This window comes from Sturnira hondurensis, unplaced genomic scaffold (assembly GCF_014824575.4).
Source record: "Sturnira hondurensis isolate 20B ecotype Veracruz unplaced genomic scaffold, ASM1482457v3 Scaffold0014384, whole genome shotgun sequence".
Taxonomy (NCBI): Eukaryota; Metazoa; Chordata; class Mammalia; order Chiroptera; family Phyllostomidae; genus Sturnira; species Sturnira hondurensis.
In genome coordinates this window covers 15,003,463-15,073,907 of record NW_028087015.1, presented here as the reverse complement: position 1 = coordinate 15,073,907, position 70,445 = coordinate 15,003,463, and the positions used below count along the sequence as shown (strand labels likewise).

Sequence of the window (70,445 nt, the reverse complement as noted above, 5' to 3'; positions counted from 1 at the left end):
ACTTAACATTTCTCATAGTGGGATAGTAACATTATGTGCTTCCTGATGTACTAGAATATGAACTCCTTAACACAACCTACAAAGACTCTTGCTAAAAATGTTCAACCTGAACCTCATCAAGCCTTTAAATTTACCTCCCAGTTCACAGGAAACCGGGGAGTGGTAGAGCAATTACTTGTCTATTATTGAGTAACAAATTGCCCCCAAACAACTACTTAAGCAACAATGAACACAGTATCTCACCGGGTGGTCCAAAAGAGAGCAAGGAGAAAGCCACAGTGCTTTATATCAGGGTCATCAACCTTTTGGGCACCAGGAACCTGCTTCAGGAAGGGGGGATAAGGGGGGATGGGGTGGGGGTGAGGTGGGGGTGGAGCTCAGGCCATGGGGAGGAGGAAGAAGTTTCACTCCCTGGCTGCTCACCTCCTGCTGTGCGGCCAGGTTCCTAGCCACAGACCACAGACCAGACCCCTGCCTTATATAACCTTGTCTGGGAAGGAACAAGCTCTCACTTTGGCCACACTCTGTGTATTAGAAATGAGTAACTAAGTGGAGTCCGCACTCAAGAGGAAGGTCCATCTTTTAAATAGATAAAATCAAAGAACTTGGGGACTTAATTTCAAAATCACCGTGGGGTTATTTTAAGTTAAAAGAGATAAAGAACCAAAGCAATGTGTGAATACTGATGAGATCCTCGATTTTTTAAAAAAGCCCTAAAAGTCATTTTGGTGATAGTTGAGGAAACCTGAATATAAAATAAATATTAGGTGAATTATTGATAATTTTTGTAGGTGTGATAGCGGCATTGTGATGATGTTGGAAAAGGGCCTTATTCTTTCTTACAGGGTCCATACAGATGAAACCAGCAGTAAAATGTTGTGATGGCTGCAATTTATTTTCAAACAGGTCAGAAGAAAAAGGAGATAAAGCAAATGAGGCAAAATAACAACACATGAATTACAGTGGGAATTATAAATGTGTTCATTGCACTAACTGTTAACTTCTTCCTACTTTCAAAATAAAAAGTGGATAAATATATTATCCAGGGTGAAATCTCATATTCCAGGCTGAGGAATTAGGTTATCATCCTTGGCTTGTCCATAAGGAAAATGAGAACATCTATTTCTAAGTAAATGTCCTTGGATCTAATATTCCTGGCAAGTGGGTACCACATTAGTTTCATGGAACTCTCTCCCTGAAGGAGACACAGGAAGTGTGTAAACATCCCTGGTATGTGTGCAGGGAACCCTCTGCTAAATCAGGGGACAGAGCCATATTGAAGCCACCAAAGACACGGAGGAGAAGCAGAATGAAGCAGAAATTGGTGTGAAGAATGTTAGAAATGCATGAGAAATAGAGGCCTGAGGAACTGGATGATCTGATCCAAGTGCCTTTATCTGATGCTGTGCTTACAGTCGGGCTGCGTCTGGACTGATTGCAGACTGTGGGGGAGGCAAGAATGGGGTTTTTAAAAGAAAAATCGTGGGGCTTGTGAGGGGATGGGGAGAGATTATTCTCTTGTTCTTCCAGGTGGGTGCCTCAGGGTTTCAGGATGTGAGCCGGGACAACGGGTCAGGTAAAAGTCTGGCTGTTCCCAGGTACAGGAGGATCCAATGGCCACGGTGGCCGGTACCAGCTGTCCACTGTGCTCCGTGGGATAGAGTTCCGATGAAGCCATGGGCTACCCAGCAAGTCAGGACAACTGAGTCACGGGCAGTCCAGCGGGTCGGAAAACTGGCCTGAATGGGTCGTGAGCAGTCTGGAGGGCTGGGACACTGGCCTGACCCTTTCAGAGAAGAAAAGCCAATGCCCTTTACAAATCAGAACTTCCAAGACTGTCAGTGAAAGTCTGAAGGGAAAGAACAGTGAGCTACAGAGGTGGGCAAGGAGAGCCCCTGAAATGTGCAGCCCAGAGCTCCAAAGAAAAACACTAGGAAACTTCTGTTAGACTCTAAGATCTCCTGGAGGCACAGGAGGGGAGAGTCGTGTCCCAGGTGAACAATCAAAGGAACACTTCAGGATTACGCCTTCAAAAGCAAGCCCACACCCTCTACTGGAGATTACCCAAAGGAAATCCTATGCATTAAATGTTATGGTTAATGATGAAAATGCATAAGTTAATAAAACATTTCAACATCCCATCAGGGTTTAATCAATTTTATTCCTCAAACCATTTCATCCATTTAATAACATGGTGTTATTTTTAGCAACTAGATAATGCTTTACAAATCACATTTAATTAAAGTCCACCAGAGAGATGAGAGTAAATCAAATCAGAATGTGGGACTTTCTGGAAGATAATGATTCCATTTCCAAATTAAAAGAGTGTTAAGAGGAAATAAAATCCCAAAACTTGGAAATGGAAACGGATGACCTACCGTCCCGTCCTTTCAGCATCTCGCCGGGGCCCTAACGATGGAGGGCTGCCCTTCTACTCCAGACTGTTGACGGTTAGCGCGCATGCTTAACAATTCTGCGAGATGGTCACAGGCACGACCCCCGCGGTGGTGCAAACAATTCTTATAGCAGCCGAGACTCCTTTTGTCAGGCCGAGATACAAATGATGTCTGTCTAGTAGCAAAACCCAGAAACATTATGAGCATCAGTTTCATTGTTGGGGAGGTTATGGACCAGTGTTTAACTGGGCAGTTATTTCCCAATGCCTAGGTATACGCGATTTCTTAAAGAAAGCTTCTTTTAACCATCTCAGCCGTCCTGCTGCCTCCCTCCTTTGTGAGCTAGTGAGATATTTGATACCTAGTTCCTTTATGTTTATGGTAGACTCAGGTTTTGTCTTTTAAAAAATTCTAGCTTGAAAAGAGACTTGAAAAACTCAACATCAAATGTGGGTCTTATTTGGGAGATGGTGAATAATTACAAGGTCGTCTGGTTACTAGATGCTATCAAGAAATGATTGTTAATTTTTGTTAAGTGTGAAGATGGCATTGTGCTATGAAGGAGATATATGTATATTAGTTATCTAGAGCACAGGTGGCAAACACAGGGCCTATGGGCTGAATCCAGCCTCTACCTTGTTTCACCCGGCCCAGCACCTTGTTTCTGCCCGGCGGCAGCGCCAAGCTCTTTGCTGTTGGTTAAGGAGCAGTTACATTTATACAGTCCTAAAATTACATTCGGCCCTTTGAGGGCAACCATGAACCAGATGTGAAAATGAATTTGACATCCTGCTCTAGCGTTATGTAACAAATTTCTCCAAATCACTATAGGAGTTTAAACGCAGGCTTCATTATTATTTAGGTATGTGGCAAGATCAGGGATGTCTAACAGATCAGGAGACGCCTGCCATCAAAAAGACAGTTTATTATTATACTTACACATCGCAAGAGAAGGGGGCATACCGTGCTACAGGTAGGTTGCATGAGAGGCCAGGGTCAGTTCAGAGGCAGAAAGAGTGGGGGGGGGCGGAAATGTGGGCAAGAGCCTCTGATGTAGTTGCCATAGGGAAGAACCTGTGGGGCAGGGCAGGCAGGTTTAGGATTGGCTAATCTGAATAATTTCAGTGTCTCTGGGGCATAGGCACTGTCTCTGGTTGTCTGCTCCTGGGCTCTGGGGGTGATTACTGCAGGCGGACAGTGGCACGGAGTGTGACAGCTCTGTGAGAGTCACACGTAGAAGACGAGCAGGGAGTGGGGTCTGGATTGGCGGGTTTGCCTAGGAAAGCTCGTGGTAGCTCTCTGGAATTGGCTAACCCTGGGTGGGACAGTCCCTTCAGGGTCAGCAAGGCCCCAAATGTCAAAGCATCAGAATCACATGGCTGATACACAGAGTGGCTTGAAAACTTTTTAGTATTTTATACACTTTCTGATAGTCAGTAATCTGGGAGAGGCTTCGTTGGGTGGTTCTGGCTCAGGATCTCTGAGATTACTGTCCCGATGTGGCCAAAGTTGCCATCACCTGAACTTTGACTGGGGCCGGAAGCTCTGTGGCCCAGGTGGCCCAGGCACATGGCTGTTGGAAAGAAGCCTCCAGTCTTTGCTGACTTTAGCCACGTAAGTGACTTCATAGGGCTGCTGGCTTCTCCCAAAGCAAGTGATCTGACAAAAAGAGAGAGGTAAGCCACACTTATAAAAATAAATTAGTATCAGGAGCTAATACCATCACTTCCTCTGTATGCTCTTGGTCACGCAGACTAATTGTGGTGTAATCGTGGGAAAGGAATACACAGAATGTGAATACCAGGAGGTGGGGGTCAACGTGAGCCTACTTGCCAACTACCCAGACCACCAGAGACTCATGTCCTTCCCACATGTGAAATGCAGATTCTTCCTGAGTCCCCAGGTATCTCACCCTGTTGTAGCATCTGCTCAATGTCCAGAATTTCATCATCCACATCAGGTCCAGGTATAATTATATTTCTTTCAATACAGTTCCCCCAGTGCAGTTCTTCCTGACAAGTTACCTCCCACCCCACCACCTCCTTGGTAGTAGTCAGCTTGGGCTGCTGTAATAAAATACCATAGACTTTGAGGGATCAAACAACAGACACTTGTTTCTCACAGTGCTGGACACTGGAATGCCAAGATCAGGGTACCGGCATGGTCCAGTTCTGGTGACAACTCCCTTTTTGTTTGAGGCTGCCTATTTGGTATTTAGACATAGCAGAGATAGTTAGCTCTCTGGTATTTCCTTATAAGGGTACTGATCTCATTGCAAAGACCTAACCTTCACGGTCTCACCTAAAACCGAATTGCCTCTAAAGGCTCCATCTCCAAATACCATTACATCAGGAGGTAGGGCTTCAACTTAAGAATTTTCAGTACATTACACCCTCCCCTACTGAACACATAATGGGATGGATGTAGAATAACCACTGTAGACACTCCTGCTCGAAAAGGGAGGCCGTGAGATCCATAAGGATGTGGTTGGTCCATGGAGATTCTGGATTCTAGCCAGGTGAATGTGAATTCCTCAATTCCGTCTCAAGGCTTGGGAACTACACTCCCAGGCTCCAGACTATGCTCTTAGGGCTCTTGGTTCTTCCCTGTGAGTTATTGGTCCATTTGCATCGAAGGTATCATGTGACTGTCTCTGAGCAGTATCCTCAATCTGCTTCCTGTCAGTAGAATTTTGAGGGTCCAAAGGCCTCTTTTTATTTGGTACCATCACTGTCCATTTTATTCAAAGCTGGTGGTGATTCTGTACATATAATTCTTTTAAAATCTTTATGAATTTTCTGTGAATCTCATTTGGATGCACTCCATTAGCCAAAGGCAATCCCCACAGTTCTTTCTGACTGCAATGAGCTCTTCTCCACGTAGGGCTTCTGCAGACTGAGGGATAATAAAGCTGCTTTCTAGGAGGGTCCGTGGGGGTCTTAGTTCATTTGGGCTGCTGTAACAAAATGCCACAGACTGGGCGGTTTTTATACAACAGAAATTTATTTCTCACAGTTCTGGAGGCTAGAAGTCTGAGATCAGGGTGCCAGCACGTCTCGGTGAGGGCCCCCTTCGGGGTTGCGGACTTCTTGTATCTTCCCATGGTGGAAGGGGGAGGGAGCTCTCTGGAGTCTCTTTTATAAGAACTTGCAACCCATTCAGGGGGGCTCCATCCTCATGACTTACGCACAACCCAAAGTTCCCAGCTCCTGAAACCACCATGCTTGGGGATTAGGATTCCAACACATGGATTTGGGAGAAGACAATAATTCAGACCATGGCAGGGAGAGATGTCTCTGATCTCTTCAGAGGCCCTTTTTGTCTGACTGAATAGTACTCTGGAATACTGCCTATATCTTTCTGAATGTTTTAAAAATGATTTTACAGGCACACTAGGGTTTATCTCTGGTTCACAGTTTTTCTGGCAAAGCCTCGAATTTGATCTCTGCTTGGAAGCCATTCCTTAATTCTTGCATAATTTGCCATCTGGAAAGGCTGAGAATTTTTAAACCCATCCAGCTGTAGCTTCTTTCTGTCTAATATCCATCCCTTTCCTTTATCTCTCTCCTCTAGCAATGAGAAGAAGCTAGGCAGCATTTTCAACACTCAGGTACAAAGCCTCCTTAACCAGATCACAAGTTCATTAGATGTGTTTTTCTCCTGTCCACAGGACGGCAGGAAACAGCTTTACCAGGATCCCCTTCCTTTAGTTTTTTTTTTTTTTAAAGATTTTACTTATTTATTTTTAAAGAGAGGGGAAGGGAGGGAGAAAGAGAGGGAGAGAAAGAAACATCAAGGTGTGGTTTCTTCTCACATTCCCCCAACTGGGGACCTGGCCCACACCCAGGCATGTGCCCTGACTGGGAATCAAACCAGCAACCCTTTGGTTTACAGATTGGCACTCTACCACTGAGCCACACCAGCCAGGGCCCCTTCCTTTAGTTCTTCATAGCATTTGCCTCACTTTCCTGAAAAGCTCTGACCTGAGTCTTTAAAGATATTGAGTCTGTTGTTAGCATTTTCTTCAAGGCACTTCAGGCTTTTACTCACACTTTCCATGGAGCCCCTGCCCAGTTTCAAAGCCATTCCCACATTTTAGGGGTTTTGGCAGGTAGCATTCCACTCGCAGGTATCAAAATGCATATTAACTATCTCTTGTTGTGTAATAATGTACCCCCAAATTTAGCAGCTTAAAACAATAAAAATTATTATCTTGCACTGCTTCTGAGGGTCCGGATACAGGCAGTGACTCAGCCAGGTGGTTTGGGCCCAGAGACTCTCAGGAGGTCACTATCAAGTTTACGTTTCAGGTGGCTGGGGTTGCTGTCTTGTGAAACTTGACCCCAGCTGGAGGATCCCTGTCTGTGATGGCCCAGGCTCAGAGCTGCAGTCAGAGGCTTTCTTTGCCACATGGGCTTTCATGGTAGTACTTATGATACGGCAGCTGACTTCCCCCAGAGGAAGTGACGAGTGAGAGAGAGAGAGAGAGAGAGAGGGAGGGAGTGTAAGATGAAAGCCACAGTGTCTTTTATAACCTAATACTAGAAGAGACATACCCTCTCTATTTCTGGATTCTACTGGCCACACAGACTAGCCCTTGTAAAACGTGAGAGGCTGTGGATTCCCAGCGGCAGGAAGTGTTGTGAGTCATCTTGAATGCTGACTACCATAAAATTGTTTCGGGGTGAAATGTTGTGTTGTCTCTGATTTACATGTTTCAGCAAAATTTAAAACAAGAAACCGATGAAGCAAATGTAGCAAACTCCTTTACTACATACAGTCATGCCTTGGTTCTTGTCAGCTTCAGAGCTCGTCAAACCCTGTACTTGTCACATTTTGGAGAGGAAAAAAACGTTCCCCTTCAAAGCACTTGGCGCTTGCTCAGGACTTGTGGCACTTGCTAGAATCTGTATGAGTCACAACAGTGCCCTGAAAAGGACAATGCTTCATTGTTTGGTACTCCTTGGTTTCGGTTTTGGCACTCAGAAATCCTCAGGAGTTCACAAATCCACAGGAGTTCACAAATCCTCAGGAGTTCACAAATCCTTGATGAGTAGCAAGGTGCACCTGCATTTGTAAATTTTCATAATAAAAAGAAGAAAAAGAGCAAATTTAAGCTTTCCGTCTCTCTGGAGATGACGGCTTATGGGCTCAAGAATCTTCTAGAAACCAGCTACCTTCTTTCCTATCCAGTCTCTGACCTGCCTTCACCAGCACTGCCTGCCCGGCATACATCACTCAGTGCTTTCCTGCTGGCCACACACAGCTACGTTCACGGGGTGGGGGGCTGAGTCAGCACTGTCGCCCCATAAATGGTAACAGATGAACTGGAATATGTTCTCCCTCAGGTACTTTGAGATGTTCTGAAACACACCAGCACTTTTTCTGGTTTTGATCCAAAATTCTTTAGAGGAGCAGTTCCATGAAATACTCCTGACCTTCCCTTCAGGCCCAGTGTCAATCACAAGGTTTTCGCTGAGTCAGCAGTTTTGTTGAACTTTGCCTTTGCTCTGTTTGTTAACTCAGCTTGGGCTCGTTCAGTTTCTGGAATTTAGTCCCTTATTTCAAAATGAAAAATAAAACAACTGCGGAGGGAGAACCAGCTGTGACTGCTGAGTCATAGCTCTTTAATTTATTGTGGAACTCCATGAAACCCCAGGGTTCACTTACACTGAGTTCGATAAGAAGGTAACCTTTTTTAAGAATGTAACTTTTAATTATTTTTTCCCCCTGGTTTAAATATTAACTTGTGTGACAAATTTTCCAGAGGAGTTTGGAACTAAAATCGGTGAAGCTGAAAAACAGTCCTTTTGGGTGTTGCAAACAGTTTTGTGCATTTTAGGATGGAAATAAGGACTTGTTCTTGGGCCTCAATTTGCTCTGGGTGATAATGCTCTGGTGATTTCTTTTAATTATTCAGATGTAAAAATAAAACACCAATTATTTTGGAAAAATCTGAAGGCAGTAAAATAGTTTGTCATCGTATGTTTCCGAATGAGGTGTGAAAGGAGTCCATCCCTGTGTCTCCAGCAAGATAACACTTTTGCCGTGGGCAGGACAGGAGAGTTCCCACCATGGTGTGATGGTTTGGTAATGCGCCCACTTGGCTAGGTTGAGCTATTTTTCCCAGAATTCCCTTTTCTTGTACATCTCCAGATGGAGCAAGCTACCAGGAATGTTCCATCCCGAGAGTTGTATTTGCCCTCCTTCAGCTGAAGCTGCAACATAAAATCATGTAAGGTTGACAGTGACATGCCCTGTCCAAATTTTCTAGTTCAGTTGGTTAAACTTGGTCCGTCATAAGAGTCATCTGGGGAGATTTTTGGAATACAGATTCCCCAGTGCCACCCCTGAAGATTGTGGTCTGAGACCAGGACATCTGAATTTTACAAGCTCCCGGGGTGGTTTTGACGATCAAGCAAGTGAGTCTGCTGGTCACTGTGATTCTGGTCTAGTGGCTCTCAAAGTATGGTCCTTGGACCAGGGGCATCAGCATCATCACCCGGAATCTTGTTGGATGTGCAGATTCCTGGGCTCCACCCCAGGTGTCCTGCACCAGAGGCTCTGTGGTAGGGGCCCAGCGCCTCGTGGTTTAACAAGACCTCCAGGGGACTCACTCTGATGCAGGCTAGTGTCTGAGAACCAAATCTTGTTGAATCTCTCATTTTATGGTTGAGGAAACTGAATCCAAACAGAAGGGACATGTCTTGGGGTTAACAAAAACTGATGCAGCGCCCTGGCTGGTATAGCTTAGTGGATCAAGCGCAGGCCTTCGAACCACACGATGATTATGGTTCGATTCCCAGTCAGGGCACATGTCTGGGTTGCAGGCCAGTTCCCAGCAGGGGACTCACAAGAGGTAACCATACATTGATATTTCTCTCCTTTCCTTCCTCTCTACAGATAAATAAATGAAATCTTTTTAAAAAATTGATGTGGCTAGAAGCCATCCACTCTTTGGGCTCTGGTGTGAAAAGGGAGACTGCTTACAGCTTTTGTTTTGAGAAACCTCAGATTATATGTGAAAACAGGCTCATCAACTAGAAGATGATATGTGATCCTGTCAACATAAGCATGTCCAAACCTGCAGAAGATTTTTATGAGCTTATTTTAGGCAAACTGATGACATATTCCGGAGAGAAAAATCTCAAACGCTCCAGAGAGTAACAGTTTCGAAGCCTCTTTTAGACACCTGAAATTAAGGAGGGAATTGGTGGGGAAGATTACCTGGAGGTAGGAAAAAGCCAGGCGGGGACCGGATTACAGGAGAGTTACTGAGATCAGATCCTCTTTTGAGGGCTAATGCCCCTTTAGAGCGGTGTTACTTCCGGCATTTTCAAAGGAGCATTAACCCGGATGCACGAGAACAACCGAGAACAACCGGAACCTTCCTCGAGCCCTGACTGGTTCAGGCGGGTGTCATCCCACAAAGTGAAAGGTTCCCATTTCAATTTCCCGGGCAGTGTGTACATGCCTGGGTTGGGGGCACACACAAGAGGCAAGCAATGGATTGATGTTTCTCTCTTACAAAGATGTTTCCCTCCCTCCCTTTTCCCCCTCCCTCCTCCTCCCTCAAACAAACAAAGAACTTTCACTGAAGTGATAGACCTGGGGCAGGCCTCAAACACCAGAGACTGAAAGGAACCACCTAGGGTGGTCTGATCATAAATTCCTAACTAAAAGCAGCTTGTGGTAGGTACTCATATCCTAGGTCTATGGCTTCCCTGACAAACATCAATCGCTACCTTAAGCTAGCCTGTCTATTGTCTTTATGCACCTAAGATAAATACCCTGAAACGTCAGAGTAATCATTTTTTTCAGAGCCCTTGAAGGCACAACCGCCAGCACCAGAGCAGGAGGCCCGGAACCCCACACGGTTAGTGTGCTGCCCTTATACCATCTCTAAGTGTTATCAGTGCTATTGACCAATCCTGTACCCACCAAAGTAAAAGTAAGTGTCTCTTCATTTTGTCTTTTGTCCAGTCCCAGACATTCGCCCACTTCACGATTCTCCTACCCCCTCAATCTACCACGGATGGATTTCATGTAACCCTCCTTACGTCTCCTTTTTTTATCCTAATGTACAAAGTAGGTTGCAAAACTGCCCTTCTCCAGAGCATTTTCTCAATACCCTTGAAATTTCGTTTTTCAATAACTGTCCTCAGTTTGGATCAAACTCATAAAAATTCTGTACAGATTTAGAGGTTTCTTTTTTTATTATTGCTATTATTTTTTATTTTAATTGTTGTTCAATTATAGTTTTTTGTCTTTTAGGTTTCTTACAAAGACAGTTATCACAACTTTAGTCAGATGACCAGACACAATATGAAGTGGGGGTGCGGGAGGGAAAGTGAGAATATGTGATAATTTATTTTTAAGAATACCCTTATTTTGATTTACAAGGCAGAAGTTACAGGTCTTAGGAGCCAGGCACACTCTTCCTCCTCCAAGCCTGCCTCCCTCCCTCCCTCCCTCCCTCCCTCCCTCCTTCCCTCCTTCTGTCCACCTCCCGCGCCTCTCCTAACGGGGCGCCCCTCCCCTCCCCGCCCCGGCTGCCCCGCCTTTCCCGGGCACCCGGAGTCCCGGACTGCCACTGGCCCGCAGAGATCCCGCCGCCCTCGGTCACCAAGTCCACTTCCGCCCGGGAAGGAGGCGCCTCCTACTCGGCTCGCCCCTGACCGTGGCTCGGGGCTCGGTGGGTCTTCGGCGCTGCCCTTTCCCGGTGTTGCCCTTTCCCGTGTTGCCCTCTCTTCGAAGTAGGCAGTCTCCAGCCGGCGGAAGAGGTACGTGCGCTTCCCGAGAAGGAACCGTGCTGGGAGCTCCCCTCGGTTCTAAATCCATCGGGTGTTTGCAAGAGGCGAGGAAGGTCTTTGCCATGTGCGTGGGTGATAAGCCTGTTGAAGTCCATTCTCAAAGCCTGGCTTTTATCAAAGCAGTACCTTGTCAATGCAGAAAAGCAACCCCCGCCATTCCACCTGGGTAAATTTTCCTGTATTGTTTAGCCATACGTTTTAGAAATAGTTGAAATCATACTGTGTATAAACCTGTGTTCGTTTTCCCAGAGGCTTGTCAGAAGCTTTCCTTCCTGCCATCGAGTACTCCTTATAACTATTTTCGAACAGTTAAACATTTTGGTTGCACCCTTTTTGCTACTGATGTAAAGCTATGGGGAAACATGAGCATATTTGCGTCAAGATCATTTGGCAGCATTTTTTAAGGGTGTATATTAAGAGAGGAGGTACTGGGTGTAGGAGCAAGACGTCCTTGCTGCTGGGTACGTGCTGCCCAGAAAGAGTGCACAGTCCACACCCACGGCCACATGGGTCGTGAGGCAGGAGTGTCGCCTTGCCCAGGCCTTGCTAACATTGGGTACTGCCATTTAGGTTTCTTGCTGATGGAAAATGCCACCTGTTGCCTTCAAAGCCCATTTAAAATAAGGTGGTCAGAAGTGAGCCCTGCGTGCATCTGGGGAAATCCTCTGTAGGCCTGAAGCAGCCCAGGGGAAGGTCAAAGGCAGCCAAGTGATTGGCGATTCCCAGGTCAGCCTGCGCTCATCACCTCTAGCTTTCTACTTAATACTGCCTGGACCTTGTACCTCATGGAAAATGCAAACATGATTGCTGAAAAATAAATAATTGGGTGAGTTGACATTCACCTAATCGTCTAAGGAGAAGTAGGGCCCAGTCTTCTCCTGTAAGATTGAAAATCAGTTTCCAGGCACGTTCCTCTAGTGTTTACTCGGTCAAGGAAATAACCCGAGCCTTCCCAGTAGCCAACGCCCTTTGTGTATTATCTTTCAGTGTTGATTTTGTGGCGCTTGCAGGTGGTTTCTATTTCTAAATCTCCGAAGCTTCCAGAAATTTATCCCCAGACTTCTTTGCTTTTTACAGCCCTGTCTCTGCCCATCCTCTTCGCTGGTCAAATTTTGTTTTCTACATTTCTGGTAGAGATTGTTACTGCGTTGGTAAGTATGACTTCTGAGTTATTTAAATTCTTGGGGGTGTGAAAGTAGGAATTCCACACTTACTCGCCGTACTTTACCACACATTTCTAGCCTTTCTGACTTCTGGTGAGAAAAGGGGACTATTGTTCGATTGTATTATTAGAAGATATTTTTCAGTGTAAGGTAAAAAATCATGACTCTTATACAGATATAAAAATGAGCACTGTTAAAGGTTCTGTTTTATTCCTTAAAGAGGGAATCAGGAAGGTGTTATAACTGCTTCAAAAAAGAAGTCAAGAAGCAAAAATTGATATAGAGTAAGAACGGCCCCAGCAGAGTACACCTCAGGGGAGGAGCCAGGACTGGCCGCTCCTCGGATTTGCAGACGAAACGTGCACCAGTGATCCCCAAGGGGCTTGACTTGTGACTCTATGGAGGCGCCTGCTGTGTGAAGCCGGGGCTGGAGGATATGCAGGAAAAATTCTTCACTCAAGACACTTGTTAAAGAACGGCAGGGCAGGCCTTACCGAGGACCATCACGATAGGTGTAGGGACCTCTGCAGTGGGATTTTGCCATAGAAAAGAGAATGGGCTCAACTCTGAATATGAGAAAAAATGGGGCTTTATAGCCAAAGAGTGGAGTAGGGGCCAGTGGATGGAAAATTACTATGGAAACGTCAGGGTTAAGGGAATCCAGCTAAACTGACTTGACAGAATTGTGGCAGAAAACAAAACCAAGGTGATCAGACATCAACTGGGGGAGGGTGGAGGGTGAGAATACAGATCAGATATAGACAATGGGAGGATTCTGCTAAACCGACTTAGCAGGTTCTTACTAAAACTGCCAATGCAGAGATGAACTTCGAAGCCCAAAAGTCAGAGCCCCGTTGAGAAGGGGGTTCAGACGAGTTTGGACAAAGAGAGAAACTTTCGTCAAGGACCATCAGTCTGTAGGGGAGGGGGCTTTGCAGTTGTTCACACCTACGTGGCAGCTTGCATGAATGTTATGGGGTAATCCCAGGCATTAGTGGTGAATTTAGTGTGGCACTGACAAAGAAGGTACCCACTAGGGTGTCCTCTGCAGAAGCATATCTTGGCCAACCCTGGTGCCACCATGAGGCCTTCACCTGGGGGGACCAAAGGTTTGACCTCAGGGTGACCAGGATGTGCTGCCAAACCCGTCTGCCATGATACAGAAAAGCCGTTCTACACACACATTCTACGAGGGCCCCACCACACACATCAGGCCCACAGTCCCGTCCCCTTCTGGGAGGAAACAGAAACCTTCCCACTCACAATGAGTGACTCTATAAAGGACATACAGAGAAAACACTTTCTTCTTTTAAAAAAAATTTTTATAATATATTTTATTGATTATGCCATTACAGTTGTCCTATTCCCCCCCTTCATTCCCCTCCACCCTGCACACCCCCTCCCACCCACATTCCACCCCCCTTAGTTCATGTCCATGTGTCTTAAGTTCTTTAGCTTCTACATTTCTCACATTACTCTTGCCCTCCCCCGTCTATTTTCTACCTACCATCTATGCAACTTAGTCTCTGTACCTTCCCCCCGCCTCTCCTTTTCCCACTCCCCTGTTGCTAACCCACCATGTTATCTCCATTTCTGTGGCTCCACTCCTGTTCTACCTGTCTGCTTAATTTGCTTTTGTTTTTAGGGGTGGTAGTTAATAACTGTGAATTTGCTGTCCTTTCACTGTTCATATTTTTTACCTTCTTTTTCTTAGATAAGTCCCTTTAACATTTCATATAATAAGGGATTGGTGATGATCAACTCCTTGAATTTGACCTTATCTGAGAAGCACTTATCTGCCCTTCCATTCTAAATGAAAGCTTTGCTGGATAGAGCAATCTTGGATGTAGGTCTTTGGATTTCATGACTTGGAATAATTCTTTCCAGTCCCTTCTTGCCTGGAAAGTCTCTTTTGAGAAATCAGCTAACAGTCTGATGGGAGCTCCTTTGTAGGTCACTGTCCCCTTATCTCTTGCTGCTTCCAGGATTCTCTCCTTCATTTTAATCTTGGCTAATGTAATTATGATGTGCCTTGGTGTGTTCCTCCTTGGGTCCAACTTCTTTGGGACTCTCTGAGCTTCCTGGATTCTCAGACTGGGGAAGTTCTCCTTTATTATTTGTTCAAATAACTTTTCCATTTGCTCTTTCTCTTCCCCGTCTGGTACCCCTATAATTCGGATATTGGAATGTTTAAAGATGTCCTGAAGGTTCCTAAGCCTCTCCTCATTTTTTTTTGAATTCTTATTTCTTCATTCTTTTCTGTTTGGTCATTTCTTTCTTCCTTCTGGTCCCCTCCATTGCTTTGAGTCACAGTTTTCTTCCCATCACTATTGGATTGCTGTGCATTTTCCTTCATTTCACTTAGTGTAGCCTTCAGTTTTTCATCTAATTTGTGACCAAAATCAACCAGTTCTGTGAGCATCCTGATCACCAGTGCTATGAATTGTGCCTCTGATAGGTTGGCTATCTCTTGGTTGCTTAAAAGTATTGGCTCTGGGGCTTTGATTTATTCTTCTGTTTGAGCCATAATTTTTTGGTCAGGTCTCACCTGTTAGTATGAGTAGTGGAGCCTTAGGTGTTCACCAGGGCCGGGCAACCCAGATCTCTGGGTTGTGATGCTGTATGTGGGGGCCGGTCAGAGAGGGAACAATGGCGCTTGCTCCGCTTGTATTTCAGTTTCTTCTGCTGCTTCCCACAAGCAAACCGGGCCCTTCTGGTGCTGGTTCCCAGGTGGGTGAGTTTGTGTACATTCTAGGACCCCATGGGTCTCTCCAACAAGCTCTTCTGTGAGGCTAGAGTCTCTTCCGGCACATCTGCCCCCACAGGTGTTTTCAATGGGTGCTTTTAGGCTTTATTTTTCATCACTGGGGCCCTGGGTTGTGCAATCTGTCTCAATGCCCATTTTTGCCTTGTTTATCTGCGTGAGAATGTGTGTCCCCGGTCAGCCAACTGCCTTGCGTGCCTCACTGGGTTTGCTCATTTCCTCCCCGCACCTGGGTCTGCCAGCTACCGCTTTTTCCTGCCGCAACCCCTCTCTGCTGGCGGTTGACTCCATCCCTCTTACCGGCCTGGTGGAATGGTTGTCGGACTTCTGTACAGTTCAATTTTCTGTCTGTTCTGGTCGTGTTTTTGTTTCTAACTCTTTGTTGTCCTTAATTTTGGTTGTGCGAGGAGGCACAGTGTTTGCACCTACACCTCTATCTTGGCTGGAAATTGGAGAAAACACTTTCAATGGAAAGGTTTGACAGTTCCATCGTCCACAGCACACCTCTCTGGTTTCATTGTATTTGAACAATTTTGCAATTTTTTGAAAATCCTGGGTAACTGACAGATTTGTAAATTCTATCCTGTCTCAATTTGAAATTCATCTCAATGTTCCTTGACCTCACATAAACTTGTGCTCTTTTTTCCTTTGTACAGTTATAACATCTGTCTCACTTCTTCCTGTTGTATGTGTTAAATAAAATCCCTACTATATTCATATTTATATCTATATCAGGGTCATGGTTTTACTTTTTCCTATAAGTTATCTTTTAACAAATGGGTCATTTAGGGGAAAAGAACCAAAATGCTGAAAGGTGTATTCTGCATGTAGAAAATTTCTGCACAGTGTAGTCAATCAGTAAGGCGTCAAGGGTATGTTCCCTGAGGCTCTCACCCCACAACGGAGTACAGACTGAAGAAACTGCCCTGTCTACCATGACCTTGGCCCTGGTCACCCAGGCTGCTGTGCCATGTGAAGGGTCTGGCAGGAGCCCAGCCTTCTACACACAGCACACCCAGGCCCCTCCTGGCCACCACCCTTTCTGCAGGAAAATGCCTTTGTAGGATCCGTCCAGAGGGGGGTCTCCTGGTTGTAAACACTCTTTTGGGAACGTGGGTATCAATTAAAGATAAAGTTAAAAGATCCAGATTCAGATTCAGGGCTCATCCGGAGTGACCAGGGTTTTCTGTGTGGTCTCTGCATCCTCAGGACGGCCCAGGTAAGCAATCAGCCCCAGGAATCAGTTCTCAACAAGAAGGCAGTGGACATAAAAGTGGGTCCTACTGATTTTGGACTGTTCTGACTTCTTTTACTAAGGATAGTTCTATCCTGTAGTTGATGAACACAAATCAATGGAAAATGGAGTCAAGTGTCCTTTGGTCACGTGGCTAGCTCTTAATTTCTTTCTCCTTAAAATTTAGTTATGTTATTTCTAGTTATAAACATTTAGAACGTTCCTGAAAGTACATGATGAAATACAGCTGCCACCCATCTTCACATGACCTAGATTTTTAAAAAATGTTCAGCCCTGGCTGGCTGATGGGTGAAGTGCCAGCCTTGAAACCAAGAGGTCGCTGGTTCAGTTCCCTATCAGGGCACATGCGTGGGTTACGGGCCAGGTTCCCCACTGGGGCCATGTGAGAGGCAACCAACTGATGTTTTTCTCACACATTTCTCTCTCTTCTTTTCCTTTCCCTGTCTCTGAAAATAAGTACATAAAATCTTTTAAAAAATAAAAATTTTAAATTTTTTCCTTTGTGCTTTAGATAAAAACTTTTTAAGGAAATAAAATATAACAAATATAATTAAAACCAACCATCTCCTTCCTTCGCCAATAACCACTGTCTAATAATGATGGTGTGTTTTATTCTCTTGAGTTAGACTTTTAAAATCCTATATTTATGAATAAAATAAGTGTTGTTTTGGGGTTTTAGCATTTACTTAGCCTCAAAAAAGCTATGATCTTTTTTATAGCATTATGTTTTTGAGATTTATCATAATGATATATAGTTTGTTCATTGAACTGCTATAGCATATTCTTTTCATATTTTTTGTGTGTGTGTCCTAAGGTTGCCATAACCAATTATCACAAACTGAGTGACTTAAGACAACAGAAATCTGTTCTCTCAAGAATTTATTCCATTTTGATCTTGGTTGGGTGGCTCAGTTGGTTGGAGCATCGTCCTGTACTTGAAGAGGTTGTGGGTTGCATCCTGGTCCAGGGAACATGGGAGGGGGCAACCGATCATGTTTCTCTCTCACACTGATGTTTCTGTTTCTCTCTCTCTCTCTCTCCCCCCCACCTATCCTTCCTCCCTTCCTCCTCTCTTCTCTTTCTGCAATCAATACGCATGTTTTGGGGTGAGGATTTAAAAACATTTTATTCAGTTTTAAAAACAGACATCCTACATGAAGGTGCTGGTAGGACCGTGGTCTTCCTCAGACCTTTGAAGGAGAAGGTCTCTTTGCCTCTGTTTTCGTTCCTGGCAGTTGCCGGCCATCCTTAGTGTTCCTTGGTTTGGAGATGCATCACCCAGCCCCTGCCTCTGTCTTCTCTGCAGCGTGTCTGTCTCTGTATCCAAATTTCCCTCTTCTGATGAGAACACCAGACCCCTTGGTTTGTGGGACGGCACCCAGCCCACTGAGCCACACCAGTCAAGACTGTATCCTTTCCTGCTTTGTTTATGGAGGCTTTTATTGAATTATTTTTAAATTTTGAAGAAATTAAATATTTTTTTGTTGAGGAAAATCTTAAGCATATGTAACAGTACAGAGCCCTGGACAGTGTGGCTTATTTGGTTTGGTACCATCCGGCAAACCTAGAAGTCCAGGGTTCAATTCCTGGTCAAGGCACGTACCTGGGCCGTGGGTTCAGTCCCCAGTTGGGATACACACTAGAGGCAACTTCCATCGAAATTTCTCTCTCACACGGACGTTTCTCTCCCTTTCTTTCTCCTTCCCTTCCTTTTTCTCTGGAATCAATGAAAGAAAAAAGTTTTAATAATAAAAAGAACAAAAGTAGAGAAACTAGTACAAAAGATGCTCTTGAACTCGCCGCCCAGTTCCTACACTGTGACACAGGAACACCCTCCCACCTTCACCACCTCCTGGGCTCCTCTGAAGCAAACCCCAAACATCTGGTTAGTGTATGTTTATGGACATCTTCGGGTTTGGTTTCTCAGGTTCTCCTTTCCAATGGTGCCTCAACATTTAAAAATTCAATTTGAGAATCTGTCTCAAATAGTGGATTTAATCTGTGTTTATGTATTTGGATCTATGCCAGCCTTTCTCCCTTTGTGCTTGGCAGGTTTCTGACAGGTTCCTTTCTTCTCCTTTCCTGCTTTCTGTTCGTTTGGTCAAACTGGTTAGGTCCCCTCCTCATTTCTCCCCACACTGTTGCCACTGTGATTTCTCCTGACCACTGTTGGTGTGGAGTGCTCTGTAGTGAGTTCCTTCTCAGTAGGGAGTGTTTTTGGTCTGGACTGTGAAAGTCTCCTTGTAAAGGGGATTTGCCTTTGCTTCTGTGGGGTGCCCGGGGCCAATTGTCATGTTAATTTCTCAGCCCAGGTTTTTGCTTGCTAGTTGGAAAGGACCTTGTAAATTGGGGGGATGGTTTCGTTTTTTTTTTCCCTCTTCCTGGACTTTCTTACCAGATTCCTACCCTGGTTGGCAGTTTTCCCCTTTTGTTGTTGTTTGTTTATTTTTTATTTTCCCCACTAACTCTGTACCTTTGAGGGCTCTGACATTTTTTGGAGAGATTTCAGCTACAAATCCTGTCTCACGGGGCCCCAAGGCCTCACTGGACTCAGAATCCAGGCTGTGTTACACTGGCCCCAAGGCCTCACTGGACTCAGAATCCAGGCTGTGTTACACTGGTCCCGTGTCTGGCCCGTCTCCAGCCTTGCCCAGCTCCATTGGCATTTACTCCCGCCATCCTGACCCTGGTTTCAGTTTTCTCTCCAGTCCTATCTCCTTGTGCCGTTCCCTTTTCCTATGACCTCCACCATTTTTTGTTTTTATTTGATGGTTACATTCACTCTGGTATTTCCAGTGTTTGCATCTGGGACGGAGTCTTATTAGCTCCAATCTGTGGTGTGGTCACTGATTTCTTTTTTTTCCTTTTCAGAAAATACATACAGGTGCACCTCGTAGGTATTACATATATTAAAGATATGTGAGAACACGTTAAGCTAATATAAAATTGTTTCCTTTAACGTCTTCAGATGGGCCAAATATCATCATTGATTTCTTCCATGGTTCAGAGTATGCTAGGAGTAGAGTTAAAATTAGTTTTTTTCTGTAATTTTGATTTTGGTTTATTTACTGTTCATAATCTTCAGATTTGTACCATTCAGAATATAAGGCATGTTTCTCTCTCTAGAGCCCAACTTAACTATCTCCAATGGCTAACGAAGCTCATCCTTGTCCCTGTGACATTGGCCATAAGATAGAGTATGGAGGGATGGGGCATGAAGTTCAAGTTGAGCACATCAAGGCTTATGTCACCAGATGCCCTGTTGACGCTGGCAAAGCCGTGATTATCATTCAAGACATATTCGGCTGGCAGTTGCCCAATACCAGATATATGGCTGACATGATTGCTGGAAATGGATACACGTGCGTATAAAGTTCTGTTTCTTTGCTTAAATCCATGTACATTTCTGTGATTTACATTTTGTTCCCTTTGGGGAAAACAAAACCAAAAAATCCCGGCTGTATTTTAATTTACATGATCTACTTCCTTATGTTTCTGACATAAGGAAGCCGAGTGGGACATGTCGTATGAAAATTAAACACTCACCTGCTGTCCAACGGAAGCTCCCTGCTCCCAGCCTAATCCCTGGGCGTCAGACCTTCCTAAGAGTGACCTCAGTGTGGGGCCCTCCCAGACCAGGTACAGGATGTGTGCCCTTGGGCAGATGTCACCAGCTCTGAAATGAACCCATTAGCCCTTGAAGCACGTCGGCCTTGAGTCAGACTTCACAGGCAGGGCACCCGCAGCTACCTTGGTCTCCAACATGAACTGGCAGGGTCTTGTCTGAGCTCGACTGGATTCCAGACCGGCACAGGGAGCTCTCCCTCCTCTCCCAAAGGTTCCTCCTTTGTCCATTCCAGGGGCTAAAGCTGTTACCTGTTTGCTTTGCACCACCCCGGTCAGTAACAGCTTCAGTAAAGCCGGGGGTATAGGGACCGCTCCTTCCCCTCCAGCTTCGGAAAGCACAGACCCCAGCAAGCCCTGAGTTTGGAGCACGGCAGCTTCCTTTGTTTTCTCCAAAAGAGAAGCTGGAGATCAAAGGGCGTGCCTTCCTCCTTTTCCTAAGAAGGAGACCCGATTTAAAGGAAGCGGACCCCCTGCCGTGGGATGCAAATGTAGTGTTTACCAAAAAGAGGACTTTCACTTGATTTTTCATGTTTTCATGCCCCCCAATTTCTTTCTAAGGATGAGGTGAAAACTTAACTTCTCAGGGGCAAGCCCAGGAACAAACACAAACACAAACAATACAAACACAAAAGAAAACAACAGCAAAAAAAAGATAACCAGCCCCTACTGTCTCCCGCTGAGTCGGGCCCTGCACTAAGGCAGTTTACAAGGCTGTTGTCCTCAGTCCCCCCAGTGACCCCCTCCAGGGAGGCACTGTCTTGGTTTTGCTGATTGGGAAACCAAGGCAAGTTGAGAGAGGTCTGTTTGCCTCTCAGTTCATTCGGAAGCTACCAGCAGATGGAATGGGCTTGCGGCCTCTGTTCTTTCGGATGGTTCCTTTAGCTGACGTCAGAACAGGAAGGTCGCTGGGATTTACAGAGCCCTTTCGTACTCGTACAGTCGTTTTGCCCTCAAAATAACTCTGGGAGGGTGGGCGGTGCCTCGTGCAGTCTCTGTCAGGAGAAAATGAGGCTGGAAGCGGTCAAATGACCTAAGAATACGGGGCAGATGATGCAGGGCGGGGACTGGAATTTACATTCTTCTGACCCAAATTTCAGTGTTCTTTCCACCCCTGCAGAAGGACCTGTGCCCCCCTACCTGTGGCGATGCCCCTTTGTTTTAGGAAACAGGTCTCTGGCCCGACCAGCGTTGGCCTCACCCTCCTTCACTGACTGGCACGGAAGATCGTGGAAGGGAGCAGGATCGGCTGCCCCCAGTTACGCCACTTGGGCGTGGGGATTGTTTTAAGCTGAGGGCAATCACCATCCAGCAGACTCGAGAAACACTTTTACCCCTCCCTTAACTACCTAAAAAAGTTTAGTAGGGAGCCCGATCCAGCAAGAGACCTATGACCAAAGATACCTTTTACCTGAATGACCTACCTGTGTGGCAGGACAAACATGTAACTACCCTGCGTCTGCTCTTCTTATTGTCCGGTGACTTACTCTTTCCTTTGAAGCCCCAGACCCATAACCTGGTCCTTAGCTCAGGATGGCAATATAAGCCTCAATTTCCTCACTGCCTTGGGGTGTCCTGTTTTTATGGGGGGCTCTCCTGGGTGTGAAATTGTTGATGTAAGAAACGTTCAAACCTACAGATAATTTTTGTGAGTTTATTTGAGCCAAACCGAAGACGTACCGGGAACCGAGATCTAAATGCTTCCAAGAATAACATTCCTGCAGCTTCATTTAGGCATTTGGAATTAAGAAGGAAATGTAAGGAATTCCATGAAGGTGGGGACAGAATGACGAGAGCGATAAGAAGATTATGTGCTCTCTTGAGGGTGGTTGTGCGTATTTTGAAGATCTGTTAGCCTAGACCCACAGAAACAAAGGCCAGGACTTGCTTCAGGCAAAGGTAAACCTTTGACTAAAATGTTAGGTGCCTGGGCTGTGACTACCCACCAGGACCTACCTGTCCAGTTAGGAGCTTATGATCAGATCACCCTGTGGAGTTACTACTTCCCATAGAACTCCTTTTTTCATCCACAAAATTGAATTTGTTTTTGCCTGTTCATTGCCTTGTGTCATTGCTTTAATTACTAGGCCACCCACAGAACCTAGAAGGAAGGAAGGAAGGTTTTTCCACCCCTACACGGGCCACGGGCTCGAGCAAAGTGGCTGTCCCCCCACTGCAGCCTCCCTTAGAACCCTCACTCAACCCTCTGGGCAGGACGTTGGGCCTGGGTGGCATGCTGGGCGGAGCTGGGGAAAATCGCTTGGTCATAGTGACTAGACTTGCTAACCAGGTGTGTCGTTCTGACCTGAGGCTAATGTGAAAGGCCAGCTGAGAGGTTTGGGGACAGGAGGGACTCTGGGAGCCACCTTGCTCCAGGCCCTCACTAGCGGGTCCCCTTGTCTCGTGGGGTATGTGCCCTGCTGAGTAGCCTTGTCATTTTAGATGGACTGGGCCACAAGCAGCCTGCCAGAGTTCGTGCACCTTTGGTTGTGACATCTGAGATGGTCTGGCCTAGTGCCATTGGCTTCTTTGCTGTGATCAAAGTTGGCCCTTGGGGCCGTGACTTTTCCTGTGAGCGTGAATCGCCAACACAACAAGTTTTTAAATGAATATAAGTAAATACTGGGTCCTAACAGCAACAAAACTAACATCAGTTAATGTCCCTAATTTGCAGAACCATCGTTCCAGACTTCTTTGTGGGGCAAGAGCCTTGGAACCCCTCTGGGGACTGGTCCACCTTTCCGGAGTGGTTGAAAACAAGAAATGCCAGAAATATCGATAAGTAAGTTTTGGGGGGCTGTTTGTGGTGCCCCTAGGGCACCAGGGAGAGCCGAGTCTGGAGTTGGAGGGAAAGGTGAGCCAGCCTTCACTGTCCAGACGCATACCCTTCCTCTGAGTAGGACTTGGATAACCACAACCCTTGAATCAAGATCGTTGCTTCTAGCTGAAAATGCCTTCTGAGTTGCTCCAAATGGCCAATTTGCAAATGAACCATTTGCAAGACAAGGACCACTGTCTTTGGTCCCCTCATGGCTTAAACAGTCCTGGTGGCTTTCCAAATCTTGCTTTGCTCTTTGATACAGCAGACATGTGATGCAGAGTCGGGTGTTAGGAGGAACGAATGTGCCAAGTCAGACCGTGGGGGGAGCTGCCTAGTTGCGGCTGGTGCCTGTTGAGAGGAGACCGGGGTGCCGGGCAGGGGTAGATCTTGGGGTCAGGTCTTAGAGCCATGCTGTGGCCTTTGGCCTTTACGCTGAGGCTGGGGAGGCTGTCACTCAGCTTTCAGCTGGGAAGTGAGCTGGTCAGATTTGCTGGCCCTTTGGAAAGAGCCTGCCTGCAGCCCTGTCAGGTGGTTGAGGAGCTGGGTTTGGCAGGAAGACTTCCCAGGAGAGACGGACGTCACTTGTCACATAGGCAGGGGATGGTGAGGATGGCTCCAAAAGTCAGACTCTCAGAACTTCAAGGAACAGCTGCTGATAGAGCCCCGCTAGCTGCCCAGTGCCCTTCCCAAGGCCTCACACAAGACCTCTTGATTCTCGAATGACTCTTCTGTTCTAGAGAGGTTGCTGCTGTCCTGAGGTACCTGAAACAGCAGTGTCACGCCCAGAAGATCGGCGTCGTGGGATTCTGCTGGGGAGGAATTGCTGTCCATCATGTGATGACGAAATACACAGAGTTCAGGGCAGGGGTGTCCGTCTACGGTAAACATGCCTCGTGCGGATTTACAGAGCGAAAACAGCAGGATTTGTGGGTGACCAGAACCACGGGCCTCTTCCCAAGCTGAGGGTCCCAGGTGTAACATAAACCCGCTAGTCATGAAAGTGGCTGTAAAAATCTGAAAGTCGAGATGGGGAGTGGGGAGACCTGGGTCCCAACAGTGTTACTTTGGGAAAGCCGCCTAAGCTGACGTCGCAGTGTCTTCACTGAGGATGAAGGGGATAACATTTATTTCTGTGGCAGTGGCCAGTACCAAGCAGTATTTTCATGAGGAATATCTATACCAAGACTTTTCCAAGACACAGATTCTCAACTGCATGCATGTGTATACATGCACACGTGCGCACATACACACGAGCACACTCTGTAAAGGGGGGGAAGAAAAGAAAAACCAATTCTAAAATGTAAATAGCAACATAAACATGTCAGCCCAAGCAATCCACAGGTATCATGGCACTGATAGGAACATTATATCTGTGTGTACAATGGCATACTGAGTTCATGATATCCGAGCGGCGACCCGGATAAATCCAGCATTATCTTCTGGAGGGCAGGCCCCCTGTACCACAGGCTCCCTCCATACCTGAGTGTTTGGGGAACCCACCTGTATTAGTGTACCAGGTGACGCTGTGAGAGGCTGAGTTTGGCCTCAGTGATTTTTTTTGAAGAGTTGCAACACGTTTGCCCATTTCATGATGGGTGATTAAGGACGCACCTGCCTACACTGCACTGAGTGTTCAGCAGCTTTGAACCCCAAACAGCATGACCCCCATGCCCCACCCTTCTTATTCACCCAGTCTCGCTAGGAGCAACTTTTTTTTTGTTTCCCTGGATGAGTAAAGTCCTCAAAGGGAAACTTTTTGCCAGTGTGGAAGAGGTGAAACAAAAAACAGCAGAGGTATTAAAAAGCATCAAAGTTGACAAATTCAAAAACTGTTTTGAGCAGTGGAAAAAATGTCTCAATAGGTGTATTGCATCAAATGGGGAGTATTGAAGGTGACTGAAGTTTAAACATGTAAGAATAAATACACACTTGTTTATACATAAATTATGGGTTAGTTGATGCCCTCCTCAAAGAAGCATTCAGCCACACATACAAAAAAGAAAGTTAAGAAAAGATATTTGGCCTTCTTTCATAAAATATGGCTTCGACTTTCAGATTCTGCACTGTGGTATTTTTGCTTACTTTCAGCATTAAAATATCCCTTTAAGTATTTACTTACACGGAAGAAATAAATCTCCAGTTGTCATGGGGTTTGCTAGAACCTGTTAGTCTCTGCGAATTAGCAAAAGGTGCTCCTGCTTGGATAGCTCTCTGGCGCTCCCTTCTGGCAACTCTTGTGCAATGCACAAGGTGTGGAGCGTGACAAGACTCGAGGCCTAGGGGAATGGAATCACTCACTGTCCAGCTCTGTAGTGGGATAGGGAGTGTGGCCATCTTTCCTGTGGTTTCCTGCCTTCTGAAATAATTTATAGGTGAGGGGAGGCCCTCTAGGTTACTTAGTTTTGCTATGCTGCCAACAGGAAATGAGGGGGGAAAGCCACTCATTATTTTCTCACACCTACTGACTAGGTCTCCCCTTTACCACACTTGAATCAGACTCCTGGGAGTCCTCTCTCTGTTGTAGGCTCTGACTTTGGACCCAGCCCTTGGTTTCCTGGGTCAGTGTAGTGAGAATCCCTCGCCTTTGATATCTAATCAGATCCTCATCCCCTGTCGTCTGTACCTGGTCACCCGGCCTGCCTTCAGCAGGAGTCTTCCCTACCCCCATGTTTCCTCTTAATTTTCCATCCACCCTGCTCCTTGTCCACAGATCCCCACTCGATAGGCTTCTCTTTGAGACTAATTTTATAGGGCAGCCCACTTCTATGGAATTGCTTTTAAAAAGAAAATAAACCCCCCAAAACACATATTTTACTTTGAAAAATCAAAGAAAAGCCATGTACTGTATTTTGCCCTGTGTATAATGCGCATGTTTTTTGTCCAAATTTCTGAGGGAAATACAAGGACGTGCATTTTACATGGATAGTACTAAATCTATATCTATATAAATGTTTTCAATTTTTTATTTATGTTTATATGTTTGAAAATGTAACTCCAAAAAGCCATAAGGATACCTGTAGGCAAAATAGTACCCTAGGATATGGAAATCGGTTTTGTTTCTAAATATAAATAAATAAATAATTGAATTGAACAGCCGAAATGAAAGATTATTTTTCCTGAAAGTTTGGGCCAACATGTGGGTGTGAAGTACACACAGGAGCGCATTATACACAGCACAATTCAGCAGTTTTCCGTGACGTGTGCATGGATGGCGCTCATGCCTTGTGTCCCTGTCCCCATCCTGTAGGCATCGTCAAGGATTCTGAAGATGTGTATAATCTGAAGAACCCCACGTTGTTCATTTTTGCTGAGAACGATGTTGTGATTCCTCTCGAGCAAGTAAGTTGGCATCTTTCCTGTTTGCATTCCTGTATTTAATAACATGAGTTGACATTTGGGGGGAAACATACTAAAAGGTTCACTTGTTCCTTCAAACATTTTTCAGCATTTTTTATTTTTAACAAAAATGTTTTAAAAGATTTTATTTATTTATTTTTAGAGAGAGGCAAAAGGGAGGGAAAAAGAGAGGGAGAGAAGCATCAATGAGCAAGACAAACAGCAATTGGCTGCCTCTCTCATGCCCCGAGCTGGGGACCTGGCCCACACCCAGGCATGTGCCCTGAGTGGGAATCAAACCAGTGACTTTTTGGTTGATAGGCCAGTGGTCAATCCACTGAGCCACACCAGCCAGGGCTAAAAAAATATTTTTAATCCTCACCTGCGGATGTGTTTATTGATTCGTAGAGAGAAAAGAAGAGAGAGAAAGAAACATGGATTGGTTGCCTCCTGTTTGTTCCCTGACTAGGAATCGAACCTATAACCTTTTGGTGAACAAATGGGCAACATTCCAACCGACAGCCACCTGGCCAGGGGCACCATTAAGTTTTAAAGCTGGATTTCACTGGGGACTTAGAGTGGGATTGTATTCCCCCAAAAATGCTCTTGGTGGGATCCCATTACTGGGCATAGCTGGGGCCCCGCCTCCTGTCCTCACACGTGCAGTCCTCACATTGACAAGGAGCATGCAGAAGAAAACTGGTCCAAAAGCAGTCATCTAGAAGTTAGTGTTGTATCCATAATCCATGCTTTATGTGAATGCACATTTCAAATATTGTATACTTGAATATATTAAAATTTATATTCAATATATTCACTATTATACATTTGAATAAATGAAATTATGTACTGAATATTGCATTATATAGAATATGTTCCATAAGATATCTTAATACAGCTCCGGTTGGTGGTGTGGCTGAGTTGGTTGGAGTGTTGTCCCATGACCAAAAGGTTACAGGTTCGATTCCTGGTTGGGCATGTATGATCCCCTGAGCAGGCGCGTGTGGAAGGCAACCAATCCATGCTTTTCTCTTGCATTGATGTTTCTCTCTCTCCATTCCTCTATCCCTTCCTCTCTCCCTAAAAGCAATGAAAAAAATGTCTTCAGGGGAGGATAAAAAAAGATATATATTAATACAATTCCAAAGAGTTGATGTCATGTCATTTTTATATTGCCCTGAATTCTCTCCTTTCCCAGAGGTAAGGGCTGTGTTAGTTATAATATTAAAAGTAAAAAATTCATTATGGCTATGGAACTCAATTTAAAGCATTGATGTTAAATCTCTTTTATGAGCATTCACAGAAGATTGAGAGATTGGAAAATATTACTAGAGGGTTAGAATCATTTCATCATGAAAATCTTTGCATACCAGGTGTCTTCGCTGACCCAGAAGTTAAAAGAACATTGCAAAGTGGAATATCAAATTAAAACATTTTCTGGGCAAACTCATGGGTTCGTGCACCGAAAGAGAGAAGATTGTTCGTCTGAAGACAAGCCCTATATTGACGAGGCAAGACGGAATTTACTCGAATGGCTGAACAAGTATGTTTAGCCGTGGCCAGTGCAAACTTTTCTTAAGGTGGCTTTTGTTCAGAAATGGGCTTGGGAATACTTAGATCATTTGACTTAATTTCTACTTGGTAGAAAATAAATCAAAGAATCCTGAAATTCATGATTTCATCTGAAACAAATTCAGTAGGAAATAAAAATTGTAAAAGTAGGTTAGTTCCTGAAGAATTTGATTGCTAGAGTCACATACTGTTAATGAAAACCCGGGGCTATTTCGGGCCAGCTGATGGAGATGGCTCGGGTGTGACTCTCCTGGGCCGTAATGGGGGACGACCTTTCAAATGACTCATGTTGCAAATCCATGGCAACATGATCTGTAAACTCAGATCGAATGAAAGCCCAGCTTAATTAGACATTTATCTTTGTCTTAATACAGATAAGTTTCATGTTCATATATGGCGCTACAAAAAATAAAGATGAAAATATGATTCCATGGGCCTAATTATATCCAGCTAATAAACTTTTTGAATTTGTGGCTTTTTCTGAAAGCTTCCTCCTAGGCATTCTGGGGTCTCTGGGGGTAGGGCTGCATCAAAACTCACTCATGCATGCAATCAGAATTAGTTAGAATTAAGTCAAATACAAAAAATACAAAATTCAGCTCCTGAGTAGCCCTGCCACATGTTGGTCGCTCAGTAGCCACGTGTGGCCACTGGGAATAGTACTGGGCAGTGCTCAGTGCTCCTTCACACTAGTGAAGGTGCTTCGAAACCTCTAGCTGCTCCTGGTGACTTTCTATTAATTCTGTTATCCCGCCATGGGACAGCCCCTCAGTTCCTGCTGAGAATGTTTGCTTGGGAGACTAACCAAGCCTAGACCAGTCCCTCCCACTGGCCCCCCTCACATTTGCAGACACCAGAAGGGCTGCTTGGTGTCCAGCCCATTCAGGCCCGTGCTCTCAGTAGCCTCCCTCCACTGCGTGGGAGAAGGGGGAGGGGGTTTGGGTCCTGGGTGGAGGGCGGGGCTTTCATCCCCATGTGCCATGTCCAGTGTGGGGCCATTCCCTGTTAGCCCTGGGGCTCCTGGAGGGCCAATCATGGAAGATGCGGGGCAAGAAGGAGCTCTGCAGCCTCGGGGAGCCATACCCAGCTTGCTGGTGGTTTCAGCTCCTTCTGTGAGAGCAGTAGGAGTGACAGATGGGCCCTCCGGAGAGGGAGGGATGAGGGAGGGGTGAGTGGCCTGATTCCACTTGCTATCTGACTTATTTTGTGACGTAAGTGGAAGCCATCTGACGCAGTGCACTAAGTATCTGAGGTCATCTTAAAGAAAATCCTGGACAAGGAATGCCAGAAGAGAAGTGTAAGTTTGCTTTTTGGTTCGTTCCAGAGTATCAGTTAGGCTTTCTTGGGCTGCAGGTAACGGAAAGGCTGACTAACGGTGGCTCAACTAGCAGTAGCTAAGAGAGTAACACTGAAGTCTGCCCCACACCACCTCGAAATGGACTTGAGTGGCTCAAGGCTTCACTGGCGTCAAAGCATGGTTAGGTGCCTGCTATTCCAGGCCCTGCTCACCAGCATGGCCCTGGGCCTCTGCCTCACAAAACACCAGCCAGGGCAGGAAGAGTGGGAAGGGCTCTCCTTTTGCATGTTTTTGTTAGGGTGGGAACTCTTTCCCGAAATCCTCCAGCTGGTTTCCCGTGTATGTCATGAAAGAGGCTGGGAGTGAGTGTGAGCCGAAGTTGGGCGAGTCCATGGCCGGGACTGGTTGGGTGCCCAGGCTGAGCACAGTGAGGAAAGGGGACGTGGAGGCCTGTGGGGTGGGCAGCAGAGGCAGCCACGTGTGGACCACCTGCCAGATGTGGGCAGAGGGAAGGAGGTGGGAGGCAGGATGGGCATAGAGTGCAAAAGCTCAAAGTGCCTGGGCCCTAGTGCATGCCTAATTCTGTTTTTCTCAATGTAAAGTCTATAAAATTCGGAGAATGATAGCACTTTTGGGGCGGGGTTGTTGGGCGAACGGTCTCCTGTGGGAAGTATCATCAGTGTGCCTTGTACCTGGGTCGTGGTGGGGACTACATATCTTCAGAGTAGTGAAATGCCTCCGTCTCAGCCGGAGATGCACGAGGACCAGAGGTCACATGAAAATCATGGAGTTTCAAAAAGTTAAAAAAAAGGGTGGGGGTGGCGGTTGGGAAGAACATCACTAGGAGATAGAAATCTCTTCCCTCTCTGGGCCACAGACACACACGAAGATACTGCAAGGAGGTAGGTGGCTGTCTATGCGCTGGTAAGTGGGGCCTCACCACACTCCGGATCAGCCAGCTCCTCGATGTTGGACGTCCAGCCTCCAGAGCTGTGAGAAATGTTTACTGGTTAAATCACTGAGTCTGCCATTTTTCTTCCAGGAGCCTGAACTAAGACAGCTGTTCTACTAAAGAGACAGCCTCACTATACTGGCCATTTTCCAAGCAGCCAGTTGCCTTTGGTACCCCCTTTTCCGGTGATTTAGATGATCCCCCATCTTGCAAGGCTGCCTGCAAGATCACCTAAGATGGAGAAACACTTCTCCGTGCTTACAAATATTCTAGTAATTTACTGTTTAATCACTGCCATTCCCACCCCGAACCCAGCCCCTTAGTGGACCTGTTTCACAGGAAGAGAACAAGGCAAAAAGATGAAAGGATGTCAGTCACATGTAACAGACTAGCCTCTTGGTCGTTCCTGACACGTTTGCACTTTTCAGTCCCATTTATGACGACCAACCCAGCCCAGCCAGCACAGGCACTGGGAACTAAAAGGGAAAGGGGGATCCTATGGGAACCGACCTCAGGCTCACGTGCCTTTAGTTGCTCTTGCACCAGATGAGACAGGGGGTCTAACATACAAGGGGTGAGATGATTGCCCAGTGATTCGGAATCAGAAGGTAACAGTAATGCTGCCTTGAAGAGGTCCTTTTCATGAATTAAAATCAATAGCTATGAAACGTCTGTATACGGTTTCCTGTTCATAGGCCTGTTCCTGTTCATAGTTTCTTTTCTCAACCATGTAAGTGCCAGGAACATTTGTGAGGCTTTTGGAAGTGTGGGTTAGTGGCCCTTCTCACACCACCACAAACACCTTCAGCCGACTCTGGTGCAAAGCCAGGTGCTCTACCGTCTCTGTCGGCCGGTGACAGTCCCCGTAATCAACTCACCCTGCCCCATCAATGATCTGAGCAGGTCTATGTCCGATGAGAACCTGCTCTTAAAACAGGTGCATCCTGATGCAGTGCTGAGGCTGTAGCAGCACAAATTAACGTGACTTTACCATCCACTGTATGATGAAATACACACTAGTGTGTATGTTCAATAGCCTTAAGCTGTCCATACTCAATTGTCTAGTTCTGTAAACACTTTAAAGTTAGGAAAAGTGCTACTAGCACTAATTCCCAAATCCTCAAATCCTCAGCATACTTGGTTAGCAAACCAGCCACTGCATTCATGTGGAGAAAACACAGATCGAAGATCTGAAGACTGGTCAGCATCCGGGTTCACAGGAGGGTAACCCTGACACTTTGGTCAGGAAGAATCACCACTTCCTGATTGTAGGAAATCACTCGTCTTACAAGCAAATCCCCTGGTGACATGTAAGTGAACCTTTATCATGATTCCCTGTAAGCAGCATTCTTTTAGAAAACCCAGAGAACCATACACAAGCCAGATAGTACAGGGGATGAGAGCCCAACTAGATGGAGTCAGGCTGGCAAGGTTTGACCTGGCTCTGCAACTGACCAGCCATGACAGTCTGGTAAATGATCAAATCTCACTGATAAAATGTGAGTAAAAAGAAATGTATCTCCTTCATGTGGTGATATGAGGATGGTGAGAATAAACAACTGAAGTACTCTTCAAAACAAGACCTAGCCAGTGATAACGACAGCCACTGTCGGTAAGTTATTTTACTAAATTCACTCAGTGGCAGTTGACCTATATGTGGCAATCCCAAGACATTTCCTTGCACTCCAACCTCCACTTGTTCTGTCCCTCTGATAAGAAAGCCTCGGCTGGTTCTGACTTGCCCTTCTGAGCACCTGCGGGTGCTGTGGAGCCTGGGCCTTCTCCACGCACAAGCTGGCTTGCGTTCAGGGCAGGACCAGGGCCAGAATAAAGCAACAGGGACTGTAAGGTTAAACTTTCAACACCAGTCTTAGCAGCACTGTGATAATGTCCAAGGTTATGCTGGTGTAACTGTACCCTAAGGCACACCATAATTAGGTGATAGACACTCTCACCTATGACAGGACTATGTAATCTAAAGACCCACCCATTTAGATAGGTGCGTGTAAACATACTTAGTAGGCTCAAGCCCATCCTCACCTCGATGTTAAAATCAATCTCAAGAACAAAATCAATGGGTAAGCTGTTAAAATAGTCCCTAGAGCTTTTTACAAACAACAAACTCCTTGAATGAAGGCAGCACTTGACTGTAGTGAATGCTTATTAAAGAGCAAGATAAAGGTGGTTTTAAAAGAGTCTTTTAATATAACAAATACAGAAGCTTGTGAGACAGCATCCCTACAATTACGTCTTCGAACAAGTGAAACTACAATTACCAAGCCACTATTTTTATTACAGCATCTACAGTGCCTGAAAAGAACACAGTAATAAATAACCGTAGATGCATCATATGACACCCTTTTATTTAGTCACAGTAGTGAATCTTACTACTACATTTTATTCTGAAATTTTCCTTTATTCTTCAGACTCTCCAGGCTTGCGGATATCATCGATCTTCAAAATCATTCTAACCATCTGTGTTGCTAGAGAGATCTGTTGCTTCTTGCCAATCAAAGTTTCTATGACATGTTGTTGCTTCATATCTGAAAAATACAAATAAATCGATTATCCTAAAAGAGCATACATTTAAGATCGAAAACTTGTTTTGAGTAATGGAATCATACTGAAAACTTAGGAATTACAAATTTGGAAGCCAGTTAAATTCCCAGAGGAATAAATTTCATTACTCCCAAGGGTGTTTGGAATTTGAACATGGTTACTACCAGGAAGCTGGGGGGTGGGGGTGGGGGCACCTCTCCCCACAAAGCGTCTAACACCATGTAATTTAGTAAACCGGAAACAAACACAATCTGACTGTGCTTCAAGTGCAAGAAAATTCTAAGACACACCTAAAAATGGTACATTTGAGCACAATCATGCATTAAAATTTAAACTGACAAATTTAAAAGTGAACCATTCCCATGGCCACAGAGATTACAGCACATCACGTTTACAAAACACTCCATAATTTACTGGTTATAAACACAGAATAAGCTGTGAACTGAAAGTCAGTTTCAAGGCTCTTTCATGAGACCCAGAACCAAAGCACTTAGAACACTTGTGTAAAAAAAGCAAGACAAGAATTATTTTCTAAAACCAGAGATGAAAATGGAAGCCATCTTTGGTATAAATACCACACTGCAATTTCAATCAAATCAAATATCTGAAATTCAGGGCCTGAGTATCTCAAGTGTGTTTATTGTTTGAAAGACAGTAACCTCACAGTAAGCACTACTACATACAAGACAACCATGTAGGATGTAACTACTCAATTAAAGTCAAACCATACCCCCCGCCGCCCCCCGGACCCAGCAGCTCCTCACCGTTTGTACCCTTGTGCAAGCAGTCAATCCCAAGAGCAGGGTTCATCTCCTTCACTTGTCTGGCTCGGACCTCAGTCATTGTCTGGATGGGATTCATGCCACTGTTCTCAGCAAGGGCCATGGGGATGACCTCCAGGGCGTCGGCGAATGCTCGCATGGCGTACTGCTCCAAGGTTGGGCACTGGAGGGCACAGGGCTGTGGTAAGTGTGCTTGCCAAAACCCCCCAGGAGCAATTTAGAAACCTAATTAAATTACCTATGTTGGGGAAAAAAGAAAACCCCCAAAACTTGTGAAGAATTCCGAGAACTCGTGAAGGCTATGTGGATTATTTTTAATCCCCTAGAATATTAAAATGTCACTGCAGAGTAAGGATGGTGCGGGTGCACATATGAGAGAAGTCTGAGAACCTGCCTTACATGATTTGTTTCTATTGTAATGTTTAATTAATTCTGAATGTCAAATAACATTCAGTGTAAAGATTTACACAAAACAGTAACTGTAAGGGCTAGAATGACTGACTGAAGCTGAGAAATCAACTTACAGTCACAGGACTTTGACTACATGGGCGTGAGAATGAACTCACATCAAACACCGGCCGAACTCCCGATGTTCTGGTTCACCTTGAGTCCAGCACCTGCTGTCTGCAGCTCCGCGCCTCACACACAGCCCGGAACCATCTTAGCCCCCGTGAGTCCCACGTGCACTTTACCTTATCTGCAGCCTGGCTAACTGCCAAAGCGCAGGCGACTTCGGCAGCGCCTCCTCCATACACCACCCGGTTATCACGGATGAGGTTCCGGATGACGCATAAGGCGTCGTGAAGGGACCGCTTTGCTTCCTCGATGATCTAGGAGACAGTTCTGCCTAAATTAATGTGCTCACGACTTACAAATTTTAGAGCCAAATACATGGCACCTCTGGCTTAATCAAAGTGCTTGCTAAAAATATTCCTAACTCCCCCATTTTTAAAATCAGCTTGGTTCAAACAAATGAAGAGAGCCTGTCATATTTGTTCTTAGATGATTTCTATCTTTAGCTCTTCTTCCTATAACATAGTCAAAAAGCATGAAACAGGCAGCCACTGGCTCATTCCAGAACACACGACCAAGCAAAGGGGTCAAACAAAATGGAAACTGAAAAGAAAAACCTCACAATGAGTCATTTAGGCTTCCTATTGTTACCTAAAGGACAGAAGAAAGGCAATGTGCCCTGTAAAACTGACCACACAACACGGTCTTCAGCGATTTTATACCATAATACGTCACTTACTTTGAGAAAAATAACTTGGTTTTACTCATGATTAAGATGTCTCTGATAAATATATTATCGACAAAGCCAAACCACGTATCAACAACTGGAAAAAATACAGGACAAGTAACGGAATTCTCACCATCTTATTCCCCCCCCTGATGAAGATGGTTACAGCTCTGGAGTTCTTGCACTGCTCGATGACCAGCATCTTGTCTTTGGTTGTCCCGAATGAGATCTCCTTTACAAGCCCAGCAAAGCCCAGCTTCTCAGCTGTGAGCTCCGAGAAGCGTGGGACAATCCGCCCTCCTGTCGCGATGGCAATCAACTAATTGGGGTGAGTTGGGCAGAGAGGGAAGACAATGTTGGTTGACAATGAATTTTCATAACGGGATCACAAATGAGCTGAACTTGACCACCCTGTTCACTAGAACTGCTGCCCCACTTTGGCCAAAAAAGTTCAGGTTCAACCCAAATAGACTCGGTTAAAGAACAAGGCTATGAAGAGTTGAGTGTCTGGGTCTGGCTCTGGTGCTGCCTAACCACATGCTGCACACGTCCTCATAGTTCTCAACCTCATCTCCTGACTGTGCCCCATTCAGAGCCCTGGCACAGCCGTCCCTCTGCAAACAGGGCTGTAGCGCGGACCAATGAGGCCATGTGTTCAAGTTCAGACCACGTCTAGGAGGCTGACACAAAAGTGGGTGAGGCCACCTTCGAGAGGTGAGATAACCCTCCACCCAAGTAGAGGCCAAGTGAGATAACATACGGAAAGCACATGCTACAGAACACTGGAAACAGCACTGTTAGTAATGAGATTCTTGCATTTCTCTCTCCCAGCTCATCATCCTCTCACCTATAAAGCCTTAGCATAACATGCTAATCTAAGACAAGTGCTACCAAAGCAGCCCCAAGATACACGAACACATTGTAAGCCCCACCCGTGAGTTCAGAAGTCTCTTTCCACAGAGTTTCCTACCTCGATTTCAGGTCCTCCCACCCAACGAACTGCAGGCAAGTTGTTCTGAAGAAGTAAATGATTTGCTTCATCATCAAAGCCCCACTGGCAAATAGCTAGGTTAGCACCAGTTTCTTTAATCTGGGAAAAGAAATGTTGCAGTCACATTAAGAAAAAGCAAGTATTCTTTGTGTTCTGTCTGAAAAAAGTTTGAAAAAAGGTGACAGGCACAGACAGTAAGGTGGGTGCACTGAATAGAAGTACAGAAAAGGAAAAACACAACTGCCCACTTTCTGTCAGCTCCCTGTTCTAAGTAGGGAACAGGTATCAATGGGAATCACCTCATTTTCAAACTAGTCTTTAAAAATCCATCCCTGGCTGTTGTGGCTCAGTGGATTGAGTGCCAGACCGGGAACCAAAGGGTTGCCAGTTCGATTCCCAGTCAGGACACATGCCTGGGTTGCAGGCCAGGTTCCCGGAAGGGGAATGTGTGAGAGGCAACCACACACTTATGTTTCTCTCCCTCTTTCTCCCTCCCTTCCCCTCTCTAAAAATAAATAAGTAGAATCTTAAAAAACGAAAAAAAAAAGAAAAATAATCAGTAATGCATATGGAACTCATTTATTATGATGAATCAAAGCAAGAGAGTCAACAAAGCTAAGCACCCTGCTAGCTCCCAGGAAATCAAGGTTAAAAGCTCTGTCCTGTCACAAACACCTATGAAGCAGCTTCACTGAGTTTAAAAAAAAAAAAGTATGATCCACACTGCTGTGCAACTTGCTTTCCTCACCTAAGTGGGTTATCCTGTGTGCACCCAGGTACAGACTTAAAGACCAAGACAGGGATCCCTGCCTCTGCAGAGCAGCACTATTCCACCCCTTGCAAATGGCCACCCCTCCTCTGGGGACCCCCTGCAACGGCGGTGAAACAGCCCACAGCCACCCACCCCTCCACTTCTGCCCCCACCCAAGACTCTCAGGCAACCTCCCACACCTGCCTTCTCTCCTTCCTCCCCCAACTCACTGGAACTTAGTCCATTAACTGAAAATTCCTTCTTGCGATGTTCCCATTACATCATTGCTGGGAACAGACCCTGATGTCCCCTGCCCTCCTCCTCAAATGGCTGTTTTTTTCTTCCATGTGCTCAAAATAGGAGAGGGGCCCCTTCTCCTCACAGCCAACTTCTATGTTTCTCTTGGGTCATTCCCTCTCATTCTTACCTCCCCTGGCCTCTCAGTTCCCACTCTTCTTCTACTGCACCTTGGCCAGCATTCTCATGCCCTCACCCCCTGTAACGGACCTTTATTTACAAACTCCGGCTAGCATGCTCCAGCCCTTCAGTCCCGTCGTTCTCTACATGTGCCCGCCTTGGGGCCTTCTCCTTGCTGCCCACCCCCCACCCTGCCATAGCCTGGGAAATTCCTCAGCCAGATCCGCTGCTCTCCCTTCACCCATGTCCCTGTCCACACGTTACCTTCTTATGGGCCCTGTCTGACCAGGGTCTGTCACAGAGCAGGGGCCCCACTCTGTCTGCTGCTGCACCTCAGTGCCTGCAACAGTGCTCGATATAAAGCAGGCAGAGAAATATACCATGAAAGAGTAAATGAATTCAATACTCCTCCAAAAAACAAATATCAAACTACCCTCCAGTGTGCTGTGATTATGTCCATGTTCATGTATCTCTGAGTTCTGCTGTTTTACATTCCCAAGGGCAGTGTGCCAAAGAACCGCTACACCACAGAGCACACACGTAAAACAGTAACAGCCAGAAAGGGAAGAAGGAAAGTATTTATAAAATAATACTCTAACTCGTATGAACAAAAACTGGGGTTTCTATGATTGCATTCTGGTTTAATTCTAGGTATCCAGTAATCTACTTTTTTTGTCTAAGAGTTCTATTTAGATGTCTCGAATATGTCGTAAGCCATATTAAAATTTTCCGAACCCCGGAGTTACTAGTGTAGATGTGTTCAGGAAGGTACGTAAACTTGAAAGCACAGCTGAAGGTAAGCGAGTCTACTCTTTCAGGTACCCTAGACACATGATCATTTTGAGACAAAATCAGACTTCCTTTCTCCTTATGCCTTTCTGTGCCATCTCATGTGCTCTCATTGTGAATATTTACTGCTTTTATAATTTAAAAGTGAAGAAAAGCAAGCCTACACTGTTAATGTTGTTTATAGCCACATTATGAAGTATCAAGACAGTACAGGTTAGCACCACATACATGTATTACCTACAACTGCCTGTGTCCTGTAGGAGCTTAAATGCCACTAATGAGTTATGGGAAGACTCACTTGCTGGATCATTTCTTCAAACTTCTCCTTTTCGTATTTCTGAAGGGCTTTATAGTCTTCCACAGAGGTCACATCCAGCTTATGCTTCGTTTTTGGTTTCGGTGGTTCAAATGGACACGTGAGAATTGCAATCTTAGCATCTTCTACTTGCTATGGGGAAACATAAAAACATTTGAATTGGTGGCTTTCATAGTTAAAAAGCCTGAATCTGTGAAAGGCAATGACTTACTTTTGGCATCTGTGGGTGACTGAAGTCCTTGTCCACGATCACACCCTTAATAAGTTTAGTGTCCTCCAACCTCCCGCCCACTTTGCCTTCCACTTTAATGAGCTCGAAGTCGACGTCTCTGCGCTGCATGTCGGCCACAGTGAGGACAGCGTTCACGGCAATCTCGGCCATCTGCCGGTGACAGCTGTTAACTCTGATGGAAACACGCAAAACACATCGTTCACGTTCACTCACTACACCAAAGTAGACCACACAATGTAAGGTGGTAACGCAAATACAAATTAATACATTGTACCTGGAAGGTGTTTTATTAAACCAACAATATTTAGAATCTCAGAAAGGAAAGCCACCGCAGCCCAGACTGTGAACAGCCGGGACACAGGCTCTTAACCTGGAACCAAACAGGAACCGGAAACTTGGATGGAAAAAAGTTTACATCTTTATTTTCACTAACTCTAAATTTAACACTTCGTTCCATGTGGAGGTCCACAAGAGACTCCTGAAGTATGGCAATAACAAAGATTGTTCCAAGATTCTGCTACTATTTAAGAATACTATTAATATTTAAAAAGTCCAAAACAGAGTGGGAAAGAAATCACTCAGGAAAAGTCAATTATCTGAAGGAGGTGTTGTACTGACTGAGAAGTGAGAGTGAGTCGGTATGTTTTTTTACCTTTGCAAAAATTTCCAATGCAACAATGTTTTTTTTTTTGGGGGGGGGGTAATCTTTTTGGAAAGCTTTGAGACATTTGAATAGACTGCTCAATAAATTTACTTTTGATTCTGGAGAAACCATAAGGGAAATCTAGCATTTGAAATGCTGTCTGAAATCTTACATCATTTAGGAAGATAACCATGAAACTAAAAACATTGTTGGTATTCGCCCTGGCTGGTGCAGCTCAGCGGATTGAGCAGACTGCGAGAGAACCACAGGGTCACTAGTTCGATTCTCAGTCAGGGCACATGCCTGGGTTGTGGGCCAGGTCCCCAGTGGAGGGCATGCAAGAGGCAACCACACATTGACGTTTCTCTCCCTTTCTTTCTCCCCCCCTTCCCCTCTCTCTAAAAATAAATAAAATCTTAAAAAAACAAAATATTAAAAAATGGCATTGTTGGTATCATAAATAGGTGATTTACAATGTTTGACTTTATGTTAATTATGTGTATACACACATTAAAAGGAAAGCAAAACAAAATAACGGAAACAGAAATTCATCAAATCAGTAACATGAAGCCACTGAGATCATTTCCTGTTGCCTTCAGGAACAAGCAAACAAGCTTTGCCACCTCTGCGAATGCTACCTATCAACACTGAAAACGTACACTTTGGAGCCCAGCGTGGTTTTTGCTGTCTGAATCAGAGGCTCAGTGTCCTTTACGTCAACAAGGACAACATCACTGATTTTGTCCAGGTGATTGATAGCAATGCGGGCGGCTTGTTCGTAGCCGTCAGCAATCCTGATCGGGTGAATGCCACGGTCCAGCAACTGCTCGGCTTCTTCCAACAAGGCGCCAGCCAGGACTGCAGACAAGACAGTGCACAACTGGTTCAGGAAAACATTAACACTTGTATAATCAATACAAAGTAGACGTTGCTCTGGAAACCTGAAGGTTCCACAATTAAGCTGGAGGTATCTTAGAGGCTGAGACCATCTATTTTTAAAGAGAGCTTCTTGTTTCAGTTGTGGAAAAAGTCTAATGAGTCTCCCATTATAGACAAATATTCAACCATCAGTGATGTAAACAATGTAACTTAAAGAACATAACATGAAAACATCACAAGGGGAAAAAACTCAAGTTTCCTAGGCCAGGGATTTCTGTTTCTGTGACATTCACGCTTATGGTAAGTTTTATTTATTCTCCTGCTCCCATCCCCTTTAGTCCCACAAAGATGTTTTATTTAATATTGCTGCACTCTAACACATCTAGAACAGTGTTCGGTGCCCAATTTAGTTTTGAATAAATGAATTAAAATCCCACCTGCAGAAAAATTGTAAACAATTCAGTTCTTTAACCTTCCTTAACCTCTTAACATTTCATAACCTCAGAAAAGATGCATGAATAGTAAAATGAACACTACTTATTAATAACATTTTGTCACAGATTTTCCCTGTATATGCACTCGTTTCCTGTTCAACTCTTTCAGAACTGTTGCAGAAACCAGGGCATTTTCTACATCAACACTGCATTGTGCCTGTCACTCAGGAAACTTAACACTGAAAAAATTCCTATGTTGTGACACAGGATACACAATCTAATTCCCCTAAATGTCCCACATTCCTCACGGCTTACAATAAAATTTGGCATCTGATAAAGTTTTCTGCATTAGAGTTGGTTGGCATTTCTCTGTAGCTCCTTTACTCTAACTGCCCCCCCCCCCCATTCTTTCATGATACTGACAGCTTTGAAGGGTCTGGGCTACTTATTTTGTAAGGTATCCTTCAACTTAGACGTGTCTGTTGCCTCATAATTTGATTCTGGGTAGGCATGTTAGCCCTGCGATTTTAAATAACATCTCTTAAATGAGAAAAGACATTTTGCCTTTTCTTACCAACCACTCCTGTGGTTCCATCTCCAATTTCATCATCCTGTGATTTGGACAGTTCGACCATCAGCTTGGCAATCTGATGGTCAACATCCATCATGCTCAAAATGGTGGCACCATCATTGGTTACAGTCACATCGCCATCCTTATCCACCATCATTTTGTCAAGCCCTAAAAAGACAGCAATGGTCAGACTGGCTCTGGGGGTGGGGGAAGAGGCGGCCTATACAAAAATCTATAAAGAAAGTGCTATGTGACCCAGGTCTTATCTAGGAATTTATCATAAACAGAACATTACCACCTAAAATTGCCTAAAAATGGCTAAAACATGAGAAATGGTAGAAAAATTATGGAGTATCACCAGAGGACAGGTCTGAGTTATAATCCTGCAGGGATGCTTACATTTCATAGGCATTTGGAAATCACAAAACCAAGGACCCCAGCACCTGTGGTGTGGACCACACTCTGTGCAACAGAGGACCCCTGGCTTTTATTTTCTCATCTAAAAAAAAAAAAAAAGAAGTCTTTCATTTTACCTTGAAAACCCTAAGATGAGACATTCTAAAATGAAATGTAAGGCCGTGGTGAAAAATGAGACTTTCAGGATGGAAAGTCTTCAGATACCCAATGGGGAAAAGCAGAGAACAATCACAAATAGCATTGCTGCTGCTGATGCAACCAAACACCAAAGCTGAAAGGGCGCCGCCCAGTGGCTGATGTGCACAAAAGCAGAAGGAAATGACGATGCTGCACAACAGATACAACAGGAACATGGAACGTCAAGAAGCACTCCCCAAAGTAAACGGGAAATCGTAAAGCAAGAAACGGACACCTCAGCGTTGCAGTGCTAGATGTCGGCAAACTGTAATGGACTGCAATGGGACGTTCTCAGCAGTGTTCTGCTTTGGAAATGACAAGCTCAGAAGAAAGAGTGGCTGTAATACTTAGGTAGGATGTAGCACAGGCAGTTAGGGGCTACTGTGCAAGGTCTGACAGAATATACCAACCAGACCTCTAGGGAAACCTGTAACGTAACAACTCCTCAAGCCTATGCTCCAATTACAGAGCCTAAAGATGACACTGAGAGCTTTCATACAAGTATTCAAGAAGAAACTGATCACACATGAAAACAAGACATCCTTATAAAAAGCAGAATCAAATGTTGAACTAGGGGCCAGAGATGAAACAAGACGTCGGCTCGTAGACTTCTGCAAAACCAACAACCTGTGCATCACAAGCACATGCTTCAAACAGTTGAAAAGGTGACTGTACACATGGACCTCAGAGATGGGCAACACAGAAATGACAGACTATGTAATCAGTAACAGGAGATGGAGGAACTGTGTCCTCTGCCAAAACAAAACCAAAGCAGACTGTGGCGCTGACCCTGAACTGTTAATACTGAACAGTAGGTAAAGCGGAAAAGCGCTGAGAGATTGTAGTGCCAAAATGCAACGTAACATTCGTGATGGATTAAAGTCCACATAAAGAACAGATCTGCACTGTTAGACTTAACTGCCCGAGAACCAGAACTGTGAACTGAATCAAGAAATATTTTTATGGAGAGAATGTGAAAAGGCAGTGCTGGAAATAAAAAAGGAAAAAAAAATCCTTGAGATGGATGACAGAAAAAAACCTCTGAAAATTGTTTGAGACAGGAGAGAGGCAAAGACAACAAAAGCAGGGTTAGACTTCTGAACGCAGTTTTCAATGACTACCACACAGATAGAAAACTATCAGCATCAAAACAGTCAATGTAAGGGATAGAAGAGAACAAAAAAGTAAAAACGAGATCTTTACCAGAAGATTCAAGAAATGAGAGAGAGAGAGAAATCCAAATCTTGATTAGGAATGCTGCATGACCTTAAGGAAGCACATTATCTGGTGAGGAGAAAATAAAGACAAGGTGGAGGCAGTGTACTGAAAATCTACCCGGAAGAGGTACAAAAAAGACAGGTCCTTCTGAAGAGCCCTATGAGGAAGAATTCTACACAGCAAAGTAAAAGCTGCCCTGAAAGTATTGGGAAAAAACTGATCACCAAGGGTAGATAATCTGTCAAAACCCCAACAAGACTAGGTCGACATGGAAAGCAAGACATGGCCTACAGACTGGAAACATTCAATACACATCCCAGTCTTTAAGAAAGGAGATGCCAAGAAGTGCAGTAACTATCTAAGACCATTGCTCTAATTTCCCATTCAACTGCAAGCATTTGCTGGATACTGGAGTGCTCCAAAGAATTTCAGTTACTGTGTTTTATAGACTACAGAAAAGCCTTTGACTGTGTCGATCATGAAAAGCTATGAATTGCTCTGAAACGGGGAGCCTCAGCACTCCCTCCTAACACACAACCTGCACTGTGAGCAGGAAGCTGATGTCAGGACAGAATATGGAACCAGAATGGTTTCCTTACAGCAAAGGTGTCAGGCAAGAGTGCATTTAATCTTCTTATTTGTTTATTCTGCCTGTAGAACTGGGCCAGATTAAGAGGAAGGAGTGAAAATTGATACAAAAAATATTAATAACTTAACATATGCAGAAGACATCATTTTACTGGCAAAGTATCAATGACTTGAAAAGGCCTATGATAAAGGTGTAAGACATGCGGAAACAGGGCTGCACCTGAACACAAAGACAAAAATCTTGACTACGGAGGAAACACAACTTTCACATAGACATCGAAGATGCTGAAGTTGTTAAAGGTTTTGCTCACCTTGGCCCAGTCATCAATTCAAATGCAGACTCAGCCAAGAAGTCAAGACAAGGCTGAGACTCAGAAGGGAAGCAATGGAAGAATTAGGAAAGATCCCTAAGAGCAAAGACGTGTCATTAGAGACCACAGTTAAGATCAGCTAAATGCCTGCATTTCCGATGACTACATATGGATATGAAGGTTGGGCAGTGAAGACGGCTGATAGGAAAATACTGAAATCATCTGAATTATGACACTGGAGGAGGTACAGATACCTGGGCAGCCAGGATGAAGAATAAGTGGGTTCTAGAGGACATTAAGCCTAAAACTTACCATTGGAGGTGAAAATGGCAAAGTTGCCACTGTCCTATTTTGGGCATGTCACTAGAAGACAGATTTCTTTGGAAAAGACAGTAACACTGGGTAAAACAGAAGGCAAAAAGGAAAAAAAAGAAGGCCAAATATGAGATGGATTGATTCTATAAAAGAAGCCATAGGCATGAATCCACAGGAGCAGAGTAGGTAAGGACATTGTGGACCCTGTCACTCTGTCATACAGTCGCCAGGAGTCAGAGCTGACTCATTGGCATGTAACACATACACGTGATTTGGAAATGAAATGATGTTACATGGGAAGAAAAAAATCTGACCTAAAACTGTACACACATTATGACCACAAACAATTTTTGAGTATGGAATACAACAAAAGTTTGGATGTAGTAGCAGAGTAGGACGGCCTCCCTACTAGAGAAGAGGAACGGATACGCTCTTCGGTAAAGAGAATGTTTTGCTAACTAGTCTCTGATTTAAAACTTTTGTCACCCCCCCCCAAACCCAAACCCAAACCAAACAAACAAACAAACAAAAAACCCCACAACAACCCCTCAGAATGTTAGTCTCTTACCATTTGGTCCAAGTGATGTTCTCATTGTATTTGCCACAGCCTTCGCTGCCATTATATGAGACTAAATGAAACAGAAAAAGCAAATATTCAAGTTCCATATAAGCTTACTAGTTCAAAGCATACAGCTGACGTTTGATTTTAAGACCATTTTGCAATGCTAACTCCAGGTGAGAGCCCAGCCATAAACAGAGCACCTCGAACGGTCACACAATGGTTTGCCACAGAAATACACTTCTCTCTCAAATGGTATAGCCAATACATAACCAAAAACAAAAACTCATCCTTGCTTGTCACCTGCCAAGGGTATCAATACTGAAAGAAATGGAAGCCTGAAACCACCTGTTCCTGTTTCCACACATAATGAAGTCCATTTTTGCTCCATGTCTCGTTTTCTTTCTGTTCTTGCTGTCACAACCTGACCAGATCCACAGGACCCGGCAGAAATGTCTTTCCTTCAGATTCATCCTACATCCCTCTAAGCCATCCATTTCTCTGTCACTTCAGTCCCAAAACCTTACTGGCTCCCTCCCCCTGCCCAGTGTCTCGAGAAAGTCTAAAAGTTGCAGCTTTTCAAAGTCCCCCACAAGAAACTAGGTCTCAGGTTGTATTATGTATTACATATTTGAGTATGTAATACAAGGGGCCTGAGTACTGACCATGAATCAAATACTGTATGGTCACGCCTCAGGTCACCCCACCGAACACTCATTCTCAGCGTGACAGAGGTGCACTACCCTCACTGAGATGAGGTTCAGAGGTTGCACAAGTTGTCCCGAGTCAGTGTGGAAGAACCGCACTGTTTCTAAGTGAAACCCCAAGACATGAAGTGAACAGGGACCCCTCAGACCTGGTGACAAAGTCTATACATATTAATTCATGGATCGCTTCCCTCTATAACAGACGCTAAAGCCCTCTTGTGCTTCCTCTACTTCCTGTCAGTGTCTGTGCTCAGATGACCAGCCCCACCAGGACTCCCACAAGGGTGTATTTGCTCCCCTGTTCCCTTCCCGCTCTTCCTTGTTCCCTTCAGCCCAGCCCAAACTCAAAGGTACATACTATGTATCTTTTGACTCTGCTCAAAGGCCCCTCGTTCCCACAGGACAGCATCTGGACTGTGGGGCGTTCAAGGACTTCCATCTTTGGAAACTAGCATAACTTTAGACACATTGCTCCATCCAAACCAGGATGCACTCTCCTTCTACAACGTGCCATGCTATCTATTTCCTTCCCAGGTCTTTGCTTTTACTGAAAGTTTCCCTTTTCCAGCAGGCTGGTTCAATTTCATTCAAAACATGACTCTACCCTTATCAAAAGCCACCTTTATCAGAGGTCTGAAGGACACCTCTAACTTTTATCTGCATCCCCTCTGATTACCGGTGATTCTAGTCACACACTGCCTTGTATTTTGTTTACTGGTATCCATTTCTCACCGCTACTGTTAAAGAAGGTTGTATTTCCTTCCTTAAGGGTCTACCATTGAAAACTTTTACAACACTGCATCCAAGAAAACGCCATGCACAAAAGAGACTCGAAAATAAAATACTCTGTAAATGACTAAACCTTTGGGAAGCAACAAAATGAACCTCCACTTCTTCTGGGGTTGTGGCAGATACACTAGCAGAAGATTAGGCATCAAAGTCTTAAACGTCCCGGTGACTTGAGAATACTCTGTTTTTACTGACAAAAACAATGAACTGTAAGGCTGCCAGGCTGGAGAAACGAGCGAGACGCGGATTCACTGCTTGTGACTTAAAAACTGCCCCATCCAACTGTGAAGGGCGCGTGAGGCTCACCGTAACCCCCAAAGGCTGACGGGCTGGCCTGTCCCAAACTCTAGGAGCGGGGTGGGGAGCCGAACACGAGAGGAATTCCCTAAAGCTTTTACCCAAAGCACATGGCAGAACCAACGCTAGGCTCGCGCAGGCGCAGAGCCACGGGTTTCCGCCGTTTCCTCCCATCCCACCGCCAGTGGGACCCGGTCCCGTTACCTTGAGAGCCTCCAGTCCCATAAGACGAGTCTTGCGGTCTTGATCCTTAATAATGAGGAAAGGGCGCCCATATTCATCGAAGGCGAGAGTCCCGACAGACGCCATGGTGCAGCAGCACAGGTTACTTTCCCGCAACCAGCGGAGATCACTCCGGAACCGAGAACACACCTTCCGCCCAAGGGCGGTTCACAGCTCCCGCATGCGCAGTGCAACCCGAGTGAGACTTATTTTTCACTGGAGACTAGTTTAACGCCAGACAGTACTTTCTGGAAGCGGCGGCCTTGGGAAACTTCTATCATCTAGAAAGCTGTGGAGGGGTGTGGAAGTTCGAAGTCACGGACGGGAACTTTAGAAGTACAGGCCAAGAGGAGGTAGAACTTAGTCATTTAGTGAAGCTTTATAATTGTAAGTATTTGGCTATTGAATCCCAATAAGCAACTCATTTACTTAGAGCATTTTTTTATCCCTCCTTCCTACCCCTACTCCAAGAAAATGGTAGAACCCAGTTCCGGGTTCTCCTGTTTCAGTGCCGGAAATCTCGCGATGGAAGGAGGAGCCGGAGAGATTGACAAGGCATGGCGCGATCCTTGGATGGTGTCCTGGGTACAGACGGGACGTGGGGTTCGCCGTTGACCCGAATCTCATTCGTGTAGCCCGTTCCTGTGGGGTGGGAGTGGGAGCCCCTGGCGCTGTTCTTCACTAACTCTGTGTCTGGCGTTGGGTGCACGGTGCTCTTGCGCGCCGCGCCCCTTCTCTTTTTGGGGCTTGCGGGGCTCCCCCGTCTGGGGTCGTGGGTTGCGGGTGTGTTTGCTTGTACTGGTATCTAGCTGCCAGGACCTGTTATGAACACTTTGGGGCGAATAGGTCACACAATCCTTGGCAGGATCTTAATGTGATATGGGTACTGCAGTCCCACTGCCTGGGTGGGAATCACATCTCGGCTATTTTACTAGCTATGTCTTTGGGTTAGTGACTAATCATCTCTGTGCCTCCCGTTTTCTTGTCTGTAATGCTATCAATAGTATTGTAGGATCTGTCTTACGTAGGTGCTATACGCATTCAGGGAGAACAGTGCCTGGATCTTAGCGAGGTGTTTAAGTGTTTGTTAAGAAATGCCCGTTTTGCGCATGCGGTCCAGTAACTTGCCCGCATTATACAGCTAGTTAGAAGCAAGATTTGCAGAGCCTCAGGCTAAGGGTCCCACTGTGAAGCCCTGCATTGTCCTGCCTCGGAAAGCTCTTTCTTGGCAACGCTAAATGAGTAGCACTCGGTCCCCTAAGTCCCTTACACTGCTTTCTTTTTTTGAATAGATTTTATTTATATTATTTTTTAGAGAGGGGAAGAGAGAAAGCGAGAAAAGCATGAGTGTGTGTTTGCCTCTCGCGGGCTCACTACTGGGGATCTCGCCGGCATCCTAGGCATGTACCCTAGATTGGGAATAGAACTGGCAACCCTTAGATTCCCAGGCAAGCACTCAACCACTGAGCCACACCAGCCAGGGCTGCCTTTTCTTTAGAGCACTGATCATGACCAAATATTTTATGGATATTGGTTATGAGTTTTCATCTTTCCTGTACTCCAACTGTCAAAGAACATGGACTTACTCCTGTTTGTATGCATTACAACATGGTTAACCTTGGCCTGAAAGTCAAGAACTGGCTTTGTCACTGGAGGGTTGGTGATCACTTAACTTTTAATTCTCAAGTTCTCAAGATGGTGATGGTCCAAGGACATTGTAGATTTTGGAGGCAAGTCTCAATTCACTTCAACTTTGCTAATTCAGCATTTTCTCATTTCAGATGGTGAATTCTGCAATTTCTTTGGCACATTAGATTGTTGTGAAGTATAGGAAATGTCTAAAGATGTTCTCCATGCAGTTCAATTTTATTTCCTCTCAAAACATGGGGGAAGAAAGGTTTTTCCTAGTATTAGGGTGCTGTATGTCAAAAGCACACAAATGGCATTAAAACAGTACAAGAGAGCCTTCTTAAAGGATTAAAAACTATGTTAAAGGGACATAAATATATGCTTTAGTTTTTCAACTGGTATGTGAATACAAGAACACAGTAGCTCTTAAATACTGTGACATTAAAACGTAAAGCCAATTTTAAAACAGTGTGGTAGGTCACAATTCCAAACAGGCTTGCTCTGTATGTTTTCTAGCCTTCTTCATTTTGCTTGAACTTAGATGAGAACTCTGTCTACATTTTTGTGCATCTTAGTCATTGCATGTAGCTTTAGGTGACCCAGATCTGTCCCTGAAAATTGAGATTTTCAACCATTAACAGAAGTTAGTGACTAGGCAAGTGTGGGGACAACAGAAGTCCACCTTTCCGAGTCCTTTACTTTCAAGGACTGACTGCCTCCCAAATGCCCAATGAAAACAGCCAGTGGCCACCACAGCTCTCATTTAATAGAATGGTTCACTGTTCCAAAGAGCACGTGTGACAGAAGTCTCTGTAACTTGTTTCTATCATAGTAAACAGTTGCCTGGGTTGTGGGCCAGGTCCCCAGGTGGGGGCCTGCAAGAGGCAGCCTATTGATGTTTCTCCCTCACATCCACGTTTCCTTGTTCTCCCTCCCTTCCCCTCTCTCTAAAAAAAACAATAATAATAGAAAAATCTTTAAAAAAGGATTAGAAATTTGTAGAAACAGTCTTGATTTTAGTTTTGAATCTTTAGGGACTGGTTTTTACTGATAAAAATCTAAACATTTTTTAATTGGGTGGAGGTAATGGTGTAGTCATATATTGGATTTACACAGTAACTTTAAAAGAGCTCATACAAATTTTTGTGAAGTTGGTAGACTTGCAGGTGTAAAACTTTGTGATGGAAAATTCAGTGATATAATTAAGGGATACACTGCTGCAGGTATTGCCTTTCTTAAATGCTGTAGTGACTTGGCTCAAAAAATTTCATCCCAGTGCGCACGAGTAAAATACACACTTAGCCTGGCATCACGGTCTCACACTTGCCTTCCTGTGCTATCTACCACTCTGGTCAGCAAATGGTTTCCCCACCTTTAGTGCCTGAGGTCCAAAGCTTGCTTCTTTTGCTAATGCCCTTTTTCTCATCACCCTCATGCACAGATCAAATTCTGTCTGTCAACACCTTCCTGGTTTCATCATTGGGATCCGTCTTCCACCTCTCCCCATGTTCCCACAGCATTTCATACACTTCATAGCATTTCTTACAAACTGTCTTGTGTATGTCTAATTGGGACCCTACCGTGCACACAGGTTAGATGGGAGGCCCTGAAGACAGGAGCTCTTTTTTTTATATCTTTTGCTGGTTGAATTGAAAGATACAAATCTACACAGGTGAAATAGAGTTTGGGTTATCTGCTGGCTTATGCTGACTAGAGAAACTCTACTAACGGACAAATGGATAACAAAAATGTGGTATATCCATACAACAGAATCGTCGTATTTGGCTATAAAAAGGAATGAAGTATGGATACATGGTACAACATGGATGAACTTTAAAAATTATGCTACGTGAAAGAGGACAGTCACAAAAACTACCTAGCATATGATGTCACTCCTGTGCAAGTCCAGGATAGGAACTCTGTAGAGACAAAGTAGATTGGTGGTTGCTTAGGGCTGGGGAGTGAGGGGAAGGAGAGAGGGGCGGTCATTAAGGGGTTTCTGCTTGAGGTACTGAAAATGTTCTAAACTTGTGACATAATAAAAAATTTTAAATTCTGCATAGTACGTTTTATATGAATTACACCTCAAAAAAGTTGTTAAAAACTATTCATTCCCCCCACCCTACCCCATGATAATATTGAGAATAATTATGGCAGCTAACAGTCATCACTCGTCCAGGCCTGTGCTCAGGGCTTTATATGCATTATTTATTTAACTGATTCAGTAACCCTATGAAGATAATATTATTTCCAAATCTTACAGGAGAGGAAACCCAGCCCTAGGAACAGCTTACCTAACAGCACACAACTAGTTAAATTCTGGGACTCTGAAAAAATCCTTTTAACTGCAGTGCTATACAATTGGGATGCTCACAGGATAATTTTATACAAAGCATCGTAGATGTGCTTTGACTATTTAAAAAATAATCAAATGCATGACTACTGTGGTGTGTGAGGTCCTCCATACAATGCTGAAAAGTCTAACTATGAATGTGTAGAAAACTCTTGCTTTCTATCAAACACCATCAGCTCCCTAAACTTTTATTTTTACCTCCATTACTAGCACCAGCAGTAGAGTTTTGTTGTTTTTGTTTTTGAGTTGCTTTCTGCTATGAACCAGCTTTAAAATTCATTTTGGGAAACTTAGACATCAAGAAGAGCAAAGCTCCATTGCGTGAGAGGTGCTGGTGGTTGGTCACCAGCCCTGGAGCGCAGACTCACTGCTGTGAACTAGCTTTTGGTGTTCAAATTTGTACCTCCCCAAATTATAACACCACTTGTCATGGGTGTGGTATGTGGAACAATGACCCCCACTCCCAAATAGGCTCGTGTCTTAATTCTAGGAACTGTGAATATGTTACAGGAGAGGTTTTTGAAGATGGGATTAAGTTAAGGAATTTGAGTTGAGATTATCCTGCATTAGCAGGGTGGGACTAATGTAATTACTGGGGTCCCTATAAAGGAAAGAGAGGCAAGAATTGTCAGAGAAAATGTTATGATAGCAGAAGTTGGAATGTTGTGGACCACTGGCCAAGGAATGTGATTGTTTAGCCTTTAGAAACAGGAAGAAGCAAGTAAACCCATCTCAAACAGTTGACCTCTCAGAACTGTGGGATAATAAATGTGTATTGTTTTAACCCGATAAATTTGTGGCAATAGGAAACTAATCCACTGGGCTTTTGAATGGCCTGCTAGTTACTGAAACTGAGAAGAACCTGTTGTCCTCCCTCCTTCCTGTTCTCTCCTTTTCCTATGGCTTCCTGTGTTTTTAACCTTGGCTCCTCAGCTAGACGGTTTACTTCTTCAGGGCAGGACCATCTTGTTCCCTGCAGGGCTCAAGTGCCAGGCACTGTTTTGAGTGCTTTATGGGCATCCAGCCATTTCATCCTCATAATGACCTTGTGACCCCCACTTTGCAGATGAGGAGACTGAGGTTCAGAGAGGGAAAATCCTACCATTAGCAAAGTATGTGCCTGGGGTCCTAAACGCTCAGGCTTGCAGGCCCCTGTGCTTATCTGACTGCTGTGTGCCTTGTTAATTGATTTCAAAATTAATTTCAAATTACTTTCAATCTAAAAGACCTGAGATCTTATTAAGAATGTGTTTTGAAGATAAAACTCAAGAATGCTTTTTGAAGGAGGATATATAAGATACTATTTATTTCTCTGTAATTAGTGATGGGAATATTTTTGCTTTATTACTTTTTATTACTTGTGATGGCATTGAAATGATAATTTTACTTTTCTTTTTAGATCTGCTTTAGAAATCTCATTATTACCATAGTTAAGATTTCTAGTGAAACCCGGGTCTTGTCTCTTTTATTACTTCAAATTGTCTGTTTGCAACTAGACTAGAGATGCCTGACCAATTTTGATATGAAATCCTTTCATCCTATTTGAAACAGGGTAATAATTAGATATTTTCATGCTTATTTGTTTATGAGGCTTTGTTCTGAACCATAAAATATGGAGTTCTTAGTTAACATTTGTATTAATGGATATTGAATTCCTAAAATACCAAATAGGTATAAATACATTGTTTCCTAAAGTTGACTCTTAGAGGCAAAAAAATAAAATGTTGGAAAGAAAAGAGTTTAGTCTTCCATTAGTCTCAAATAATTTTCTCTGAAACACCTTAATTTAGTTCATGAATTTAGAACTCATTATGGAATCCCACACTAGTAATTTAAATTGTATTCAGTTCAATGATCTTTGTTTAAAAACCATGCACTTATGTCTTAATAAGAATGTAGAAAACTGCTACCTTAAATTTCAGGTTTGGAGCTACCTATGTATTTGCTGCTTGCTCTCCATCTAGGTGCACCCCCGGAAACACTTCCAGAAGGAAGTCAGTCAGGGTGTGTTCGACCTACGCGTCTTGAAGCCAGCGGTGTGAAGAAGAGCAGCTGGGGCTTCTTCTTTACTGGGCTTGTTGGCGGGACACTGGTGGCTGTGTATGCCGTGGCCACTCCATTTATAACACCGGCCCTCCGAAAAATTTGCTTGCCTTTTGTGCCTGCAACTACAAAGCAAGTCGAAAATGTTGTGAAAATGCTTCGAAGCAGAAGAGGACCCCTGGTGGACATTGGTAGTGGTGACGGACGGATTGTGAGTTATAACGCATTTTAAGGTTTACTGTTAAAACTGTTAAAATCTCTCTTTCACGTTTCTTATGAGGTTTATGAAAAGACTTGCTAAATACGACAGTTTAGTATAAAGTAGTCATTTCATTTTGTGTTTGGCTGAACTGTTATACCTTCCAGTGTGAATTTGGAATGTATTTTTCTCAGATTTAATTTTTTGGTTAAAGGAAAAATTGCTCTGTAGGTATGCCAGGTAAAAAGGAACAATTAATGGGTAATTATGAAATTGCCTGTTAAGAAACTTGGGCTAATAGAGGTGGTATAGCTAGAAGAAACATTAAATCATGGAGTTTCACTGATTTACATTTTCACCATATATGTTTGCTCCTGCATTTAGCTATACTTACACATGTATAATTCCTATGGGGTAACAGTAAAGTAGGAAAGAGCATTAACCCTTACTTTTTGAAAGGTCAGATTTTAGTGACTTGAGCTCACTTTAACCCACCCTCCACAACCCACCTCTGGGAGGCTGTTACTTACTCAAGGTCAGTGACTGGCAAATGGATGTCTCAGAGCATGTTCCTTCATGGACAAGGTGACACCTAAGGATTTAGGCCTCTATTCGATGAGCTGAACAGTGAGGGTAGCAGTAGGCAAGGCCAGTGTTCTGGAAACCTCTCGTGTGGAGACCGGCAGGTCGCCATGATGCCTTTTAGCAGCCCCTGCCCACGTGGTCCCTGCAGTTTCACCCTGGTGACCCAAGAATAATCAGGAAAGGGTTAAAAAGTGCCCTCCGTTTTTAAGAAATCAGAATATGTGTATATTAATCAGGAGGAAGTTTTAAAATCCAGATGTGAATGCTTTACGTTTGAATAGTATCTTTATGATTTCTCTGAACATGGTTCCTTCTTAAGGGGTGACACTGTAGTTACCCGAAAATCACTGTGGGTGGGATAGCTCCTTCAGGGATGCTCTTTGGAGAGCGGTGGCAAGACCAGATGAGCCGAGAGAACAGCCCACTCTCCCTGTCACCTTACCTAGGTGGTGGCATTGGCAGTTGACTTTATTCTGATTTGTTCACTTTAACCTGCTTTCCATTTTGAGTGAGCAATCTTAAATACTAAGGAAATATGTAATAAATTGCAGGTTCTTTATCGACAGGTTATTTTTATTGCATATTCCAGCTAGTTCACAATACATTCATTTTGCCTGCTGGTGTGATATCACTGATGGAGAGAGACTGGGTGTTCAGCAACCTTTGTGAGGTTGACCCAGTGGTCGGCCAGTCCAAAATTAATTACAGAGTTATCTGAAGCAAACCTGACACTTTATTCTGATACTTGAGGTGACATCTTTGACAAAGCATGGAATTGGAGTTAAAATTGGCTGGCATTATCTTGTCCACAAATCTGCATAATTTTAGAGATCTATCTTTAAATGCCATCTTGAACAAAGGAGGTGATTTTTGATTGGATGTTTTGTGATTGTAGTCCATAAATAGGAAATACATCATTTCCCAGTTGATAAGTTGATGTTTCTCTTTTTACCTGGAATAAATACCTCTTTCTGCAGGTGATAGCAGCTGCAAAGGAAGGATTCTCAGCTGTTGGTTATGAACTGAACCCATGGCTAGTTTGGTACTCCCGATACCGAGCTTGGCAAGCAGGGGTGCAGCACCTGGCCAAATTTTATATCTCAGATTTGTGGAAGGTACGTAAGGCAGAGAACAGTCCTAGGAACTCCTGACTGAAACTTTAAACTTCATCATTAGTATGATTGCAAGCTGAAAAATGTAGAAAAATAATTAAAATACAAGTGTATATTTTAGCGTAATGAAATGTGAACACCTTTTAAATGGAGAGCTTTGCATATCAACTCCTTCATGGTATAAGCTTAAGGTTTACAACATGGTTGAGCGTGTGAATCCCAAGAATTTGCCCAACTAAAAAGTTCTCATTTCTATTGCTTTCAAAACTTTGATCTCAGTTGGAAATCCTATATATCGTAATATAGGTATTAACTTACGAATGTTCTTGGTAAATAGTAGACTTTTCTGTGTGTGTGTTCACGTGTGTGTGTATTTAGAGAGAGGCAGAGATGGGGCAAGGAAAAGAAAGAGTCCACCAACCGTGCTTGCCGTGGTTTCGTCTGGTCTTCATAAAGTGTAGGACACTTCCAAGTTTATTAGTACTCTTAAAAAAGAGCTTTGTAATTTTGCTTTAGGAATGCTCCATAAAATAGCTTTCTTAAATAAGAATTTACCATTGTAATGGTGTCATCAGTAGCTTATAACAATTCACTTGTGTTTTGCTTGCAGTTTTTTTTTAATACCATATATACATAAACGATCTCTCTGTAAAGATGACTTTTATTGGGCAATAAGAATTTTGACTGGCGAAGCACTTTACCCCCCAGTTTTCCAACTAAAGACTATTTTATTGCATTTTTTACTTACTATTTTAGAGAAGAGGACAGAGACGGGAATTTTAAGGATAGTTCAACATAAAAAACCAGTAGTCTGAGATCCCTTGATCTCTTGAAAAGCTATCTGGTAGAGAGTAGGAAAGTGTGGACCCGGAGTACAAGTGGCCCAGGGCCAACTGTCTTGGCCACCAGCTGGTCATTGGTTGAGTCACTAGCCACCTGATAGATGATCCCTGGGGCAGGCCTGGTGTGGAGTCGCTGTGAGGATGGATGAGATGGCTTATGGGGAAGCATTTGGAAAACTGATGGCTTGAACTAATGTGAATGACAGTGAGCTTGTACTTTTTTCCTTATGAAATCTGAAAGGAGACTACTCTTTGTGAAAAGCTACTATTTGGTGAAATGTAAAGTTGCTACTCATTTTGAAATAAAAGTTAAGCTGGATATTTGGTTTTTAAAATTTCACCTGTGAATGATTTCCTTCTCTTTAGGTTACTTTTTCGCAGTACTCAAACGTTGTTATTTTTGGGGTGCCTCAGATGGTGAGTATGCATGCTTGTGCCCCTTCTGTTTGGTTTTAGGTCCTGAAGGCCCTTCCAGCTCCATCTCGTGCAAAACAAGGCCCCCCCAGATATCCAGGGGGGCACTGGATTTCAGTGTATTGGCTAAACAGAATACTTCAGGGTCTTGCAAGGTTAACCACAAATTATTCAGTCTTATTTTTAAACTCTTGCTGCAGAAAGAAATCTCAGTTATCTAAAGCACTAAAAATTCTGGAGACTTTATGGGCTCCCAGTGTCAGAAGTAGTTGTAGGTTTTCCTGGTCGCTCACTTCCGCCCAGCTGAAATCACTTCAGAAAGGTAGAGGGATGCCCGCTTTGAATTGATCATTTCTCCGATTTTGCAGTGAGATAGTTTTCAGGGCAGATGAGCACTGACTAGTTTCAGTTGACCTCAGATGACTGATGTGTACTGAACTTTGATTATGTACTTTCAAAAGTGAAAATGCTTCAGCATTGCACTGAAAAATGGTCCTAAGTTTAGCCTTTAGGAAGACAACCAGGATGGGATGCTTTTGTTGTAATTGTTGGTTTACAGACCATGGAAAGAAGTCCTGTTTCAGTTTTCAAAGTCGGTAATTGTAGCCATAATAATCTTGGTGAAATTGGATGTTTGTTGAAATGCCGCTGTAAAGCTGATACTGTTTTCAGTTTAAAAAAAGGAAATTTGCCCTGGCTGGTGTAGCTCAGTGGATTGAGCGCGGGCCTGCGAACCACACGATCCTGGTTCGATTCCCAGTCAGGGCACATGTCTGGGTTGCAGGCCAGTTCCCGGTTCCCGGCAGGGGACGAATGAGAGGCAACCATACATTGATATTTCTCTCTCTCTCTCTCTCTCCTTCCCTTCCCCTAAAAAAACAAAAAAGGAAATTTACTTTTTTGTTTTTTTTGTTTTCTTCATATCTGAATTTTTGTTCCAGAAGCTTTAATGCTTGAGAAATTTATTCTTATCACTAGACCCTTCAGTGCAATGCCTTTTTCTTTTATTTTTTGAAGTCGATTTAGAAGTGTTGTGTTACATATTTTTGAAAGTGACAGGATTCTGTGTGTTTGTATTTTCGTTAAGCCTAAAATTCAGATGAGACTTGGGTGTCTACACTTCTGTTGTAGAAATGAAAAGAGGTAGAAGGGTGTGATTGTTGGCCATTAAAACAAAACTTTTCAGGATCATAGAATTACCATGGAATTTGATGGTTATTTTACTAGTTATGATGTTTGGGCATTCTTTCAGAATAACGAGCATTGGGGGAAAATAACTAATTTGAAATCCATGCTTTCTAAAAATAGGAACTTGATTTTTATTGGGACTTCCACGCAATGTTGAGAGGTTGAATGGTCTGAGATGTGGACTTATGAAGCCACAGCAGCTGTGTCCCAGTGGGGGGCAGCAGTGGCCTTTGGTAGTCACTGTCCTCCAGCTCATTGTGCTTCTCTTATCATGGCTGAAGTAGAGGCAGTTTTAGGAGCTGTTCACTCAGGGGAGAGAGTCCTGTTATTTTCATGAAGGCTTTTGCAGTTACTGTCCATTCTTCTGTACATAGAGAACTTCTTAAATAAGGAACTTATAGTATTTTATTACCAAGAAAAATGGGAGCAGCTGACATGGAGGAAGCACTCACATCCTTGGGATGGCAGGGATTCAGCCACCGTGCAGTTTCCCACGCAGGTGGATTAATCACAGGTATGGGGGGCCCAGGTGGCTTCTGTTGGGTCAGGAGGCCCAGTTTCATGTGTGGAGGGCCCACACATGAAATTATTCTGCCTTCATCAAACTTTGCCAATGTGGAGGATATGAGGGGGAGGGAGGGCACTGTCTGGGGAGCCAGGGGTCAGGTCTGCCACCAGAGAGGTGAGCTGTGGGAGCCCTGAAAGTCCTTTTATCTGTCTGGACCCCATCATTCACTCTTCTATTAAAATGCACTTCGCTTCCCTGAGCACGTGTCAGTATTCTGGTCATGCCTAGGCGGTTCAGCAGAGCCAGTGTGGCGTGAAATGTTTCCTGGGCAGCTGAGGCACCCGCAGGTCATGGAGAGCCAGGAGGACCTTTAGGGAACTTCAGAGGTGAAAACCCTGGTGTTATAAATCCTCACCCTGCTTCTGATAGCAGGCTAATTATTCCTAACAGCTCTTTGCAGTCATAGCTCAAAATTAGAGGTGGCCTAACATTTCAGCCCTGGTGTGCCTTTAGCATATAGGAATGAGGAATCCCACTGGGCCTGGAAAATCCTGTAGTAGGATTGTAAATACCCACGCTTAAGACTAGTTTATCCAGTGCCCAGGCCAGTGTGGCTCATTTGATTGGGCAGCTTCCCTCACACTGAAAGACTAGCTTATCCACCGAGAGCATCTTTTGAAAATGTGGAACAGATTGTTTGTATCCTTGTTTAAAACCTTTCTATGGCTTCTTGCTACTTCAAAGCAGTGAGAATAAGGCTTGAACCCTCGGCATGGCCCTGAAGCTTGGCGAGGAGTGGCCCCTGCTTCTCTCAGCCGCCTGTCCACCAGCCCTGTTTTTCTCTTGATCCCTGGGTGCCGCTGTGTGTGGGGCTGTGTCCTTCCTCTGACTTCAGTCTCCCAGCTCTGGGCCTAGTTAGTGAACACCTATTGACCACTCGTGTGCCAGTGTCTTTTCCTCTGAGAACGGTCCTCCATCCCCCCGTGGGACGAGCTCAGTGCCCCCTGTTTTCCCCTTGCACGGTGCCTGCTCCCGTGTCCTCACAGGAGTCGTTGCACATTTCCCTGTGTGGCGGCTTTGGCTGTGTTGCTATGGCCCTGCACTGCAAGCCTGAGCGTGAAGGCTGGCCTGTCTTCTTGGTGGTCAGACCTCCAGCGTGACAGCCCCAGCAGAAAGTAATCACTCAGGGCATGTTTGCTAAATGAATGAATAAATATGGTATAAACATACATACCCATTAAGTATACTTTTCCCAGTGGGCTATTAACTTCCGTAACTTCCAAGAATGACTAATTTAATTTTAGTTGTGAATCCTGTTTTGAAATGATGAATGAAAATGTTATCAGCATGTTCTGATAAAGAAAAATCACTTATGATTGAATTATTTATCTTTCATCATTCATTTGACCAGTATTCATTCAGGGCCCACTTGGAATACTTTAGTGAATAAAAGAGAAAAACCTCCCTGTCCTGGGTGTTTGTATGCTAGTGGGGAGATGGGAAGCGAGATGCCTATGTAAAATGTATCAAGCAAAAGAACAGGATGAGTGCTCTGGAGCAAACTAAAGCAAGAGAGGGGTGGCGCAGAGACAGTGTCCCTAAAAAAGGGACATGTGGTGGTGAGGGAGGGAGCTGTGTGTCTGTCCAGAAGAGGGGAGCAGCATTCCATATAGCGGAATAGCCACTTGGAAGGCAGGCACTGGGGTGTGCGTGCCTGTTGGGTTCCAGGAACCGCAGGGAGCTGGGGTGGCAGGGACAGGGTGAGTGAGAGGAGCCAGGGAGAGGTGAGATGAGAGAGAAAGTGGGGCTGGGATGGGAAGGACCCCGGACCCTTGTAAGGTGGGAGCCACTGGGGGTTTGAGCAGAGGAGTGGAGGAACGGACTGGGGCTGAAAAGGATCACTGGCTGCCCTAGGGCGAGAGAAGGAGCGGAGTCAAGGGCAACTCCCAGGCTTTTGTCCTGAGCAACTGGAGGTTTGGAGTTGTTAATGAGCTGGGAAAGGTGCAGGTGGAGCGGCTTGGGAGAAGATGAGGAATTCCGGGGCTGGTGCTGTTTGAGATGTATGTGGGGACTGTGAGGTTGGTAGTGGTGGATGGAGGGCTCTGAGGCTCAGGGGAGAGGGCTGCAGATCAGATTTGTAGGCATCAGGGCCCAGAGGACGTTGAAGCAGAGGCCTGGCTGACATCACTCAGTGAGGGAGCAGAGCCACCCAAAGATGAGCCCTGACCTCTGACAGATGAGGGGCACTCAGTGAAGGACTGGAGAGGTGGAGTTGGGGAGGATGACAGTGGGGCTGGGGTTGTGGGCCGTGGGGGTGTTATGGAGAAGCAAAGTAAAGCTACTACCTCAGGGACGAGGCGTGATGAAGGGGTCAAGGCTGCGCACGGCCGTGTTCAATTTATTGTGTATGCCTTTGAGCTGGTTTCAGCTGAGCTTTACGGTTTTGAATAGGTAATTAGAATATGTTGAGTTGTCTTACTTTGAGACCTGTGATTGTATGAGTAAGTTTGAATTCCATTAGATGTACACGGCATATCACTGCTTCTCTTTGTGTATGATATCAAGACCCAAATTTGTTGCATATTTATGTGCAATTTAGTCAGTTAATTTCTTATGATTGAAATAGCTCCTTTCACCTTTAGGTTTATCTTGACTTAGCATGTGACAGTCATTTGGAAATAAGAGACTGTAAATGAGAAAAGAATAATGGTAATATGAATACATTTACGATTATCCTTTTTATGAGCAAAATTACCATAAGAAGAAACCCTTGATATTTTGGAAAAACACATATTGTCTCATTCCTTGCTTATTTAATTTTTCCCTCAAGGAATAAACTTTTTAGTTATCTTTATCTGGCTGTTAAAAAATAGAAATATTCCATCCTTAATGGAATTTATTCTTTGTTATCTTGGTATTGATGCTAATGAAGAATCAGAATTATGGCTCACTTTAGCTATTGGTGATGTAGGGAAGTTTTTCCAAGCCAATTTTAAAGGTATAAAATTTTCGTAGAAGCACTGTCGATTTGTTTGTCTTGATTTGCTTTGGTGCCTGTAAGGGAAGTAGTTTTTGCTCGGATCTAGGTTTCTAAATACCATTTCCTGCCCAGAGGAACGGGAATGTGTGAGAAATGGCTGATCCCGTGCTGAGGAAGGAAAGATTCAAAAGCCTGCAACCTTTTGTTGAGCCTGGATATAGGGGGTGCCCAAAATACTTACAGGAGCAGGTCCAGAGGAAAGAGGAGCCTGCTTGAAGAGCCCCCAGGGGCCAAACTGGGACAGTTTGAACATTAGGATAAATGGAACAGTAGTGGATTATCATTTACTGAGTGAGATAATCTAGTGGTTCATCCTGCAGTGATAGCTAGCTAGGTAGAGAGAAGGGAAAGCGGTTTCTTGCAGTGGAAAGTAGAATTTCATCCAGAAGGAATGATGGGGTTAGCAGATCCGCGCGTGGCAACCATTACAGCAAAATGGACTCAGGCCAGAGTCATCCGTGAGTGCCACAGCTAGTGGGGGGACAGCTTGATGGGTAGTTGGGTATGCATGCCCTCTCTCTCAAGGTGTGTCCCCCATTATAAAGGAAAAATAACGGCCACACTGTGGGGGCACCAGACAATACCTCAACCGAGTGGTGGCCATCACCCTCAAAGCAGCAGGACATCTGACTGGGGGGCCCTGGGCATCTGACTGGGGGGCCCTGAGATGTTCACAGCCCCACTAACGGGTCACTGTCAAAGACTCACCCACTGAGTCATCATGAGCAGACACCAGAGGGACAGGGGGACCCCAGTGAGGGCTGTTTGGAAAAGTAACTGGCCCATATTCTAAAGGATGTTATTATCATGAGAGGCAAAGAGGTGTAGGAACTGTTCTCGATTGAGAGAGGAAACGTTACAGCTAAATGCAGTATGGAGTCCTAGGCTGGGGGGAAGCCTTGTAAAGGACACTTAGTATCGAGACACTTGACAAAATTGGAATGTTACTGTTGGAATTATTTTATTGGAGTATAATGCGAAATCTGCTGAATGCAATAACTGTACTGGGGCTATTTCTTAGAAAATATTTTCTTAGAAAACACTGATTATGAAGGAATAAAGGAGCATGTTGTGTGCAACCTATTCTTCAATTAGAGAAAACGTTCATAGAGAAGGGAAGAGGGCAAATTGGATAAAGCAAACATGACAACCTTTTCTTGTAACTTTTCTGTAAGTCTGAAATTGTTTCAAAATGGAGAGAGTGGAAAAACTATTTCTGGGAGGTGAAGAAGATAATATATTTTTAGGATCTCAAGGTAAATTTTAAGTGATTATTAATTTGCTCATATAATTACAATGTCAGTACTTTCAGCAAACAATAAGATACTTTCTCCACAGGTAGACAGGTAGTGAGATGATACAAAAGTAATAAATGAGAGGATTTTACTGTTTATATGTTGATGATCAAGGAATCAATTATTAGTATATTATTGATATATATATTTTAAAAGTATGAAATATTTTACATTTCAAGTTGGTTGAATGTGTATAATTTTAAGTCTTATTTTATATTTTATTGAACCTAGGTGTTATTAAGTTTAAGGTGCACTTTTGCTATTAAAGAAAAAATATTGCCAATTATAATTCTAAGACAATGTTAGTAGTAAGATTTCAGAGATGTTAAAATGTGGAAAAATATGTTAAATAGTTAAGACAGAATAGAGCAAAATGTTTAGGCAGGTAAGTAATTGAAACCTGCTTCTCATTTTAGTTGTTGCAACATCATAATTTTAGTTAGAAAACCAGAAATCTGTGACAAAAATGGTGTATTTCATAGTTGATAGTAGAAGTTCTTACAACTGTTGTCAGTGTGACTCCTGTGTTTTGATGGATTGTTTGGTAACGTATCTGCCCTGAAGTGATCTTTTTTACAGTTAGCAAGGTTTATATGGGTATTTTTAGGGTGTCAAATACAGAAGGACATTTAGGGATCGTTTCCTGTGGCTCCCTGCTCATAATGGTGACTGTCATTCTCCACAGATGCCGCAGTTGGAGAAGAAACTTGGGCTGGAGCTTCGGGACGATGCTAGAGTCATTGCTTGCCGGTTTCCTTTCCCACACTGGATCCCAGACCAGGTCACTGGAGAGGGGATAGACACTGTGTGGGTGTATGACATGAGCACTTTTAGAGGGACTGAAAAGAGGCCGTGAAGGTCAATGCATTTTCAGCTGCTCATTTGAATATAAAACTTATTGAGAGTCTTTCTGCAGTGTTGGTGGTCTTTGATTTTATGGAGACATTTTACAGGGATGTAACAGCTATGTATTTAGCAAAGAGTATACATTTGCTTGGCATAGCATGAGAAATTACTGTTACTTTCCTTAATCGTTGGAGGGAACAAACAAGTTACAAACAGTTGGTAGAGTTAAAGTCCCCTTTCATGGTATATTCTAAAAAATGTGCTTATAGCTTTTAATGCCCTTGGATATATGAAAATATGAATAAGTGATGGATGTCGGTGGGTAGAAAGAGGTTGACAGCTCTTCGCATTTTGAAGAATATGATTTAATGCCACAGATGAGAAGAAACAATTTTAAAAATATGTGTATTAATAAATGTTTGCTGTTCCCTATAACTTTATTCATACTTAAGATTTATCTCTTCTCTGTATGTTCATGGCGACATTAATTTTCTAAGGGATTTAGAGAAGCATTTATATTTTATAACATTTATTAGGAATAACTTGTTCTTAGGCTAGATTACCATATTGTATTGAATCTAAGATGTGTATATGTGTGTGTGTAGGTATACATATTTTAACAGTTTTGAAATTGTTCATATAAAACAAATGACGTTTTGTAGCTATACTGGGCAGTGTTGTGCATAATCAGTTACCATTGCTACAACCCCGGGTTTGATTAAATAGGGTGTTCAGAGAAGATAAATGATGCAGTGGAGTGATTGGCAATGATTTAATAGTGATAGAGATGGATGTGAGCTTTGGAGTGAGCCGGCCTGGGTTCAGGTCTCTGCTGGTCCGCAGCAGGAGGCCTTGGACACTCTCAGAGCCTTGGTTCCTGAGTGTCCTTGTCATCGGCATGATGTACTCAACAGGGAGACAGATTTGTAAAATCACGGTGTATTGTCTTTGGTCTGTAAATAGTATTTCTTACTACTTTAGATGCTAATGAAAAGCTGATTCACAGAAGTTAGTAGATTATTTCTCCTAGCCACTTCTTTATTTTATGAAAGCAGCTATTTATTGAATGTTTCTCATTTATGAGAAGAGATGACTGATTTAGATAAAGTCAAGTTAAGGAAAACCTTTGAATTTGAGTAGGCAGGCTTCATATATCTGAAAAATTAATATTGAGTGGTGGCTCGACTAATCCCTGCTTATCATAGAAAAGAATTGAACTCCCAGCCATACCCCTTATAACCTAAATACTAAACTGTCTTAGAGATCTGATGAAATGAGGTGATTTGTGTCTTTTACTAACCTGATAAAAATGTGATCAATTTGATAATTTTTATTTAAATGAGAAGCAACTGGGGACTCATTAATTCATTCGGCAAATACTTACTGAGTGTCTGCTGTGTGAAGAGCTTTTCCAGTTCAATGGTGAATGGACAGGCAAGGCCCCTAATCATGAAGAATTTATGTTCTGGAAGTAGAGAGAGACAAAGAAAAGGTGAGTGAATGTTACTGTGTGTGAAGTTCTTGGAAAGAAACAACAGTGTGATAGTACAAGGAGCAGCTGTGTGTGTTACGGGTGAGGGGATGCGATGTTGTGGACATTGTCAGGGTTTTGGCTGCCACCATCTTTCCCCCTCCCACTGGGCCCTGATTTCCTAATGAAGAACAGATTGCCATGGCGTGCAGCTTTGGTGTCTGCCCCTCACTGTCAACTCCGCTGTGGCCAGCCCTATAACTTGGCTGGGCTTGCTTGGAGAGGGACCCACTGTAGCTCATTGCTGGGACAGTGTGGTGGACAGAGGCAGTTGTATCCCTGGTCAGTTTGTAGAGGTGTTAGGTTATATGCAGAGTCATGGATAGTTGCCACTTGTGGAGTTTCTCCTTTAGCTTCCCAAGAATTAGATGATGCTTGATCTTGCAACCTCACAGTAAAACAGACCATTTCATAGAAGTATTGTGACTCACAGGACCTACAAAATCTTTAATTGCTTCTTAAAATTGTGTCTTTAAGTAAGAACTATTCAATAAGATTTTTCTGGGGGAGGTTATTGAGGCTTCCCCGATTGGCTACTTTTTGATCAGTTACTAGGTTAAAGATATTGATTAAATTTGCATGTGACACAAGGTAGGGAATGACAGTGACTATGTTTGATGTCAAAAAAGGCTTAACCTGGCTGGTGTAGCTCAGTGGACTGAGCGTGGGCTGCAAACCAAAGGCTTGCCAGTTTCATTCCCAGTCAGGGCACATGCCTGTGTTGCAGGTCAGATTCTCAGTGGTGCATGTGAGAGGCAACCACACATTGATATTTCTCTCTCTTTCTCCTTTGCTTTCTCTCTAAAAATAAATAAATAAAAATTTTTAAAAAAGATTAAAAAATAGGCTTAAAAATATCTGTGCAGATTGAAATCTGACAAAAGTAAAATTTAAAGTTAAAAATAAAACAAACAAAAATAGCAATACAGCTTAGGGGTGATGCAGCCTAACAGGGGCCGTTGTGAACAGAGACCTGCAGGGTCCCTTGACACTAAGGTCCATGGTTTGAGCTTATTCCCACCTGAATATGCTTCCCAAAAGCGTGGTCCCAGGGTTGCAACCTAGGTTTGTGTGGTGGGCCTCGTGAGACCCTCAGTCAGTCTGGCACTCAGATTTCTTGCAATGCTTAGCTCCAGATGTGCATGTGAAAGCAAGTTGAGAAGGTTTAAGAAATGAGACTCTCTCCTGCACACACTGTGTGTACCATTGCTGGGTTACTGGCGTACACCACGACAAGTTACAACCAAAGAGAGTAGAAAAAATGCAGGATTCTTGACATTTAAGCCATGAATCCCAGTACTACCCCTCTGCCAAAGTATTTTCCCGAGGGCCAAGTGTGTGAAAGACCTGCTGTAAAGAAGTAAATGTTCTCAAGTTCAGGAGTCTTCCAGGTTTATAACCTGAATTTCCTAGCAGAGGTCTGGATTAGTGCATTCCAGGAAAGACGTCCAGGTCATTGCAATGTATACTACAGGAGTCTACTTAAGTCTCAACAGACAAACAAGCACGTAACTTAGTTGTATGGTGTGTTTTTTGCCTGTTGGGGCCACAGTGTGTCCAGCTCTTCATTAAGACATGTCCTCTGACTCAGGCCACCTGTCCCAGAGCAGGGGACGCCAGTGGGCCAGCCGGAGGTGTGCAGACACCGCTCCCTCCTACCCACACTCATTGCTCTTCTTCCTTAGTAACAGGATCCCCAGTTTTTCAGGTGGGAGGCATCGATGTCCTCAGGGATGACAGTCCCTGCCAATTGTTTGGTCCCATCTCTTGGGCATCACAGTGGGTGGTGGGCAGGTGATCCAGGTTCTGCCAGTGAGGTTTGAAGGACGTCTGCGGGGAGCTTTGGGAATAGTTTTGTTGCCGATAGAAGGAGATGCCTGAGGGGAGAGTATCCTGCACAGGATAGTAAGGCCTGCATGGGGTAGTTAACACTTAAGGTTTTAGCAGCCACTGGACGAAAGTAAAGATGAAAGCCAAGGTGCGGAGACTGATGGGGCAAAAAGAAGGAAAGACTCTGGTCTTTGATGATGCCACTGGGTTGCTGAACTGACCGGGAGCCTCCGACTCGAAGACCTCTTGTTAAGTAATAAACACGTGTTGTTTTCAAGCTGCTTTGACTTGGTGTGGTGTTATTGCCCATGCAGTAACCTGACAGGGATAGGAGGGTATAAGGCTGGCTGAGGTGGGGGAGCCCAGCAGTGTGGGAGGCAGGCACCTGTGAGCCCGCCTTCCCTGCCTGCTCCAGGGGATGTGGCACTTGTTGGCTGGGTCAGAAGGGGCATCTGAAGTGTGCGAGAGGGCTGGAGAGCTCTGGGGTGGGGAGACCTACTCGCAGAGGAGCTTCCAGAGTGCCGCCTGGGACATTGGACCAAGTCGGGAGCTGTGAGCCTGGACTGGGCCTTCAGAGCTGACATGAGTCACCCCAGCAGACACCCTCTTCTTGAAGATGTGGGCAGGGTGAGGAAAAGCAGAGTTGCATCTCGTTCCATGCACCCAGGGGGTTATGGGGGAGAGAGGAGTCCCCAGGATCAGTAAGAAATCAGGGAAAGGCAGGAAAGAAGGTACCTTCAGGCGGCCCTTGGCAGGTCCTGCTGCCCAGTAGGGAAGCTCTGCTGTGGACTGCGTGTTTGTGTCCTGAGAAGTCTGTGTGCTGCTTAACCTCCAGTGTGATGGTATGAGGAAGTGGGGGCCTTTGGGTGATTAGGTCATGAGGAGAGACCCCTTATCAGTGGGATTAGTGCCCTTATAGAGAGACCCCAGGGCTCTCCCTCAGCTTTTCCACTTTAGGGAGGACACAGGGAGAAGCCGGCCATTTATGAACCAGGGAGCAGGTTCTCACCAGACACTGAATCTGCTGGTGCCTTGATCTTGGACTTGTTAGCCCTGTACTGTGAGAAGTAAATGCTCGTTTAAGAGTCCTAGTCTGGTGTTCTGCTATAGCACTGGAGCTGACAGAGACAAGCTGGAAATGTAGATGAGCCACCACCAGTACTACCCAGACTTGTCCGGGACCCGGCCAGTGCTTCCTTAGCTGGCCTGAGGAAAGGCAGTGGGAGGGAAGCCAAGCTTCAAGAGGATTCACGGCTGGGCAGGGTGGGCACCATCCCCCTGATGTGATGGTGGGGGCTGGTTGGCTGGGTAGGGGTGCGCTTGGCGCCACACTCACAGAGAAGGCCTTCCTGGGAGGGGTCTCCTTTGAGCCACCCTTCCTGGCTCATAAGGAGATGCTTCCGGCATGGTCTGTCCCTAAACTAACATGGATGATATAAAAAAACGAAATAAAGGAACGGACAAAGTTACAATGAAAAACTGAAATGAATTCTAGGTGGTAAAAGGTCTGGAAAACAGACCCGAAGAGGCCCAGGTAAAGAGTTGTGTATGTTTGCCTGGAGGAGAGAATGTTTGAAGAAGTCAGGACGGATGTTTCCCAGCAGTTGAAGGGTTGCCGAGCAGCAGAAGGAGGGACCTTGACTGTGTGCCCTGTTCCCATCCTCAGGGAGGAGGCACTGACTTTATTATATTTTGTGAACCAAGGAGAGTTGTCACTTTGCTCAGTCAGATCAACACAGGAGCACAGGGTCTTCCTACACTCACTTCTTGTCATTCTACGTGCTCTGACCAGCTCTGGCTGTGAATCTGTCATGGGGTGGGTCCTAAAGGGACATGAAATTTAAGCTCAGTCTGAAATGCAGTCTTAATTAGACATTTAAAGTTAGAATGCATTGCCTTTGAATAAGGCGAGCTCCTCGTCACTTGAGTTATTAGAGCAGAGGCTGGGCGGCCACTTGGTGGGGATGTTGTAGAAGGGATCCATCTGCAGGCAGGTACAGAGTCCTAAAATGACCTGAAATGACAGAGAGCTTTCCAACCTTCGCAGGGCCGCCTTCCTGTATCCTTTTAGCCCACTTCTGTGGGTTTGCGAGCGATCAGAGTTGTCTTGAGCCGTAAAGTGTTCAACTCCAAAAGAACTTAGCATCCCCTGAACAGAGGAGGCTGTGGCAACTTTTGACTCTGATATTGCAAAACAAAGTACAGGCATACTTTGTTTAATTGCACTTCGATTTATTATGCTTCACAGATGTGTTTTTACAATTTGAAGGCAACACCCTCCACCAGCAGGAAGATCATGACTCATTTTATTGTGACACTTTATTGTGGCGGTGTGGAACCCACCCCACATTTCCGAGACATGCCTGTAGTCAGAATACTGGGGAAGCTGATGAATGAAGACAAGCTGTGTCTAAACTCCAGTGAAGAAGGCTGAATGATCAGAGGAGAAAGTTGGAATCTATAAAGCCCCAGAGGGCTTTGCCGGGGAGAAGAGTTGTGTCCCCAGTACTGATTAGAACAGGGACAGTTCTGGAGAATCATGTCCCAAATAGTGCCCCATCCCCTTCTAAGTGACTCTGCCCCACCCATAACTTTGCCAAGGGAGCAGCTTTATGAGGATCCAGAGCTCTCTGACCCCTCTTCCTTGACGAGACCAGGGTTGGGCATCGGAGCCAAAGGCAGGCCATGGAGAGGAAATGAAGAGTTCCTGTTGAGAATTTAAATTGGGAAACAGAAAGACTGGGGACATCTGGGTGGAAGTTAAGGTCAGGAAGCTGAGATCAGAGGCACTTGGAGAGCTGTGGGAGACGAAAATAACAGGCTTCTCTCTGGGTCAAGGGCTCAGTCCAGAGAGCAGGCCAGTCAGGAAGGGTAGGGCCCTGCCACGGGCCCATCCCCACCCACGGTCAGCATGGCCAAAGGGCCAGGGCAGCAGGGGCAGGGCTGTCACTGTCCCTAGAACGTCTCAGCCTACCTCCCCATTGTGTTTGGTTGTGTGTCGTGTTCCTTGAAGAACTCCGTGTAGGAAATAGGTTATTCTATGATGAATGAAAATAGTATTGTCATAACAGGTATTAAACACAGGGAACTTATTATCCCCAAAGATGGTATGGGTTGTATAGTTAAATGGAAAAACAGATATTTGTATAAATGTAGGGAAATCTCCATCTAAACAACAAAGTTTCTGTGCTCAGAAAACTTCAGACGTCTGAGATTCTCTTAGGCAGAACCCTTCCTAAGGGTTAAGGGTTAGAGTAAAGGGTTCCTGTAATGACATAACTGTGTGTGAATGGGCACCCTTGTGACTTAATGGACTGATGCAGATTGAACGTGAACAAAATCACATAACTTTTATAGGTGAGGGGACTTTGATGTCTTAGTTTTTTCTAATTTAATATTATGATGTGAACAGTATCCAAGAAGGATTGATAAAACAATCTCAGTCATTAGGTTTAAATCAAGGAGGGGAGGGGGCAATCAAGTTAGTTTTTTTCTCTGCAGTATTGTAGGATGAAAAATTGGGCTGTGAAGTTATTTTCTGTAAGAATAAATTCTAATGTTGGAATAATTTAAAACTTTGCGAGGGTATGTATGTCCCACACTTGGTGGGTACAGTTGGGTGGGAAGGTCTTACAGGGTTTGCTGTGAAGACAGCTTTGCAGTGTTATTCCTGGGGAACGTGACAACTAGAGAAGGAACTCCCGCTGTAAGGCATTAATTAGGCTGAGTGCTGGTACGGCACAGCCAGCAGTCGGCAAAGTTGTAAGGCAAGTGAACTTTCTACAGTTTGGGTGATCTCTCTTTGCTCCCCTCCCCCCCACACCTACCTGTCCCAGGCACTTCCCCTCGGTCTTTTGATCGCCCGTCCTTCTTCCCACATGTCCACTCACCTTTGATTTAAAGGTTACATTAGGTTTTTCCCATTTTCAAGGGCATTTGCATTTTGTTGAGAAGCACTTTAATATGAATTTGAATTTTCATGAAACTGAAAGAGGTGGGTTTATAATGGAGAAATGTAAGATTTCGTGTTTCTACCTGGCTCTTCAGAAAGGGAAATTGTGGTTACCATAGTTTCTCCAGATCTGTAAGTGTTAATTATGAATGGATATTCATAGCCCAGAAACGACAGTAACGAGGCTAGTTCTTGTGTATTGACTGTCTATCATGTCGAAAGTCTTTCACATACATTGTTTTTAATGCTTATATTATCTCTGTGCTGGAGATATGATCTTTGTGGGGAAAGCTCTTCTGATCTGGAATTGATCCCATCTGTTCAGTTAGGGTAGACATTAGCAGCATCGGAATAACCTGAAGCTTGGGTCCCATGCCTCTTTGAATCGGAATAACTTCCTTCATAGGCACAGGATGGTCCTTCAGTTAGACGCATCAGCCTGAAAGAAGGGTAAAGCAGCAGATTATCCAGAATTTTGTTCGACCCACTCAGAAGTAAATAGATAAATAGTATCTTCTAACAAGCAGACCTGAATTACCACCTGCCTTTTAGATCTACCCATGTGAGGGTAGGTTAGTGCAACTATAACATCTATGCTGGAAAATAAGCAGTTTGTGAAAGTACACATCTGAATTAGTTTGCTCAGTTCCTCATAGAAAAAACACTGCAGATCGTATGGCTTAAACAACAGAAATGTATGTCTCATAGTCTGGTGGCTGGAAGCCTAAGATCAGGGTGTCAGCAGGTCTGATTTCTCCTCAGGCCTCTCTCCTGGGCTTGCAGGTGGCTGCCTTGTCCCTCTGTCTTTATATGACCTTTCCTCTGTGTGTATCTGTGTCCTAATCTCTTATTAGGATATAAGTCCTATTGGATTAGGATCC

General features: G+C 44.4%; 3 protein-coding genes across 5 annotated transcripts; 2 read left to right on the top strand and 1 right to left on the bottom strand.

Moving 5' to 3' along the window:
- The first annotated feature begins 10,975 nt into the window (after window positions 1-10,975).
- Window positions 10,976-28,224, top strand: CMBL (carboxymethylenebutenolidase homolog). 3 transcript variants are annotated; one of them, XM_037063001.1, is made up of 7 exons: window positions 10,976-11,179; window positions 12,287-12,360; window positions 19,518-19,753; window positions 22,690-22,797; window positions 23,574-23,716; window positions 26,084-26,175; window positions 27,546-28,224. In XM_037063001.1, exons 3-7 carry the CDS (start codon window positions 19,539-19,541, stop codon window positions 27,723-27,725), a joined length of 738 nt encoding a protein of 245 aa, XP_036918896.1. In that variant the 5' UTR covers window positions 10,976-11,179; window positions 12,287-12,360; window positions 19,518-19,538; the 3' UTR covers window positions 27,726-28,224. The 3 variants fall into 3 exon arrangements, with proteins under 3 accessions (XP_036918896.1, XP_036918897.1, XP_036918895.1); XM_037063002.1 differs by having other exon boundaries at window positions 12,287-12,364; window positions 19,520-19,753; XM_037063000.1 differs by lacking the exon at window positions 12,287-12,360 and having other exon boundaries at window positions 10,977-11,179; window positions 19,520-19,753.
- A 3,951-nt stretch (window positions 28,225-32,175) lies between these two features.
- On the bottom strand, window positions 32,176-46,373 carry CCT5 (chaperonin containing TCP1 subunit 5). The gene is made up of 11 exons (XM_037062998.1): window positions 46,180-46,373; window positions 44,192-44,252; window positions 40,601-40,765; window positions 39,373-39,571; window positions 38,050-38,242; window positions 37,821-37,970; window positions 35,545-35,664; window positions 34,708-34,893; window positions 34,027-34,164; window positions 33,317-33,497; window positions 32,176-32,536 (listed from the first exon to the last, which is right to left on the bottom strand). Exons 1-11 carry the CDS (start codon window positions 46,282-46,284, stop codon window positions 32,409-32,411), a joined length of 1,626 nt encoding a protein of 541 aa, XP_036918893.1. The 5' UTR covers window positions 46,285-46,373; the 3' UTR covers window positions 32,176-32,408.
- A 336-nt stretch (window positions 46,374-46,709) lies between these two features.
- ATPSCKMT (ATP synthase c subunit lysine N-methyltransferase) lies at window positions 46,710-62,912 on the top strand. The gene is made up of 5 exons (XM_037062999.1): window positions 46,710-46,782; window positions 52,144-52,433; window positions 53,984-54,121; window positions 55,327-55,377; window positions 62,091-62,912. The coding sequence occupies exons 1-5, from the start codon at window positions 46,755-46,757 to the stop codon at window positions 62,259-62,261; spliced, it is 678 nt and encodes a 225-aa protein (XP_036918894.1). The 5' UTR covers window positions 46,710-46,754; the 3' UTR covers window positions 62,262-62,912.
- Window positions 62,913-70,445: the final 7,533 nt, after the last annotated feature.

Bases quoted from the DNA above. Each gene is read 5' to 3' on its own strand.
- CMBL (XM_037063001.1), top strand. From the start codon at position 19,539: ATGGCTAACGAAGCTCATCCTTGTCCCTGTGACATTGGCCATAAGATA. The intron at 22,798-23,573 runs GTAAGTTTTGGG...CTTCTGTTCTAG, and splicing joins AATGCCAGAAATATCGATAA to AGAGGTTGCTGCTGTCCTGA. The intron at 26,176-27,545 runs GTAAGTTGGCAT...TTTGCATACCAG, and splicing joins TTGTGATTCCTCTCGAGCAA to GTGTCTTCGCTGACCCAGAA.
- CCT5 (XM_037062998.1), bottom strand. From the start codon at position 46,284: ATGGCGTCTGTCGGGACTCTCGCCTTCGATGAATATGGGCGCCCTTTC. The intron at 38,243-39,372 runs GTACGTTTTCAG...TGTTTCCATCAG, and splicing joins ACCACGCTGGGCTCCAAAGT to AGTTAACAGCTGTCACCGGC. The intron at 33,498-34,026 runs GTAAAGTGCACG...TGTGCCCTCCAG, and splicing joins TTAGCCAGGCTGCAGATAAG to TGCCCAACCTTGGAGCAGTA.
- ATPSCKMT (XM_037062999.1), top strand. From the start codon at position 46,755: ATGGCGCGATCCTTGGATGGTGTCCTGG. The intron at 46,783-52,143 runs GTACAGACGGGA...CTCTCCATCTAG, and splicing joins ATCCTTGGATGGTGTCCTGG to GTGCACCCCCGGAAACACTT. The intron at 54,122-55,326 runs GTACGTAAGGCA...CCTTCTCTTTAG, and splicing joins ATATCTCAGATTTGTGGAAG to GTTACTTTTTCGCAGTACTC.